This window comes from Uloborus diversus, chromosome 1 (genome assembly GCF_026930045.1).
Source record: "Uloborus diversus isolate 005 chromosome 1, Udiv.v.3.1, whole genome shotgun sequence".
Lineage (NCBI taxonomy): Eukaryota > Metazoa > Arthropoda > Arachnida > Araneae > Uloboridae > Uloborus > Uloborus diversus.
Window position 1 is genome coordinate 151,960,150 of NC_072731.1, and position 72,089 is coordinate 152,032,238.

At 35.6% G+C, this 72,089-nt stretch overlaps 1 protein-coding gene across 3 annotated transcripts; it reads right to left on the reverse strand.

Moving 5' to 3' along the window:
• Positions 1 to 1,304: 1,304 nt before the first annotated feature.
• Positions 1,305 to 50,033, reverse strand: LOC129232909 (serine/threonine-protein kinase haspin-like). 3 transcript variants are annotated; one of them, XM_054867015.1, is made up of 9 exons: positions 49,982 to 50,033; positions 48,614 to 48,741; positions 43,340 to 43,516; positions 42,032 to 42,094; positions 27,937 to 28,028; positions 15,071 to 15,144; positions 8,797 to 9,028; positions 1,770 to 1,881; positions 1,305 to 1,537 (listed from the first exon to the last, which is right to left on the reverse strand). In XM_054867015.1, the coding sequence occupies exons 1-9, from the start codon at positions 49,994 to 49,996 to the stop codon at positions 1,336 to 1,338; spliced, it is 1,095 nt and encodes a 364-aa protein (XP_054722990.1). In that variant the 5' UTR covers positions 49,997 to 50,033; the 3' UTR covers positions 1,305 to 1,335. The 3 variants fall into 3 exon arrangements, with proteins under 3 accessions (XP_054722990.1, XP_054722996.1, XP_054723004.1); XM_054867021.1 differs by lacking the exon at positions 43,340 to 43,516; XM_054867029.1 differs by lacking the exon at positions 1,770 to 1,881 and having other exon boundaries at positions 1,351 to 1,537.
• Between the last annotated feature and the right edge of the window lie 22,056 nt (positions 50,034 to 72,089).

Below are 72,089 nucleotides of genomic sequence, written 5' to 3' on the forward strand. Positions count from 1 at the left end.
GTCCCGTTCAAAAGTAACCACAGAAAGCCTAAGGAACTGGTTCAATACTGTTTACGACTATTTAAAAGATAACAATCACCTTGGCACTTTAGAAAATAAAAATCGAATTTTTAATTGCGAGAAAACTGCATTTTTTCTCAACCCAAAAGGATCCGGAGTGCTTGCAATGAAAAGTGATAGTGATTAAGTTCAGTATGCCCCAGGGTTGGGGATTAGAACAGTTGGATTCAGGGTGGATGATAAGCAAGACATAGCTTGAATTTTTGCCAGTATTTCAGCCATGGCTAAAAAAGCAAAGGCTGAATTCAGTTGAGCAATCACGAATTGCTTATTGTTTTCATTTGACCTTTAAATGACGTTCCTACAATTTTACCCCCCCCCCCCCACCTTCCTCTGCAACAACACCGTCCCCGGCCCCTCCTGATGCTGCTCCTCTAGCAAAATCAGTCTCCAGGTTGCATCCATATTCTACGCTACACACACGCATACATACACAAATGCATGCCTACACACATAAATGCTTACACACTGTTGCATATGTATACACACACATGCCTACAAGCACACACACACACAAACACCTACACACGCCTACACAAAGACACACTCGCCTACACAATACTACAACTTTTAATAGTGCCTTTTTTGAACCTTCAGATTTGTAATCTAGTTCAGTAGAACTAGATTCATATATAGAGATGCACCGAATACCATATTTTGCCGAGTAACGAATACCGAATATTCGCTTAAAATTCTAACCGAATATTTGGCCGAATACTACGAATATTTATTTAAAAAGTTTTAAATCTAAAATTTTAACTTTACTCCAATTTAAAATAGAAAGTATTAATCTATTTTGGGAGATGTAAGCAGATTTTTGTAAGTGAAATTTATTTACATTAAGATTCCACTGGAACACTGAATGCTTACGCTTGCTGTCTACCCCGTTTCCAGATAATGATAATTCAGAAGCAAATTAAACATTGCACTCTTCGCTTGCTATCAACTATATTGTTGCCAGTGCATGTAAGTAAAGAAGCGAATTAAATATTGCGCTATGCACTAATGGCATTTGTCACTTGTGATGTCATGTGCAGAAGCATAAAAATTAAAATTGAATCTGCACACTGATTAAAATAATTGTTAAGAAATATTAAACTTTGTGAAATTAGTTTTTAAATGGTCAAATCCTATGTTTTTAAGCATGCTCTTTCAGAAAAAAAAATACTTTCTAAATTTTGGAAACGACCCCATTTCTGAACTTACGAGGCGAACAATAACAAATGATATTTATTGATGACAATTTAAGACAATCATTAAGATCCACGTTAAATTTCATTCAGCTACAATTTCTCCGACAAATTCTGATGCACTTTCATAGGAAAGACAAGTTCTGTTATAAACCAGCAGCGAAATTTGTGAAGCTGTTTCTTCATTACTTGTCGGATCTTTGTCTTTTAGTTCCTGCCACAAGCATTCGGCAACATGTTTCAACCACAAGATATTAGTCTTCGGAGAAAAAGTGCTCCATTGACTTCTGAAAAGGAAAAATGGTTAATGAATGGCATGAAATGATTATTGGACAATTAAAAAAATTGCAGTGATAGTTTTCTTTGGAAGATTTTTGAGAAATTTTATTTCTCATAAATAGCTACTTGAATGCTTTTAGGATTTTGAATTGCAAAGACAAAATTATTTCTTTGTTTTTTTTTCCATGTGTAAAACAAAACCAGTATCATTATTTGAAAGGAAGTACAAAGTTAACGTACCTAGTTATTTCTTCCATCTGACTATAAACAAAATGATGGTCTAGAAACTTTCTTGGAGAATCGGGTTCGGGATCATAAACATTATTCAAATCCATAAACTTTATTCCATCAGCTAAAAAAGACATACTTTTATCAAATGGGTCCTGTGGAAAGTAAGTTATTGTATAATGAAAGCTTTAGTTAACCTGTTGAACATGTATTAGTTCATAGAATTTATACACCATGTCCCCATTTAATCTAAGACGTTAGCCCTAGATACCTATTTCCTTTGGGACATGTGTCTCATTTTGACCAATTGCAAAAAATGGTCAAAATGAGATGCATAGTCATGATATTGAAAATCTGAAGCAATAAAAGAATTTAATAAAAAAAAATATAAAATCGTACTTTTTATATGTCCCCCGGATCCCTAAAGCTACATTAAACACGCTGTATAGTACGTGAACGCTTCACTTGCCAAATTGATTAATTCCATAAAAAAGTAGGGAAAGAGATGAATAAGATGGTATTATCCGTAGGAGTAAATGGCCTCGTGTTACATTTTCTGTCAACATTGTCATATGGTCAGAAATGTACTAAACCAAAACTTAAATATAAAATCACATGCTAGGCATCAATAACGCACAATTAAACCTGAAATAAGGTTTAATGAAGAGTTTAGCGATTTGGCAAGTGGAGGCATATATGAAATAATGATAATCATCTCCAAAACCCTCTTTTGGAAAACGAAAAATTTTTCCTGAAAGTCCCTATTCTAGGGGGTCAATTTAGACAAGTAATGATTCGGAAAATAGAGAGATAAAGGGAAAGAGAGAAGATCAGCTTGTGAAACAGCCTCTGGAGGCGGTTCGATATTTTTGAAATATTAAAAAAAAAAAATTAATTGCTTATTTTTGTTTTAAAAAAAACTTTCATTCGTTTCTGTTTAATCCACAAGAATGGTGATGTTATAATGGTGCCAGGGGTGGAAAATCTGCGCCAATTTTCAATTTCTGATACAACCTGATACAAAACGGCGAAATTAGCGATTTTTACCCCAAAGTACAAAGTTTATTATCCAAAAACATTCTCTACAAGAAAAAAAAAGCAGTTGCATTCATTTTTTGTCATTGAATGATAAAAAGGAGCAAATAAGTAAAAGAGGGGGTAAAGAATTCTTTATATTCGCCGAAATTTGCGTGCTCTACTTTAAGTTTCAATCCTTTTGCATCCTGTTAATTTTTCAGCTATTTTGCAAAATAGAAGTTGTTTTATCCTATATTACTTGCAATTGACTTATTTTGATAATTATTTCACGTTTTGAATAAAATTAAGTTCTTTTAATTTAATAATATGTGCGCAAAAAAAGTATCTTTAAAGTTCATAAAAATATTAAAAATTATTTTTTTTAACTGCATTTAAGCAGTATAATCTCTACCACACATCCATTCGTCCATTTCTTTTAAATATTTTTAAAAGAGTAGTTTTTTAACACATTTTCCTGCATCTATTTCTTTTAAGCTATTAAATAAAATATAGTTTTTACCACATCTTCTACCGGTTACTACTGATGTTTAGTAAAAATAGTTCCTCTGATACCGGGTGATGTTTGAACTAATCAAAAGTAACACATCGACATTGAGTAAAGTTAAATAAAATGCAAATATGTAGTCGCGGTAGGTAATGTGTAAATCAACGTACAAAACAGCAATATGGGGTCCACCAAGGGCGTATATAAGGGAGGGACTGAGGGGGCCCGGGCCCCCTCCGAAATCTAGAAAAAAAAATAAATGAAGGTAGAAAAAAAGAACAAACAAAAAATGATAGGGATAATAATAGTTATAATACGTTATGTTAGGAATTTCCGAATTGGGTGCCACAAAAAGAGGTGATGAGTGTCTCGAAGTGCCCATGGTAACAATAATAAGTAAACTAGACTAGGATGCCGTTAGAAAATTCTAATTCTTCAAACTGTGGCGCGAATCGCTAAAATTTAGGAACCCTGCGTTATAGGGGGCAACAGGCAATGGTGTTCAGAAGGGGTCCAGGGGATCCGTACCTCTTACTCAAGAAAAGAATGTATCTGGGGAAAGCGTAGTTATTTTTCAAAAAAAGAAAAGCAAATAATGTTGGGGGGGGGGGAAATATCGTTTTTTTTTTCTTTCCAAAAAGAAAACTAAACTAAAATTTTTTAACAGATGCAGATTATTGCGTAGCAAATTAAGTTCACCCCCTCTTTCTTTCACTATCCCCACCTCCCAACTTTTTTTTTTTTTTTTCTAGTCAACCTGATAAGAAGGTCTTCAAAATATTTCTCCCCATAACTCTCGTTCCTTGCAAGAAATTTAAAATACGTTTTAGTTGTTCGGTTGGAGTAATATTGGAAAATTGATGCCCTAAAAACGCATTTATTTAGGCGTTTTTCGGACATCAATTTCAAAACATTTCTGGAGGAGAGTCCTGGTATCACCATCCTTTCACTAAGGTTACTACCCAAAAATAGTCTGGAATTGTGCCTTTAAGATTTCAGCTTTGAAAACTTTCGGATGGAGATCCTTAACCACTCCTTAGCTGTAAACGTCTACATTCTCCAAAGATAACCTGAAGTTGTGTTTTATCTTTAATTTTTGAGGAGGATTTTTGAACTCTTTCTTTCCAAAGATTGCCTAATGTTGGGGAAAAAAAGCTGAATTGCTTTTGAAAAGAACCTTAAAATAAAAAGTTTCAAAAGTTGCTAACTATTAATCAGGTAATTACGCCCATCAACTCTATTTCTTTTCATCCCACAGCCCCGTTTTTTTTCTTTTGCCCAGTCGGTTTAAAACTAAAAAGGTCTTCAAAATGCTAAGCTTCACAAGCTGTCCCCCCCCCCGCACGCACGCACCAAAACCATAAAAGAGCGTCTCGAATCTCGTTTTCTAAGGCTTCAATGTCGAAAAATTTCCAGGGACAATTACTAAACGCATTGCTTACTATAATAGCATCGAAAATCGTTCAACATTGATTATTCTGGGGCTTCAATTTTAAAAATTGGCCAAACCTCTAACATTACCAAAAAGGTCCGCAGTCGCGTTCTAAAGACTTCAATTACAAAAAAAAAAAAAAAGGACGAGTGACCAAAACTCCCAAATGAAATCTGAAAATTAAAAAACTATAATTTCTAAAACTTTAAGGTGGATAGCATTTAAATCCCACTGATTATCTCTTAGCTGAATTAACCACTAAATATCTATTTAAAACTTAAACGTTTTTTAGGACTTCAATTTCGAAATAGTTTCCGGGAGGGCCCCAGAACCGTTCTGTCCTTAACGAAGTAAAGGGCGAAATTTGCGCTTATAGAACTTCAATTTCGAAAAATCGGGCAGAGAGATGATCGATTAAGCTCTTGTTTTTTAAAAAAATCAATCGGGGACAACTTCAAAAAGTCCTATTCCTTTTATTACTCTATCTGCAACAAATGTAGCCGAAAATAGCGTTTTTAAGGTTTCGATTTCTAAAAATTTCCACAGAAGTGCCCCCAAAATTATTTCACCCCAAAGCATCACCAGAGACGGTCTAAAACTGCGTTCTTAGGGATTTCAAAAAATTTCCGGGGGAGAACACACCGGACCCCCCCCCCCCCCCTCTTCCTCCATCAGAAGCGAGAATTTTTTAAGAGTGCCTTCTTAAAACTATGTTTTGGTTCTGCCCTTGGAAGATGGAATGAAGTCCTTGCCCCACCTTGAAAAAAAAATGAGAAGATCAGGGCACCGGTCCTCCCCCCCTCCCAAAAAAAAAGTTGAAACTACAAAAAAAAAAATGGAGGAGGGGAGCTAATCTCGGTTATAGGGGCCCCCTCGAAAATAAAAACATATATATGCCACTGGGGTCCACATCTTTTTTTTTTTTTATCAGCCAATGAAATATTACTCCTGAAAATGAGCTGATTATTAAAGTTAAAAGTAATGCTAAATTATTGCCTGAAAAGGATCAGTGAGCCTATTTTGTATAAATGTTGATAAATAATTTCTTATGTAGTTGTTAATTAAAATTTCAAAACACTTCCATCTTTTTTAAAGAATTTTCAATTTTAAATTTTCTAAGGGCTGAAAAAGTCTGTAAAGTTTGAAGAATTTATATTCATTTATTTATATTTTCATCCCCCCCCCCAAGATTTTGTTTATTTTTTAGTGCAAGGGGGACTTATTAATTCAATTATTAAAAGTAAAATTTCAGATATTGATGCAAGGTGAGAACATTTTAAACAAGGTCTAAAAGTTCGGTGTGAACCTTAACAATGTTAATGGTTTCTAAATTATATTCATATGTTAAGTTATAAAAACTTTTATTTATTTTTAAAATCTTTAAATCATTCTGTTAAAAGAAATGTTTTTTGTGCCCAAAAACTTTACTTTTCATGCTTTAACAGCAGATCCAATTCCAAAAAAGTTTTTTTATTTTTTGAACTGAAGTAAAATCTCACATCTTTATACTAGCATCTCCCCCCCCCCGCCCTCTCCTTTTTTTTTAATAATTAGAAACTGCCTATAAGTACGTTTTTAAAGGGTTTTTTCCCCCTCTTTAGCTTTGAGTGAAACTAAAGGTATTTTTAAATTTAAATACTATAGTTGTTGTCTGTGTCATGTTCTCGTTAGATTTAAAAAAAGTAATATCAAAGATATTGTGAAAGAAAGTCTGGGGCGAGCCTGCGTCCAGGAATTTTGTATAAAATTACTTTGAGCCCCGGGGGTTTGTGAGGTTTTTTTATTTTTAATTTCAAATTATTTTTTTAATAGTTTATTTTTTAAGCTAAGATTTCACGTAAATTGACTATTAAAGGGATGAAAGATTTCTCACACCCCTAAACATTCTGTGCCGCTTGAAGGACATTTTCTTTCTTCATCAATTAAAGCATGTTCCAAGTTTCTCAATTAATTAGAACAGCGTATTCTATGAGTTTCTATTTTAACGGAAAATCCTAGGATCAATTTAAGAGCAAAATATATTACTAGAGACCATGAACTTCAAAGTAGATTTCAAATGCTTAAAACTGTCGCTTTGCAATGCTCAGGGGGCCTCTTAGCCCCTACAGCTCTGCAAGTTAGTATCAGTTTGTTTAAAATCCATTTTGAAAGGGCTGTTTTCATGAAAGGGATGCTCTTTATACCAAACGGAACTCGTAATGTGTATTTAATCTGCCTCTTTTTATTAAATGTTTGCAAATCAACAAATGTTATGAAACAACTAAATTAAGATTCTAGTTAGATATGTACTATGATTAATCGTACGTTTACTAAAAGTAGGTTTTACACTTTTTTTAGAATGAATAAAAAATGAATGAATGCTGCCAAATTGGGTTTTTAAAATTATCTATGTACTACTTTTTGCTGCAAATGTTTTCTATTTGCTTTAAAGTGTGTAGTGATCTTGTCCAAAATTAAAGATTCTGTTTCAAAACCGTGAGTTTACCTGATACAAAACTGATCATTCTGATACAAAACCGTGTTTTTACTGATACAAAACTCCTTCGTTCTGATACAAAATTGACATTTTTGCTGGTAGAGAAATGAATTTTTGGTTTTCCATCCCTGTGATTCCTACATGGGGGTGAAACAGCAATAGGGTCCGTGATTAAAAAAGCAAAATTAAAGCTTATTTTTGTTACATTTTTTCCACTTAGCAGAACTGGAAGGATGTCCTCGACATGATCTGGTAACTGGGCTTTCAGCTCTGCAATAAATGTGGGGGCCATGAGTTATTCATATGTAAATACTCCAATGTACTTCTATTATGAGATTCCCCCCGAAAATATTTTTTATGTATGGCCTCGACTCCTGGAAAAGACATTTTAGTCTATATAGACGATTACGGGACTGTCCATGAATGATATCACACTTTTTTCATAATTTTTTGACCCCCTCCCACCTTTGTCACAGAGTGTCACTCTTCACCTTGCCCCTTCCCTCCCTTATCACGAGTCAAACTGTATTTCATAAGCATATTGTTACGAATTCTGTAAATAGTAATTATTTTTATGATTAATTTGTTGTAATTGGGCTAAATTTGGCGTTTATTCCATTATCTTTCATCTAAAATTCTCTTAGTAACGTAACCTGTAAATAGTTTCTTGTAATGAATATACAACCCCCTTACATTCGAATGAAGTATATGGTCCCTCCATTTCGGAAAGATAAGATTTGTGAATGGAATAAAAAAAAAAAATATGAGAAACTTTGTGGGATTTTCTAGATATTTCTTCGATTGGTATAAAACGCCGCGCATCTTGTGAATGGAGGAGTTTGTTTTTTAACTGTGGAGTCTCGTTTTCAACGTTCCGCTAGAAGTTTGCGTTGCGCTGAATTTTGCATATTTTGATGTAAATACGTGTGTGACCGTTGAATATACGGCGATAATTGATATTTGCTTGTTGCTGATGATTGATTTAGCAGTTGTAACTACATTTTTTGTACATAGCTGTAAATAAATCTCTTGTGCTTTTCTCAAGAACTGTGTCGTCATTGAAAGAAAGTTTGAAGTTGCATCGAACGTGCAACAATATTGTTATAAAAATTCGTGATGTCGCACTTCTTGTTACCTCCTCCCTCCCCCCTTGTCATACATTGACCCTTGTCATACATTACTTTGTCATACAATCATGAAACCCCATAAATTGCTAATCACATACTGAACAGTCATAAATTCATAAACTTGATAATGTTGATAATAGTCTCCAAAACCCTCCTTTAGAAATCGAAAAAGCTTTCCTGAAAGTCCCTATTCTAGGGGTCAGTTTAGACAAGTAATGATTTTTAAAATAAAGAGAGAAGGGGAAAGAAGAGAGCAGCTTGTGAAACAGACTTTGGAGGAAGTTCGATATTTTTGAAATGTTAAAAAAAAAATAATAATAATAGTTGCTGATTTTACCTCTCAAAGCATGACATTATTTGTCGGCAACCTCTAATCCAAGAGAACTAAAAGCAGCTGCTTCATCTTATCATGTCGTGTTTGAAATATTAAATTACATCCCCACATTTCAATCAAGTTAATGGATAATAGAAGCTCTACTTACTGGTAGAAATTCTTGAGTATGTAAAGTCTATTATAGTGGCTTTCACTCCATACGTTTTGATGACGTGCCTTTTGTTTCGTAATTTGAAAACCAATTCTTCTTCGTTGCATTCCTTGATCAAAATATTATTCATGTGCAGGTCTCGATGTTCGAAAAATAATTCTTCTTCTGCCACTGCTACAGCTGTTGCAACTTGCTTAAAAATCGATTTAGCTTCGAGACAGCATGTTATCTAAAAGTGAAGAAATGAAAAAAAAAATTATATTATCATTACATGCAATATACGAGACAGCCCAGTTATCACATCCAGAGACTAGTTTCGTTCTTGTTAGAACTCCTCAGTCTGGAATAGTGAATGACCAAAAAGGAGGCAGATGTTATCTCATTGAAGCTGAGAGTGCCAACAAACTAGTAGATAAAGTGAATTTATCTCACCAGCGAATGTCCGCAGCATGGTGCGGTCTGACTCGGGAATTGAAGGCAAAGCTTGGGTATTTAGCAGTAAGTTACTGACCTTAAGCCAGGGCTAAGACAGAGCTACATGCAGTATACCAGATAGCCCTGTTATCACATCCAGAGACTGCAGTTTCGTTCTTGTTAGAACTTATGAGGTCTGTATTTACTATTCCAGGCGGAGCAGTTCTAATAAGAACGAAACTACAGTCTCTGGATGTGAAAACCGGGCTGTCTGACATATTGCATGTAGTTCTGTCTTAGCCCTGGTTTAGGGGCGGAAGCTTACTTCTGTATAACATTATTGTTTGGTACTGACAGTTAGCAGTTGTGCATGTAGTATAGAACTACATAGTTTGCACATCTTTCCATAGCGATGCAGGGCTTATAGTCCTCCTATATCTCCAATTTTTTCACAATTTGCCAGATATTCTCCTCCATTTTCTCACTAACTCCTTTTTTTTCGGTCGTTAAATGCTACCCAAAAATGCCAAAACCTTTGATCCATTTTTTTCCTTCTTTCTCCCCTGCACTGTGCAACTGTGCACTCTTACATCTTTAATGTTGGCATATGTACTAAACTTCGGTTTGATTATTTTTAGGAAACATACAAAGTATAGATTGCTTTACTTGCAAATTTTAACTTGTTTTCATTTTTTTTTCTTTTAATGAGTTTGCTTTGTAATTTTAATAGTATAATATGTTAACTTTAAGTGTACTGCTGTAAAGATTTTTAAAGCTTTTAATTTTGTCACATATAATTTTACATGTAGTTCAAATCACTGATAGTAGCTCAGTCGAAGTTTTTGAAAATGCCGTGTACAGATTTTCGTAACAATTCAACTTTGCTTCAAATGTTTCAAAGCTTGTAGCTCGCTGAAAAATGTAACTATCTCGAAGAAAAAGTGTGTTTTATAGGACTTGGCCTGCTTTTTTCAACTATTATTTATTTTGTGTGTAGATTTTCCAAGAATTTCAGAAATCGGTCTTCATCTCAGATTTTTTTTTGGCTCATTTTTTTCTATCTACTCGGTTACGGTTACAAATTGGAGAGGATAATGGATGGTTCTATGCTCCACTTAGGGTCTTCTAACACCTCCTTTTCGTTTGGCAGATTAGGTCAAATTCACCCTTTATACATATGTGTACATACAAGGTCCGGCTATTTATTTTCAGGACTGAAGTAACTAAGAGAACGAAAAGCCGGAAGATGGCGCAAATGATTGCATATTGAAGAGCGTTTTCTTGCGCATGTGCAATGCAATCGGCGCCATTCTGAAGTAAGTGGTTCTCGTGGAAAGGGCGTATTACACATAGCTCTTTAATTCCTGTTGTCACCATAATGCGAACTTTTTCAATTGCTCCCAGCGTGCGTACGAACTGCGGCCAACCTGTGTGTGAATCACCATCGACGCTTTTGCGCCCTTCCTAAAAGTGTTTAAAACATTCAAGAGTTCAAATGAACTTGTTTTAACATTTTGTATATAATTCTGCAGCTGTTTTGCCCAACTTGAAGCAAAATTTAATGTTAATTTTTTGCTCCCTTTTCACTTCGACGACAGGAATTCGAGAGCTATGTTTAACGCGCCTTTCCACGAGAACTGTTTAATGTACGAGTGTTATTATTATTATTATTATTTTTTTTTTTCAAAGTCCGATCGATCACGAAATGAAGACCACAAAGACAATGAAAACTCTTTTATTTGGAATATGTACTACAGCTTCCAACTACTTCTGGACCTAGTCGCCGCTCCAATTAAGATATTGTGGTACCATTTTTTCGATATCCTCGTCATAGAAGGCAGCCGCCTGTGCTTTCAGCCAATTCTGTATGCTGGACTGCAGCTTGGCGTCGGAGCCAAACATCTGTCTTCCTAGCCAGCGTTTCATGTGACCAAAGAGATGGTAATCGGATAGCGCCAAGTCTGGGCTGTAAGGAGGATGATCAAACACTGTCCAATCGATACTGCTGCAGGAGGCTTTTGGTTAAAGCAGCAGTGTGTGGGCGCGCATTGTCGTGCAGAAAGACAATGCCTGATGACAACGTTCCTCTATGTTTCTTCTGAATTGCCCTTCCTTCAGCATTCAGAAATCCAATTACAGCTTCTCACTTAACACTTAGCGGAAGACGCAATTGTTCGAGGCATGTTTCCTCTTTTACTGCGTGCTTCGAAATAACCACAGCGACCTGATGCACTGCACAATCTTACTTGAGAAACTGCGCAACAAATCTACGCACAGCGTCACCGGCTTGACTTTCTGGTTTTCACTTCGCGATCGATCGGATTTTGAAAAAAAAAAAAAAAAAAAATAACCCTCGTATTAGAAAATCCACAAAGGGTGATCCAATGGGGATAGTACCGCATTTTTTCTCTATCCTAAGGAGGAAACAGTGTTTGGCTCCCAAAGGAGCAAAGAATGTTTATTTAACTGTCAACAAGGACGAAAAAAAAATGTCTCACTGTTTTTACAACTGCCAATGCGCTTGCTGATGTAGCTCCACCAATGGCGGTATTTAAGTACGAGAGAGTACCCGACATCATTGTGGAAAGCGTCCCTGATGAATGGGACATGGGAAAATCTGAAAACGGGTGGATGACTGGGACAACATTTTTTGAATTTATCATATCACAAAGATATTTGAATCTTGGCTTGGAGAAAATGATTTTCATGGTAATTTTTCCCAGTAATTTTTTTCATGGATGGCCACTCATCGCACTAAACCTACCATTTGAATGGCTTTTGTATGAAGAAAAATATAATTATCATTGCTTTGCCCCCGAATACGATCCACTTCGTGCCGCCGATGGACGTCTCCGTGTTTAGGTCATAAAAAAAAAATCTGGAAGACGACAGTGCATAATTGGCGAGTGAAACACATGAATATAATGTTGAAAAAGAAATACATTTGCCCCTTATTGGATGAGGTCATAAGAGGAATCTCATCAGCAATAATGAAAAGTGGCGTCAGAAAATGCGGACTTGTATCTTGGGACATGACAGCCACAGTGGTATTCTCTGAAGAAATGATTACCTCGAATCCCACTGGTTCAAAACCTATTTCGAAGGGCGTTCAATAAGTGTTGTTGATCCTGGAGTAATTCATTGGCGAAGATACCATAAATTTATTTAAAGAATCACCACGAAATACTGGTCATATTGAGGATTCATCTCTCCTAATAACTTTGAAAAGAAACGCGAAGGTGTTGCCACATGGAGCTTGCTAGGGAAGAGATTTTGGATACATCTCAAGGGGGAGAGCGCTCATTGACGATGTGCTCAGAGAAGAGGTGTGTAATGCAGTATATCCTGCAAACGTTATCTTTCTAATCAGCAATCACTATTTGCAGGTGAAGATGACATTGAATTCAATCCATCCGAACCCCTCAAAGACTTTGGTAACGTCCTGAATCCCCCCCCCCCTCCCTCTTCCAAAAAACGAACCCGAGTCGGATGATCCATCCAGAAGCCGCATCAGTTGATAAATATAGAAGCTATTTTCAGTAAGTTACCACCCTAAAGCCAGGGATAAGGCAGAAATACATGAAATACACCGCCAGCTCAGTCAATTCCAGCCGAGGACTGCAGTTTCGTGCTTATTACTGAATATACTTGCCTTCTAAATTATATAAGGCCTTCAAAATTCGTGTTGAACCAAACCATTGTTTCGGTCACTCGTCTGGTCAGTGCTAATTCTGTATTAGCTACCAGTTTGTTTGGCACTCTTGGCTTCCTTAAGAGGTTTTCTATCTCTAGCTCAGTCACTCCTATGCCGGGCTGATGAGTGCTAATAAGCACGAAACTGCATTCCTCGGTTGGAATTGACTGAGCTGGTGGTGTATTTCATGTATAGAAGCTATTGTTCATAATGACCCCAATGCACCAGTGAAATCCAACAAATTTTCCAAGCATGTTGCAAAAACCACCGTTCGAACTCGGGAAATAACGCGTGTCAAACCTAAAAAGTTACCAGTACCGCGTCCTTTCAAATGTGCTCTCAGTTGGCCAGAACCTTGTAAAAAAGACCGTTAAATCTCGCAACAGGGAGTTAATGCCAAGTTGTTGTCTCTTCTGTTGAGTACGAAAATTACCTAAAGGTGAAACTTGATAAGAAAGCAAAAGAGGAAGAAAAATAAGAAAGAACTAGTGGTAGGAAAAACCTAGGAAAAATTCAGAGAAAGTGAAGATTAAATTCTAGAAGGGGCAGCTGAAAAAGAAAAGAAGAAAGCAATGAAGCAAGCAAAGAAGAAACTATCAGTGAAGAAAAAATCCAAGATTCAACCATAGCATTGTTAGACTCAAACATAGCAGGATATTTTATACGTGTTTAAAATTTGTATTTGTAAAACTTGATTAAATTGAAGAGTTCCTACCTTGTACTGTTACATAAAACATTGTTCGGAATCAGTAGGTACCTACCAATGACTTGCTTTGTGATTTCGACCTAAGTATATTAGTTTTTCCATTTTAAAGTTGGAAATGAAATTTATTTGAACTTTGACTTGTTTTGATTTCGACCTAAGTATTACTTTTTTCATTTTGAAGTTGGAAATAAAATTAATGTGATCTTTATTCATAGTGTCAATAATTGGTTCCTCACACTGTCAGTAATTGGTGCAAGCATGTCAGTAATAGGAGAAAACAGATGCATCCAAGTTTTAAGCATAAAAAATAATTGATTTATCGTTTTGATAATTTTAATGAGCGAAATGTAAAAAAACGATATTGGCTTAGTGGAAAATTTTTAAACTTTGGGGATCAAATAATAAATGCAGGAAAAATTGTTGAAAAACCAAAAAATTCTCCTTAATGTGTCATCAATTGGTGCTTTTACCCTACAGACTTTAAACGGCGCATTGTCTGTGGGGACTAACGGTTGACCTTGAATTATGCTGAAAATGAATAAGCGCTGCGCGCTCTTCGGCGCCTATCTCATAATCGGATGGTACAAAAAAATATTTTTGCAAAAGTTGTAGAGAATTTTATGCTCTACAATATTTAAAATATATGTTTATAAAATTAAACCTATAGGAAACGAGATATTTGCAAAAAACTGATTTTTGTGACCTTTGACCTTGAATATCTAAAGACGCGGACACGAGATTTTATGAGACTTTTGAGACAGCATTTAGAGTGTCAAAATACAAGTATATATGAATTTATAGCTTCTTATATCGCATTCCGAGGTTGACCCCCCCCCCCCCTTTTTTTAGCTAAAATGACTGGACTAACGTGTATGTGCGATGAGGGAAAAAAATAAACAAACACAACTGAGTTGAAATTTTTGATCAAGAACAGCCATTGGTATTTGCTTTTTACTGCGAAAATACATGTTCCTCGTTGTTGATTGAATTGCGGATAATCGAGAGTTTACTATATTTCAGTAACTGGGACACGAGGGCAAATAATATATGCGCCCAGAAACATGTTTTATTACGCTCTTTTGATTATTACTTATTTAATTTTTTTCCATTATTGCACTATTGTATGGTTTCCTAATATGCAATTATGCAATACCATGTTAAACTTATTTAAAATTGGTTCCATAGAAAACATGTACTTCATTGAAAATTTTGTCGTGTGATTTATATAGAAAAAATGAAGATTATAGAAGCATCCATCAATTCAACCAAGTACAATTCTTATGAATTAGTGTTATTGTTTGTTTACTATCAAAATTTTAACTTATTAAAAGTGAACTCTGAAGAAACAAAAACATCATGAGTTCACTGCTTGAAAACAGTTCTCCTACGAAATATCTTATTTCTCTTCTTCTACTTCATAAAAATTTTCGAACATTCTATAGTAAAATTCTACTTACAGGGTATGTACCCAAACTTCCTCCACTGTCTTCTGTTTCTATAGTTATAAATGCTTGATCCTCTTTGTAGCAATCTGAAAATATAAATACAGGATCATTTTTTTCTTTAAAAAAAAATAAACAAATCAAACTTGCGTAGGAGAGACCGGGGCAAGATGACTATGTTAACAATTTTTGTTGTTTATTAATTCATTTTTAAGGATAGTAAAATTAATTTCACATGAGCTGTTAGAGTAGTCCTTTGTGGTAGTAAATATATTACCATTTAATTTTTAAAATAAAAATAACGAAGGATATTTTTATTTTTTCATGACCTTAGCAAATCGTCATCTTGCCCCAGTACTGGGACAAGATGACTTTGACCTTGGGGCAAGATGACAACGTTGAAAAAGGTTGAACACATTTTATGTTTTGAATATGTTATCTAGTTTTAAAAATGATAACTGTGTTTTTACAGCTTATGAAGTACCAAATTAAGCGTAACCCATTGGAGCGTAATGTTGAAGTGTTAAGTTGTGCAGCGAACAATAGATACAAGTAAAAATGCCATTTTCATAACTGGAACATGCCTCATGCCACCACTCTTGACTTTTATAGCACTGGGTCCGTTCTTCTGTTGGAGGGTCACAATATTCCTCTTTACAAGCAGAGCATCTTATAACACTATTTTTTGTAGTTGATGCAACTGAATTGCTTAGCATGAATTGGACCTAATAAACTTGGACCTAAAGGAACTTAGCTTCAGTTCTTTTACTCCCTTTTTAGCTTTACGAGCTTATTTTCCCTGTTTTTTAAAATAATCTTTTTGTCCTTCCGCTTTGCTCCTTGTTCTGACATTTCTTTGATGGGTGTGTTTGTAAGAATGTTTGAGCTCAGTTTTCTGCTTCCCCCCCCCCCACATTGTGTTGCTTTAGGCAATGCATTGAAATCAGAAACACTAACAGGCTTCTTTGGTGCATCAGAATCGGCATTTGCCATAACTTCTGCTTCGTCTGGAGGGTTTTTATTTTGCATGTCCACTTCCAAGGTCTGAGGGTTAGCGCTATTTTTCTCAGTTTAATGGCCAACAACATCATAGTCCGCTAAAAACAAGAGAATAATGAGTCTTGATCCCTCATTCTTTAAACCCTTTTTATCGTCATTTCCAACTGTAGCTGACTTAAAGTAAGCGGTGCTCAAAAGCCCACCAATTTTTTTGTCTGTGATAGTTTGTCCTAGATGAATGACCATAAAGTTGTCACATGCTTGGCTATAGTAGGTTTTTAATGGACAGAGAAATGACGCATCAGGAGCTAGAGACGATGCGATGTGTGGGGTGGCAACCGAACTGCATGATAATGTTTTTTTCACTGCAATATAAGATAGCCTGCAAAGTTATGCGAGATTTATGATTGTCAATAATCAACAGAGCAAGTGATCCTTTGCTTGGTTTAATTCAGTCAACTAGTCATTTGGTCAACTAGTTTATAAATAGCCTCTGGTCACCGGCTTTCGAACGACACCTCCCTTGATTCAATGCGTCCTTTAACCTCAGAGGAGATAGAAACGCAAGATCGCGTGAACAAACACACAGACAAATAAGCGTTTACAGAATTTAATAAAATGGACAACATAGTTAATTTAATAATTTCCGAAACACGGGGCAAGATGACGAGCTCGTCATCTTGCCCCGCGTTTCGGCCCATCATCTTGCCCCGTGCCTGTTTGAACGGATTCTTCTCCATTGCCATAAAAGAAGGCGATTAATTGACGTTTATTCATGGTAACAGGTAGTATTTAAACTAAGTTACTCATAAATACTAAAGAGACACGATATAAATTGTCTGTATCTGTAGCAGAGCTTATTTACAAATGCATAAAAGTTAGATCGTGGCAACGGTGAACAATCAGAGCTTCAGAACTAACACAAATAAGGCGATTTCAGCGTCTCTATATTATTGCTGAACGAACAGCGGATAGGAGACCTTATAGTGTCCAGTAGATGCTGTTAACTGGGGAAAAACGGAAAAAATAAGGAATTCGTCATCTTGCCCTACCTTTCGAAATGGAAAAGCAGGACAGATAAAACGAAGAAGCAGAGAGATTTTCCCACCTTGGAACCAGATGAGTAAGTAGAACAAAATAGATTTCCTGTTCAATTTTTTTTTTTAAAGATTATTAACTTTATTATTTGGAATAACTTTCTTCAGTCAATTAATTAAAGAGGGAAACTTTAAACACACAAAAAAAATTAAATAAATAAATAAATAAAAATAACTATCAATATTTTGCATTCATACCATAAAGAAAGAGAAAAAATCGTTATTAAGCAGCTGGTAGCTAAATCCTTATTAAAAACAAAAACTGAAAGATGGTCATTGTTTGTCTCAAGTAGCTCGAATATCTGCCTTAGCGTTTTTCAAAATATACTGTCGAAATAATTGACGTGACAAACATCAGATTCCTTTGCTTTTACAATCATTAGGGCAGCGTTTCCCAAAGTGTGTTCGCGGAACCCTTGGGTTCCGCCGAAGTATAAGAAGGGTTCTGCCACGAGTTAGCAGTTGCATAAATTTATTTTCCACTAGTTTCAAGAAAAATGAAATAATATCAAGGATCTAAAATGTCGCTCCAGATTGATGTAGTAGTCATCACAGTGCTTTGCATCGCCATACCAGCATTATCAAGTAGCTACCATTTGACTTGAGGAAGGTTATTGATGAAGCTTCAGAAATAGTTCGTGCTGTCAAGTCTCGTTCTTCAGACAAGACTATTTAGCAAGATTTATGAAGACATGGGTAGGCAGTACAAATCGCTACTTTTCCATATAAAATATGCTGTCTATCCAAAACTTTAGATTTTATAAGGTTGTATGAACTTCCAGATGAAATAAATATTTTTCAACTGGAGCAAAAGGCATCAATATTTTCAGCTGTTTTCAATGTTTTGCATGAGGAAAGATGGCTGATAAATATCTTGTCTACATTTTTGGTGAACCGAACGAAGTGGCAATTTTCACTCTAAGAGAAACAGTAACCGTATTTGTTAGGAGAGAGAAAATAACAGCGTTAAAAAGAAAGATAAATTTTCGTGTTCCCTGCCTAAGAGAACAGTTGGAGCAGAACAGAATGTTTTGCTGTTTTAGAGGGAATTTCTGCGAGAAAAAATCTTTATAAAGAAAATGCAGAGCAACTATTTCGTAACATTAAAACCATTACTGTTCATTTGAGAAACCTATGACATAAACTATGATCGAGAATGACTCATTGCACTTCAGAGTTCAACTGCTTCAAACCAATTTTTTGATTCAGTTTCAATCAACAAATTTTGGTTTGGTGTTGAAATGGAATACCCATTATTGGATAATAAAGCTGTATCTTAAAACTCGGCCCGTAATAAGATGTCATTGCAAAACAAGCATTCCAGCCTATGCGTATACCCGACCCGTTATTGGATAACAAAGCTGTATCTTAAAACTTCTTCGGCTCGTAACAGCATATCAATGCAAAGGGAGGAATTGCAGAGTAATTTTTATGAGCCAGTTTATATTTACAAGGCAGTGGTGTAAACGGCCACCACGAGGTCTGCCGTTGTTTCATGCTCATTTGAATTTAATAAGGTTTTAGATCTAAAAATAAAGGACTTTTGCACATGTTGAAAGGAAAAAGGGAATTCTGTCCATTACTCATCCTTTCCTCATCCTATCTGTTACTGGGTGCTAGGGCTTGACCGATGGCATTTTTTGACCGATGCCGATTGTTGGTCGATTGTTCAAAGACGGCCGGTGGCAATTGTTTTTCTCCAAATGGCCGATGACCGATGCCGTTGGCAGAAAAAAAAATCTAACGGAAATAAATTGCTGACAATGTCAGGGATTTAAAGGATCATTTATTCATTTCACTTTACTTCCTTTCTACGAATAGGGAATTGCAATCACAAAAATAAAATCAGATTTCGACATAAATTTCTATTTTACGATCACTAAATTTAAACTTCTTAAGTTTTTTCGGTACATCTGTACATTCATATGTACTTAAGAACATAATAGATGACCGAAATATCCATTTTGAACACCTCCTCAGTTAATTATCGCAAGTTCTTTTGTGATGTCTTCATGCGCGTAGACTTGCGTCACTCAAAAACGTTATGAAATAGTAAGTTGAAAACTCATACGTACGTAGTATGAGCTAAAAGTTCGAGGACAAGCTGTATACCTTACCCTGAATAGTTTACATTACCGAAGCACATCTATCTACAAAATAGTCACCTGGAACGACTCTGCACTTCTGCCAACGTTCGTATAGCTTTTAGACGCACTCCTGGCAGCCATTTTTCGCAACCTCCTGTAAGGCCTCTTGCGCTGCTCCTTTAACTTCATCGTGGGGAAGAAGGCGACTTTCATGTTGAGGATGCACGGTTCGATTGGTCAATACTCTGATATGACAAACAAATAACATAACGTTTCGTCGGACTTAGCTCTGTGTGACTTTTACATGTTCGCAGCAAAAAAACATTTGCATGGAAGCCGCTTTCTTCCATCAGGAGAAGATAAAGCTGCATTACAGAAGGTTGCGAAAAATGGCTTCCAGGAGTGTTTTCAAAAGATATATGAACATTGGCAGAAGAACATAGTCCCTCAAGGTGACCCTTCGAAGGTGGATGTGCTTTGGTAATGTGAACTGTTCTGGGTAAGGTTTTATACAGTTTGTCCCCGAACTTTTGGATCATACTACGTACAATCTGTATAGGGTGATGTTATGCTTCTCATTTTTTGACTGCTGTATGATGAAAGAGAAAGAACAGGGGGGGAAAATGAAAGAAAAAAAATGGAAGAAAAACAAAGACACTGTTTAATAACCAATTGATTTATTTTTTTAAATTGAACACATAACTAAGATTTTAGTAATGATGTAACAATGTATGGATTTAGGTACACTATACACAGTTAAAAAATTTTAAATTAGGGGAGACTGGGGATACTTGATCCCTAGGGATACATGATCCCATAGCCAAAAAATGTACCAAAACCAATTAGAAGAGATTTGAAACTTGACAATGATATTAAAGTTATACTTGTGCATAAAAACTGGAAACATTTTGTTTTTTCAGCCATTTTGTTTTGGCTCAAGAAATGATTGTCTGAAAGTGTCAAGGGAAGCATTTTTTTAGGAAAGCATCCCGAAGTTTACATTATCCGTCAAATACAACAAAAAATACCGAAGTATAATGTTAAAGTATAGACAGTCTTTAATACTTGAGCCATATTTTTAGTAAATTGCTAGATTGTTAATAATAGAACAAGTATGTTTGTAAAAATCTCATATTAGGGCTACTTGATCCCTTCGTTAAGAGGAAAAAAATGAAACATGATCCCAGGGATCAAGTATCCATATGACAATATAGACATAATGAAAACAATATAACTGTTGTTTACTCAGTTGACATTAACTTTAAACATTCAAGATAATGTTAACATAATAAAATTTATCATAGCTTGAGTGATAAGATTTAAACAATCACTGTGTGTGCAGTAAATATGCTAAGCAATTAAAATATCAGTTCGCACTTGTAATCCACATAACACCTCAAACATCTTAACATAAACTAACTCTACTGATAAATTATGTTCTGATAAGCCCAATGAGCTTGAACAAGTTGAAATAGATGTCAAATCTTTGTTTGAAAGGGAAAAAAAAAAAAAGATTTTGCTATAGTTAGATTTACAACAAAAAAGTGAGTTGCCCATTATGTAGACCCATTAGCGGATAGAATGCAAAGTTGGATTTCTAGTGTTTGAAATAATTTTTCTGAAGCGAAAAGGTAATATGCTTAATCAATCTATTTTTTCTGAAAAATTGACAAAATATGTTAAGCTGCATACATCCAGTTGGGTTGAGCGAAACTTTAAGAACTACAACAAACGAATTGTTTGCAGTTGACTTTTCAGGTTTCAAAAACATATGTCATGTTTTCTTTTCTTTTTAGCCTACTTTCCCAGTAAAAGTCAGAAAAAGAAGAAAAAAGCGTGAAAGAAGGCTTAATGCATCTTAAAAATATCGCGAAAAACAAAAAAAAAGTCAAAAATAAATAAAATAATTAAATAAATATCGAAAAATTAAAAATTGGAAAGTAGGGTATTGAGATGGAGAAAAATGTCTGTCGGTCTGTCTGTCTGTCCCCCATCCCTAATAACTTTTGAATGAATAGTCCAATTCGAACAAACTTTTTTTTGTTCGAAAGATCTCGGCGAGGACAACCTCTTTCCCATATTTCACTTTTTGATTTGAACTATTTTTTGTTCAATTTTGAACAGTTCAAAAAAGCTTAACATTAGCGCCCACGGGGAAATTCAAGGCAATTCCGAACTGTGAGGCGAATTTGCTTCAAACAAACTTTGTAGGAAAAAGCTTTTGATGAAAAATTTGTATATAAAATATGTTTTTGATTTGAACAATTTTCCGTTCAATTTTGAACAGTTCAAATCCCTTAACATTAGCGCCTACGAGGAAACTGAAAGTCAATGTAGATTCCGTACTTGAAGGCGGATTTATTTCAAACAAATTTTGTTAGAAATAGCTCTTGACGCCAAACTCCAGACCCCGACTCCGAATCCGACTCCTGTGCCCGACAAGTAATCGGACTCCGACTCCCCGACTTCGACTCTGAATTCGTAGCTTTGGCAAAAATTTATACACGGAGGACAAATGACCGACTCCGATTCTTGGATATTCGTCTCCGACTCCTTTATCCCAAAATGAGATTGACTCCAACTCCGAATCTGCAGGTTTTAACTGGGAAATAATTTTTGTTGATATGATTTGTTTTTATTTTCACGCTAATGTTTTAATTTAGGTATTCAGTTTTTGGCGAATAAACTCGAAATCATTTATATTACTACATAAAGATATGCGCAGACGATTTTTTTTTTTTTTTTTTGGCAAGTGCATTAATTCATTTTAAAAATTATTTTTGGCAACAGGGGAAAAAGAAACGATTTTTTTATATGTATTTATTTTAATGAGCTTATTAATTTTAATTATTATTATTTCGTTTTGAAAGCTGTTAAAGATTTTTTTTAATGGAAAAAAGTGTATTAGCTGCTTTGTTTAAAAGGTGCTGCTATTTTATTTGCATCTAATTTTTTTTTTAGATGAGTGAGGAATATTTTATTCCTAGAAATTAGCTTAAAATTTAAAAAAATATGTTTGAAACAATTTGCGATTTTAGCTATTTTTGAGAATATTGATCAGGTACTAGAAAGTAGTATGGGTATACGAGAAAGTAGGCTCGTATAGTTCTAGACGGAACTTCTTGTTTATAAGTACACTGACACTTACATTTTTCTTCCCTCTTTTTTAAAATTAATTCAATTGATGAAACTCTTAATTTTATTATTGCAAGACAAGAAGCAAGTACGATGATTTTCGTGCCTGTCATCTTATTTTTTTATTTGTTGTAATTTTAGCTTCATTGCGCTACTTTTTAAAAAAAATTGTTAGTTTTATTTATAAAATAATGTACTGTTCACAACTGTATTGGTAACTGTTCAAAAGCATCATAAGTTCATGAAAGTTGGGTACATTTTTTTTACAAATGTCAAGTGAAATTTGAATCTGTGTTATTTTGTGTTTACATTATTATAATTGAGTAATGAAAATTAGAAATAGTGTTGATTTTTAGAAGCATTATGTAGAAAACTGAAATACATAAATAAATTGCCGATCTATATGTATTTTCTCATTGGGACCACGTATCCCCCATGAAGGGATCATGTATTCCTTAATGTGGAGATACATGATCCCTTTATGAAATTTTTGAAAAAAAAAAATATTTTACCAAAACTATCTGTTTAATTTCAACTTAAAAAAAAATGTCAGATAAAGGAAAAAATTACCTTTTGTACTTAAAAAAAAAAACTGGTAATTTGCAGCAGATAAAAAGTTGAAAACTAAATGGGGATCAAGTATTCCCATCCAGAAATTGGTATGAACAGAGCGAGGTTCTCAATACGCAGCTACAATAAACAAACTCGATATTTATACCAAGTTAATAATAACTGAATACATATAGGGGAAGGTATTACTCGTCCCAGAGGTGCCCACCTGGGGGGAGGGGGTCATGGCGCATACTGCGCCATTGAAATTTTTAGGGTCGGGAGAGTTGTTTTGAGGGGTATTTTTCACTTTTTTGTGGGCTCTCTTACTTTTGGTGCGGGGGTTTTCGCGATATTACGGGCACTCCGGCAGGGGTGGCTTTATATGTTTCAGAGTTTACTTTGGTTTCTCATTCATTATAAGAGTTCTCTTTTTCGAAAGAAGTAAAAGAGATTTCTGTTTTCCCGCTTTTGAGAGTAGAAAGTCGATCCAAAAACATTAAATCACATGTTAGTCGATTCCTTGTGGACGGTAAGCGAATTAAATTTTTCAACATTTGGTTTGGTCCCTCAACTTGGTCAAACATAGTCTAAAATTGCGTTTTAGCTTATTCAGTTTCAGATAATTCCGGTTGGGAACCTCTGCCCCCCCCCCCCCCCACTCTGTAGTCTGACAGCGCGAAAGATATCTATCTCTAAAATGTTTTTAAAAGGGAGAACTTGTGAATCTGTCATCCCTTGATCCCAGTGGTTGGAAGTAGCGCGCTACAAGTAGCGACGCTACTGTAGTAGCTACATTTTTGAGTAGTTAGTAGTGTAGCGCACTACTTTTTTTAAAAAGTAGTGTAGTGAGTAGTTAACTACAAAAAAATAGTACTTTGTAGCGATTTCTGGAAACTACTTTTAAATAAACTGAAAACAAAAAAGAAAGGTTCAAACGAATTTGATTGGCTCAAATTTCACACAAGTACATCAGCGGATGCAATGATAAATAAGACTCATAAAAATACGAGTTGACTTCAGGCATTTCATTTTGACGCCATACGTTCTATCTGTTTGACGCCATTAGTTTTTTTTACCGTTGTAGTTTTCACATTTCACCAATATTCATATTGCAAAAAGCACTTATTTTCGCGAAAATAAAGCTATCGGTGATTTCGCGAGTTGAAAATTTGGTGAATTTTATATGAACTGACCGAAGATTAAAAAACAAAAATATTTTAGCGAGGCTTAAATTTTTGACAGTATTCACCAAATAAAAAGAAGCTACTTAAAATGTTATAGAAAAGGATGAAATTGAACTGTTCTGGAGGACTTACAATAAGTACGAGCATTACAGTGTGTGAGAGTATGATAACGGACATTTTTCTTAATGTCTTCTGATGAGCTAATTTATCAATCTTTTTTGTTCAATTCTCTTACGGTGTGTGTGTGTGTGTGTGTATCAGGATCCCCCCCCCCCCAAAAAAAAATGGAAAGTTGATTTTTCAAGTCGCACACTCTCTTATATTTTATCGTTTTACATCCAAAAAAAAAAAAAAAAATCATATAATTTGAGCAACGGCAGCAAGTGCCGATTATGTCTGAAAGTGAATCAGCACTTGTGTAATGCTAGGCCAAATTGAAATAAAATGTTTTTTTAGAACCTCAAAATTTCTGTTGATAAAACGTTGCTCCTATACCCACATATGCACCACTAAAACATTTATTCAAATTAAAAACCATTTAGATACGTGCCTAACATTTATAATTTCCTTCAAAAAATTAAGTTTTTGATACATATTTTCAGAAATGTAAGATTTTACGAAATTATCAAGCTGAAAAATATAAACAGTAAAGTAGAAAAGTAGGTAATTAGCGTTAAATAGAAATGTTTGTTTTCCTGCAATTTTTAAGTCTCCCACATAGTACTCAAAGATCGGGTTTTTTTCCAGGTTGAGTTAAATTTTTCATTTAAAATATATTATTTTTTTACTATTCGTCTGTAATTGTTGATCTGTAAATGTGTTCGTTATTAATTTTTGAAATTGATGTTCTATTTAAATTTTTATGTAATTTTTTAAAAGATAACTGAAAAAAAAATCAATTTTTTAAATAAAATTATAAATTTTCGGTCAAGTGTGGCATATCTAAATGTTTTTTAATTTGAATAAATGTTCTTGTGGCACATGTGGGGTGTTGGGTACAAGGGCAACGTTTCCCAACAGAAATTTCGAGTTTCTAAAAAACGTTTTTTCTTTTTTTTTCTTTTTTCTTTTCTTTTTTTTTTTGCGATTTCGCTTAGCACACAAGTATTGTTTTACACTTTCAGGTGCAAGTCGGCACGGGTTGCCCTTGTGCAAATTATATGAAACTTTTTTTTCACGATTGTTTTGACACAAGAGGAAAAATACAAGAGTGTATGCGACTTGAAAAATTGACTGTCTTTTTTGAGGGACAGCCTATTGTGTATGCTTTTTATTTGCTTATTTTTTGGAAAGTAGCGAAGTAGTGACTACATTTCAAAAGTAGTTTGTAGTTACTACATTTTGAAAAAAGTAGTTGTAGTTGTAGTTAACTACATTTGTAACAAAGTAGTTGTAGTTGTAGTTCGCTACAAAAAAAATGTAGTTTTTCCAACCACTGCTTGATCCTGATGTCACCAAAGATAGCTGAGAATTACGGATTTAGACCTCAATGATGAAAAATTTCTTGGCAGATCCCCGAAACCTGTCTTTTCCTCTAACGTAGCAAACACAGCCAAAAAGTACATACTTAAACCTTTAACTATGAAAATTTTTCTGAAGAAAATTCCCACCCTCTTTTCTAAAGTCTCAACATATAGCCTAAAGTTACGTTTATAAAACTTTAGTACTTCAGTATCAATTTGTGAAAACTGTATATGAACCTTGACTGTCCTTGGATGTCCTAACGAGATCAAAGATAACTTAAAATACAAATTTAGGACTTCAATTTCGGAATTTTTCCGAGAGAGATCCCTTAACCCCTTCCCCCACTTCCCTCATCTAACGTCCCCAAAAATTAAAACTGCGTTTTGAAAACTTCACTTTTGAAAATTTTCCGAGGAAGGCATGCCGGATTCCGCACCCTTTTTCCTAACGTCTCCAAAGATAGCTCAAAATTTCATTCTTAGAAATTCGCACGGGTGGACTACCGCTTCCTTCTCAATGATAGCCTAAAATGAACTTTAGTTTTAAAGAAAGGTTTTGGGAGGAAAGCCTTCCTCTGCCCCTCTTGCTCTCTGCAAACAACGCCTAAAGTCGGAAGTTAATTACGGAAATTTTCCACGGGAAAGCTGCCCAGCTTAACATTTTTGGGGTCATGAGGTGTTAGTGAACCCTTTAAAGTCATCAAAGACAGACCAGAATTGCGTTTTTGAGACTTTGGTGCCGAACAATTTTCAAAGAAAGAAGCCGAATCTTCCCCATTCCACCAAAGATACCCTTAAAATTGATTTCAATTAAAAAAATATTTCAGTAAGAAGCCTCAATGCCCCTCGCTCCCCTAATATAACGCCTACAACTGCGTTGCAATAAACATGCAATTGCGTTGCCAAAGATAGCCTAAAATTGCATATTTCAGAGCCTAAAATTTTCGAATTGATTATCCGACCATTCCCGATTCTCTTAACCTCTACAAAGTAGCCTAAGCTGCATTTTAAAACTTAGATTTCGGAAAATTTCCTATGAGGTGCCCACCGATCCCCTAACGTCAACACAGAAACACTAAAAGATACTTTATTTTTTAAAACAATCTCCCGCAAACTCAACCCGCCCTTTCCCTTCACTTTACAAAAAAAAATGCCTAAAATTGCGTTTTTTCACGTAAATTTACCATTTATTAAGCGGGATTATTTATTAAGCGGGAGAGTTGGTCCCTTACCCCCCCCCCCTCCCCCTTCTTTTTTTTTCTTTTGCAAGTATATAGAAATTATTTACGTTTTTTCTCTTTAATTAAATTTATAGTTTTAATTTAAACACCCTTTTACAGTTTAATATATTAGCTATTTCACAACGAAAGGGCTGCAAATTGAGGAACCTCCCTGGGCGGCAAACACTGTAGCTAAACCACTGGTCTAGTTTTCAAAATCGAGGAAACTCGGACGACAGTACTGCATCCGCAATCGAACGGCATGCTGGAAAGATTTAACCGTTCAATTCTAAATAATGTCGCGAAGCTTGGCGAGAATTCCAACATTCAAGTGTAAATCATATTTCAATGCTAATAAAGAATGAATGGACCCGCGTAACGCCTAGAATGTAGTACAATATTTCTGAATGGGAAATGCCAGAATAACGAATAACGAATAAATACCTTTGTGCTGAAAATTAGAACAGTTAGTAATCCAACGTTGTGAAGCACAAAAATTGCAAAATTATTGCAGACACGTGTTTCGGTGTTACAAGGAACACCTCTTTCAATACTAAGAAGTGTGAGCTTCTGGATGAAAAGTCATCCGAGAAAAGCAACATGGTGGAACAGAAGATAGTATAAATATCAAAAAATAGTAATTAAACAAAAATTCGTTCTACGCCATGGAAACCGCTTCAGTAAGAGTCAATCTAGTTCTAACGGTCAGCTGTGTGAGCTGGAGAGCTTTCTATTAGCTCTGTTAATGCAAAGCCTATGTACTGTGATTTTGATTTAGTTTTTTCGTTTTTGGATGTAAATACGTATTTGCCATTCTGTTTACGGTGTCAAATGATATTTACCTATAGGCTATGGATATTTTAGCAATTGTTAACGACTTGATTGCACATGTTTCCAAATAAATTTCCTGTGTTTTTGTAAGAAATGTGTCATTATTTACAGAATTTCTTTAAATATGCTGGACTAGAACTATGAACTATGAAGACTACTCTTGGCAGCCAAGAGCCGTGCAATTTTTTAATTTCTTAAAAAGCAGGAGAAATTTATGTCGTGGAGTAGGCTAAAAATTGAAAGCAAAAGCGGGAGAGTTGGTAAGTCATAAATAAATAAATCTTTTTGACATAGTAATTTCAAAACTACTTACTGGGTCTTGGATGAGAACTTCTCTTTTTTGAAAAGTATTTCGTCCAAGCTTCAATAGCTGCATCTGGATATACGTCTCGAACTACGCAAACTCTGAAATAATGAATGAAACGGGAAGGGTCGGTTAAGGATTAATATAACTTGGTCGTTAAGGATTAATATAACTTGATCACGGAGAGTTGACAAATGAACTGGAAGCGAAAACGGAACATTTTATTTCGTATTAGGTAGGATCCTACCAATTCTTCTTATTCTTCAAGGTGTTATTGCCCATGTTTTTGTTTTGATGAGGACTACAGTCAGTGTTTCGATGCCTTTACACATGATATATATTTTTTTATTCCATATAATATAGAACACATTTAAACAACACATAAATGAATTTACAGCACAAAGAAAGGAAAGTACATCCAGAACGAGGGTGGGAGTCGAACCCACAGTCTCAAGTGTGTAAAGCAATCGCTTAGAAGACCACTCGGCCATTGAGGCCCCCAATCCTACCTATTTTTTATCTTCTTTACTAATAATAAAGCTGAAAGTCTCTCTGTCCGGAGGATGTCTGGATCTCTGTGACGCGCATAGCGCCTAGACCGTTCGGCCGATTTGCATGAAATTTGGCACAAAGTTAGTATGTAGCATGGGGGTGTGCACTTCGAAGCGATTTTTCGAAAATTCGATGTGGTTCTTTTTCTATTCCAATTTTAAAAACAAAACTATCATAAGATGGACGAGTAAATTACGAAATTATCATAACGTGGAACCGTAACATGGGCACAAGCCAATTGGCGAGATACGAAATTATCATAACGTGGAATCGTAAGATGGGTACAAACCAATTGGCGAGAAAATTCACCATACATTATTTGTAAATATACAGGCGAACCAAAATTCCTTTTAATTTTTCTATTACGGGCAAAGCCGTGCGGGTACCACTAGTACAAAATGAAATGTTCCGTTTCCAATTCATCTGCTATCAATCCGTGGTCAAGCCTATACCTCATTCTAGTATTTTCATGCTTACTAATTTGTTAATACACAATTGTTAATTACTATTGCTAGCACTGTTGCAATGATTTAAAGCAATGATTTTTTAAAGATAATTCATTGATATAAAAATCATTTTTAACATTTTTCTTGGATTTTAGAAATCTACTAGAAAGTTCTAAATTGTACTAGTTCCTTTTTTTTTTCTTAGGCAGTGCAACCTTTCTTACAAATAATGGACGACGAATTTCTCGCCAATTGGCTATGTTCATTCGCTCTCCCATTCCACGTCATGATAATTTCGTAATTTACTCGTCCATCTTATGATAATTTTGCTCCGGAAAATGTTCTTGAAATTGAAATAGGAAAAGAATAAAATCGAATTTTCGAAAATCGCTTCGAGGTGCACATCCCCACGCTACAAACTAACTTTGTGCCAAATTTCATGAAAATCGGCCGAACGGTCTAGGCGCTATGCGCGTCACAGACATCCAGACAGAGAGACTTTCCGCTTTATTATTAGCAAAGATTTTATCCGTAGGATTCTTATCACTTGACCATTCTTATCTACTGGAAAATTGCCTATCAAAGTACGACGGGTGAAACTTGCTTCTTCATTTGAGTGAAGCAACTACATGTTTGGGGATATTTTGATCGTTGAAATTCCGGGTCGCATAACTTTGGGTAATTGTTCCTCTCTGACAAAATCAGTGAGGTCAAAGTTCATTAAATCTTTTTGATCTTCAAAAAATTGGCAACTGTTGAAAAAAATCAAGAATCTCAGCTATTTTCTCGTAAACATATGTACAAATTTCAATTAACATTCTCAATTGTAAAATAATTTATTTTAAAAATAACTTTATTACTAGTGACGTCAGAGCGTTACTCGATCGGTGATTTTGGCTATTATATATGAAGCCGTGAGAAGCAAAGGGGTGTAGTGGCGAAATTGAAAATTTGGAGATAACCAGTACAAATGTTAGGTGAACCTCTCCTCTGTCTTGGGACAAGAGATAGTACTAGTAGCCTAGGTAGGTGCTGCTGCAGCGTGATTTAAAAAAACTTTTCAATGAAAGCCTACCTAGGACCTTATCTTTAAACGCGTTTGTCTCAAAACTTGAAAATGTCCACTTACATCCCCTTGCTTCTCACTGCTTCATATGTATAAAGATTCTATATAAGTTTCTGTTATTACTCAATCTTAAAATTTTAAGTTAGTAAGAAATGTTACTGTAAAAGCAATTATTTTCACGAGGCTTTAATTTTTGCAAACCCGTCGTATAATCGCAAAAATTTAAGCCTCGCGAAAAATTTCAACCTTATATCCACATATCTTAATATATAAAAATCAATGTCCTGAGATAACATATATATATATATATATATATAAGGTAAGTGCGGGTATTAAGGCCTGTCGGGTAATAAGGCCTAAACAGCGAAAATATAATTTAAAATGGTTGTGGCCGCTCAAAAACGCTATCGTAGATAGTTTACACTCCCAGATGGCACCTCAAACTGGTCGCAACGCCATGCTCAGTTGTTTTGACCAGCGAGCCCAGATTCATTTTCACGGAACGCTCATGCAGGTCTCCCACTTTCGACAGAGGTTTCCCGAGTCGTTCGGTGTTTGCTTCCTCTTGGCTCCTAGGTAAGGAGTTCTCCTTTTGTTTCTTTCTCTTTTTTATTTTTGCTGTGCATGAACCAGGTCTCCATGGAGGCACACAGCCACACACAAAATTTCTCAATCACAGACCTCATCTCCGAGGCAAATGACAAAGGGGTCACCTCCTTTCCCATTTTTGTAACTGGGATCGGCACGGATAAACTCCCTCGGAACAAACCTAAGGATATTAAGGCGGAAATTATTTCCAAGGTCAGCCATGCAAAAGATATATCTAGCATAACTTTCACTCGAGGAAACAGTATTCTAATAATTTCTGAAAGTATAGAATGTGCGAAAGAAATTGCTAAACTAACTACCCTTCTCAATGTTAAAATACAGGTTCACGTCATAAATGAAAACTACACGTCTCGCTTTTTAATTAAAGACATCGATACTGAAGTTTGCATGTCGGATTTGATAGCAGAAATTGAACTCGAAAATAAAATGAAGGTTCTAGAAGCCAGGCGTTTTATAAAAAATACCCCCCAGGGCAAAAACCCTACTGAAGTTGTATTAATTACAATTATTGGATTCCAGCTGCCTGAGCATGTTAAATTGTTCCTAATGAAAAAAAAAATTACCCTATTCATCGATAAACCACGGCGATGCGGGAACTGTCATGCCTATAATCATGCCACAAGCAAATGCTCTGAAGCGGGCTCATGTATCAATTGCGCTGAGAGACACAGCGAGGAAATCTGTGCACATCCCCCTAAATGCGCGAATTGTGGGGAAGGACACCCGGCAAATTTCAACTCCTGCCCAAAACGAATTAGTGAAGCAAAAATCTTAGAATTTAAATGTACACAACATCTCAGTATCACTGAAGCCCGAAGGAGATGTCAAAAGGCAAAAAATACATACGCTTCTGTTACAGTTAAAGAAACTAATGGGAACTTTGTCACAAGGGATGAATTGAATAATACTCTCAAGGAAAAGATGTTAGAATTTGAAAAAAAAATGAAGGAAGAAATTCATAGTCAGATCAGTCAACTTCAAAGCTCTATCGAGGAAGTTATGAAAAGCTGTCTTTCGCAAATTAATTACAACGTCACAAGACTAATGCAAGGGTTTCTCAGCAACACAGGGAGTAAAACCAAGTTACCTCCCTACAAATTTGATTCGGACTTTGAAATTAATTTCAGCAAGCGAAAAAAAAATGCTCCTCCTGTCGATATGATTGGGAACGGGAACCAAATGGAAATTGAGGCCAGTGGGCCGTCGCCTGGGGTGATTTAATGGCCCTTTCGGGCTTTTGTCTGGTGCGTTCGTATCTTTCCTTTTCTCCGGTTTTTTTTGGTTCCCCATGGCAAGTAGCTATTTAGTACATTGGAATGCTCGTAGCATATCTAACAAACGCACCTGGCTCAATTCTTCCTTTTTTCATAAAGCCGACATCATTGCCGTCCAGGAGACTTTTTTGAACAATAACACTACCTTCCATCTGAAGGATAAAATCATTTTTCGCAAAGATAGAGAAAACCGACCGGGAGGCGGACTTTTGACCGCCATTAATAACAAAATTTCTGCTAAAACCATCAACATGCATCTCCCTCCATCTCAAACTGAAATCCTTGGGATTGAATGCCTGCTAAACGGCACCACTTTAAAAATTTTCAATGTTTATTCTCCCTCAGGAAACTGGAGCAACTCCTGGCTAAACGCTTTTAAAAATTTTCTCACTCCCCCCTTTTTGATCGTTGGCGATTTTAATATTCACCATAGTGCCCTTGGCAGCACTAATAACTCCCGAGATGCGGAGGTGCTCCTTGACTGGATTACTGAGAATAATATGGCCCTTTTAAACAGCTCTACCCCTACGTATTTTTCAATCAACAATAAACCAGCTCTTTTGGACCTCAGTATCATGTCTCTAGACCTATTCAACATCATTTCTTACGAAGTACATCCAGACCCTTTCGACAGTGACCACCACCCAGTCAAGATCCACCTTCCCCATCTCGGGACTATAATCAGCAAACGCTGGAAACTGAACTGGCAGGATTACCTCAAGGAGGTGAACACTCAGCTCTCCAATAGTAACGATTTCGACCTCAATACTTTTAGTAAAATGATGAATAATTCCCTACATAAAAATAGCAAATTGGATGCCTTTAAACACAATAATAATAATAATCCCTGGTGGAATCAGGAGTGTAATATTCTCTTGGGCAAAAAAAAGGAAATTCCTACGCATAGCAAAAACGAAATTTAGCAAAGAGGCTTGGAAAACATACAAAAGGATGAGTGCACAACTAAGAAAACTCTGCAATAGATTACGAAGAGAATTTTGGAGCAAGACCATGTACATGGCAAACAAAAATCACAGTATCTTTAAAATCATAAAACATCTTAATAATCGCCAACTGGAGGAAATTAACTCCAACCTCATCCTTAAGATTCGTACCAATGAAATTCATACACCCATAGCCCAAGCTAATGCCTTTGCCACTATTTTCAAGAACACAAACATAAACATGGTAATACCATTGGATTTCAGTGGAAGCAACGACTTGGATAAGGATTTCACTATTATTGAATTAGAAGAAGCTATTAAAAATAACCGAAATTCATCTCCTGGCCCCGACAATATTTCCGCAAAAGCTCTGAAAGGAATCTCTCACACCAACCTTATCCAGATCCTCAATATGCTTAACCATTCCTGGTTAACCGGGGAAATCCCAAATTTTTTCAAGAGTGCCCATATCATCCCTATCCACAAAAAAGGTAAAAGTCGCGAAGATATATCCTCGTATCGTCCTATATCACTCACCTCCACACTCGGGAAAACTATGGAAAGAATGCTCCTCAAACGTTTAATTGATTATAGCCTAACTTCCAATATCTTTCCGCCCAATCAATTTGGCTTCCTCCCTTTTAGAGGCTGTGACGTCATACTTACCAGTATTCATCATGAAATTTTCCAATCCAGAAGCAATAAGCTTTTTACTTTCCTAGTTGCACTTGACCTTAAAGGAGCATACGATTCTGTCTGGACCGACGGACTTATTTGGAAGATGATGCAAGCCGGAATTCAAGGGAAAGCAGCCTACTGGATTCACAATTTCATAAACAACCGTTCCGCCCAAGTTAAATGGAGAGGTAATTACTCAGCGAAATTTTACACCAATAGAGGCGTCCCTCAAGGAGCGGTCTTGAGCCCTTTCTTATTCCAAATATACATTGCCGATTTATGTCAAGCCCATTATAGGAATACTAAATTGTTCACATATGCTGACGACATCTTTTTGATCAGCTCAGGGGCCGAAATCGACACAGCACTTAACGACCTCCAGGCTGCCTTACTAAAAATTCAAGAATGGTGCGAGTGCTGGCACATGAAGATCGTACCGGAAAAGTGCGTGGCAATAAATTTTTCAAACAAAAAAAAGAAAACTAATCGTAATCTATCCATTAACGGAAAAAACATCAAATGGAGTGAAGATATCAGAATCCTGGGTCTCATTTTCGACCGCAATCTCACCTTTAAAAACCATATTAACCACTTATCTCAAAAAGTGTACAAATACACCAACATTCTCAAAGCCGTTGCCTCGAAAAGATGGGGAGCGAGAACTAAAGATCTGTTAATCATTGCGAAAAGTTGCATTAAAAGCAAAATAAATTTTGGAAGCCATATCTTTTCCTCATGCTCCCAGACAAATAAAAAGAAGATTGAAACAATATACCATTCCGCAATACGGGTAGCTGTGGGCCTCCCCAAATTCACCCCTATCCCGGTCCTTCTCATGGAAGCTAAAGAAACCACCTGCCAACATAGCCATAGCCTCAATGCAGAAATCTTCATGTTACGCCAAGTCGCATTAGGGAATTTCTCTACAGTCAGAAAACGTTTACTCTCTTTCGAGACTAAGTTCATACCTGCAAACACTGACAAAGCTCCCCTGGCAATAAAAAAGAAAAATCTACTAAAAGATCTCAATATTTACCCCAGCCAAATCATCCCACTATGCATTCCGATCGTTGATAATTCAATACACTGCAACATTTTTCTCAAGAGCCTGCCTTTTCAAAATGACAAGATCCCTAATAATCTCATCAGCAAAGCCTTCCATAATTATAGCAGTAATAATTGGAACAATAACCCTATCATTGCATCGGACGCTTCAAAAGTCACTAATTCCACCTCCATCGGTATCTACAATAACGATACTAAAGAGTGCATCATGGGAAGAATCCCTCATGAAAACTCAGTCTTCACTGCTGAAGGTTTGGCCTTGTGGCTTGCCATACGTCGGTTCGGAAGAACCGGGGATAAAGTTATTTTTCTTTCTGACAGCTTATCAGTCCTCACGGCCCTCAAAAACGTCAATAACAAATCTCCACACATCATTACTATGATTGCTCAGATCATCAATAGTTGCATCGAAAACGGTCACTCCATTGACATTGCTTGGACCCCTGCGCATGTAGGAATACAATGCAATGAAATCGCGGACAAAATAGCGAACATGGGCCATCGTGAAAACCTTATCCTCCACTGGAAGTCCCCTGAAGACATTATTCAAAATCTCAGAAAAAGTTTCAAAATGAAAACCCTCCAAAACTGGAACTCATCTCACTATGCCAAAAGATTCAGCCACCTTATCAATATCAACGACAAGATCCGGATGATGCCCAACAGTAGATATGAAGATGTCTTAATCTCTAGGGCCAGGACTCGCACCACTCTTACAAATTACAACTTGTTCCAGATCAGACGGGCAAATTCCCCCCTCTGCTCAAGATGCAAAGTTCCAGAGACACTTGATCATGCAATTCTGGAATGCTCCAAGTATACTAAAGAGAGAGACAGACTGCGGGCTTGTGCCGGCTGTGTGCCTCTGTCCTTCTGTCTTATCTTTGAAATTTCATTTCTTTCCCCCCGGGTTTTTTCTTGCTTGTTGGCTCTCCTTTCGGTCATCGATGTTGGCTAACTTTCGTTCTCCAGTCCATCCCCGAGTTGGGGACCTGGTTTTGTTTTGTCTTGCTGTGTATCTTGCCACTTTCTTTCATTCTGTTTCTCTTGCTATGTTCATTCATCAGGGTTTTGGTCTAATTTAAGTTGCCTGCCCTTAGAATTTCAGTCCTCTATACCTGGATCATTAGGGATAAAGCCACTTAGGTTAAGTGTAGCAAAATTCCCAAAAGAAGAAGAAGAAGAAGAAGAAGACACGGAACGCTTGTAAGACACGAATAATAAAAAATCGTCAGATTGAAATGTAAGTAATTTTTGTAATATCATACTTTTATGCATAGTTTTGCGCTACAGTTATCTGTCGTGAATGCTTCTATCGATATTTCATGTCTGAGGGAAATAATATGATCGAATTATTGTACTTTTTTGTATTTTTTTAAATTCGACGTCAGCGGCTAATAAGGCCTACGAAAGTTGACCGTAGGCCTTATTATACTCCTTTTTTTTGTAACGTAGTTTTTCAGCTGTGCATCTTATTTTGAAACTTTCTCAACATGGTATGAGTGTTTATTAGTAATTGCGGCTGTTTACGACTTGGTTCATTCTTATTTTAGTGCCTACATCACGATGCCCCCCAAACGAGCACTGTGGTCTGATAATGACTTAGTGTCGGCTGTCCAAGCAGTAAGAAGAGGTATGCTGAGCTCATATAAAGCAGCTGTGAGGTATAATGTTCCCAGGAGAACCATTAGAAACCATCTCCAGACCGGAAGTTTGAAAAAAAACACTTGGTAGAAAATCTATTCTCAGTGATGACCAGGAAGCTGATCTTGTCATCAGAATTTTGAGGTTTGCTGAAGTAGGGTTGCCTGTGACACCACGTATTCTCCGACGCTTGGTTTATAAATTTTGTGAGCTTAATAACATAAAGCATAATTTTAATAAACTTGCTAAAGTTGCTGGTAAAGATTGGTTTAAAGCATTTATGAAAAGACACCCGGAAATATCTAGACGAAAAGCTCAATTTATGAACCCGGCCAGAGCTCAAAAGCTTAACAAATTTATCGTTAATGATCACTTTAACAGACTGAATGAAATTTATGATAATCTGGACTTGAGAAGTCATCCTGAAAGAATATACAACATGGATGAGAAAGGCTGCCGTCTCACAGTTCACCACCAGCAGACTGTTTTGGCAAAGAAGGGGACTAAAAGAGTGCATTTACAGTCTTCGGAACACGCCGAAAGTGTCACAATAGCTGGATGTGTAAATGCAGTTGGTACTGCTATACCACCAATGATAATATTTAAAGGCAAACGGTTGAAGGCAGAATTATATGATAATTTGCCACCGGGTTCTTTGGTAGAAAAATCTACAAAGGGTTACATGACTAATGAACTTTTTACAGAATTTCTAAAACACCTATCTAGATTTAAAAGTGCAGGAAAGTCCCTTTTAATATTTGATGGAGCGGCTTGTCACCTAGACTTAACAATCGTTGAAGTCGCCGATTCTCTCGATATATCATTATACTGTTTACCTTCGAACACCACTCATGAACTCCAACCCCTTGATAAAGCCGTCTATCGATCATTTGAACACCACTGGGATGCAGAAGTTTTATCATTTATGGAACAAAACCCAGACAAAAAGCTCAACAAGGCACGGTTTAATGTTATTCTTTCAAATGTCTGGTCTAAATGCATGACACATAGTAACATTACAAGCGGCTTTAAAGCCACTGGTTTGTATCCATTGAATCCACAGGCTATTTCAGAAACAGCTTTTGCTCCGTCTGTATTAACAGAAATTCCAGCTCCCGAAGCTGACAAATTTCAAGAAAAAAATTCGCAACCTCGCACCTCCCTCACGCCAATAACCCCAAGGCCTTCCACATCGACAGCACAAGATGAAATAATTAACAGTACCCCAAACAAACCTCCTGGAGCGACGTACGGCATGGTTTACGGTTCTAGTTCGGACGATGAAGAGGACAATGTACCACTAGCTCCACTAAAAAAAAAGGCATTTCAGGAGCTTATGCGTACTCCAGTGAAAAATACTGAAAAAACATCAATTTTAAGAAGAAAATCTATTAATTATCGAGGAATTAAAGTCACCAAAGAACTGTTTGATGAATATAGAAAAGAGAAAAAAGCAAAAAATGACGTCAACCCTCAAAGAAAGACGATAAAAAAAATACCAAAAAAAAAACGATGCTAGTTGGTACTGTCACGCTTGTGAGGAGGATAAAATGATTGACATGAGGCCCTGTTCAAAATGCAACAGGTGGTATCATGAGCAATGCGTCGGTTTGACAGCCGATGACAAAGATATTTTTGAGTGCCCTGACGGCTGTTTTTTTTTTTTTTTTTTCAATTTTTTTTTTTGTTATTTTGAAGATTTTCAGCATGAGTATTGCTTAAGGATATTACAAATGATTTCAATTACCAATGTTAATAGCTTATTTTGATTATTTACGAGTGTTAAAATATTAGGCCTTATTACCCTACCGTAGTATAATAAGGCCTAATTGCAAGGTTTTTTTAAATAATTAATTTTATGTTTGTTTTCGGCAAGAAAGGCCGTTTTTTGTTATTTTCGTGTAGTAATTGAATGGTACTTTAATTAAATTTGCAATTTGCTGATTCGGATCCTTTTCTTCCCATTTTATTCCAAATCTCCCTTAGGTAGGCCTTATTACCCGCACCTACCTTATATATATATATATATATATATATATATATATATATATATATATATATATATATATATATATATATATATATATATATATATATATATATATATATATATATATATATATATATATATATATATATATATATATATATATATATATATATATATATATATATATCAACGCACAGCCGAAACCGCTGAAGCTTCAGACTTGAAATTTGGCAGGCATGTCCGCATGATTACGAAAGTAACCACTAAGAAAGGATTTTTCGAAATCTCATTTAGTTCGGGAGAAATTAATTAAAACCTCTCAATTTCTGCGAAATTAAAACCTGTCATTGAATTCAAATCCCTTATTTTCGAAGGCTTTCCTCCATTCAAATCATTATTCAGTACTTCATCTCAACTTTTGGTCGATAGCGAACTATAAATTTGATACTGTTTTTGTTTCTCACGTGGTTCTTCGAGGCTTTTCTCAAGTCAAATCATAATGTTTCTGTCTTTTGCTTTCATTTTTTTAAAACTAGAAACGAAGTTTTTAAGAACATCGCATTACAGGCGGACTATCCTTTTGAATTTAGAAGAGTGCAGTTTCCTGTTAAAGTTTGCTTTGCAATAACCATTAATAAGTCACAAGGACAGACATTAAAAGTAGCAGGGACCGATTTAAGAACTTTTTTTCACACGGCCAATGTTATGTAGCTTGCTCCAAAGTCAGTTCATCAAGCAGCTTAATAATTTTAGCACCAGAAAAAAAAAAAAAACTAAAAATGTTGTATACAAAGAAGTTCTTTCTTAAACATAGGTATATCGATAAAATGTGGATGGCCTGTGTTTGCAAAGATAATCAATACTTTAAAAGGATCGTTAATAACAGTTAAAGATCGGTTAAGGACAAAGGCATTTATGTAAGGAGTCCAGGGGCCCCGGGATCCTCCCCAAATTAGAAAAAGTTACAGGTAATAAGTAATTATTATAGGGGATTTTCGAAACTAGGTGCACCAAGCACTGTTAACCCCTGCTAATTCCATTACCCGAGCAATGCCGGATACGGGAATGCTAGTATAATATATAGCTAGAAAATCGCGCGTCAAAGGTATGGCGAGTGAAAATTGCTTCTACAATTGAGCGAAGCAATTGCCTGTTTGGTGATATTTTAATAGTTGAAATTTAAGCCCTAACTCCAGTGGATTAACCCTAAACTCCAATAGATAGGGTTCATTGTTGATCACCTTTTCGTTTCTTCATTCTCCTAAAATGAGTCTTACAGTAAAACAGTTAAGTTACCGGATCCAGTTCAGCCTTGTCAAAATAAAGCTTTTCCATGCATGTCTAATGTTAGCTAAAAATATTATCAGTTTATTAATGACTTACTGAATTTTTGGTGCTTCAGCAATGAAAGAATACCGCGACGCAAGCTGTGGCGCAATTTTCATTGTTGGTGACGTCAGAGAGTTACTCGATCAGTGATTTTTCACTATTATATATACTAGAAAATCGATCATCAAGGTATGACGGGTGAAAATTGCTTCTACATTTTATCGAAGCCATTGCCTGTTTGGTGATATTTTGATAGTTGAAATTGTAACTCTAACTCCAGTCAGGGGCAGATACAGGATTTCATTATAGGAGGAAGGAGGGTCATGGCCAGGGGTGATAGTGGACTCAAGTTCTGAAGACACTCTGAAATTTTTAAAAACTATAAAGAAGCTCCCCCCCTCCCCCGGAAAAAAAAGTCAAAATTGCATACAAAAACTCATTGAAATAACCATTTTAAATTTATTTTTTTTAAATAATTTTTCAGTGTTAAAATGTGTTGTCAGCTCTAAATTTTCGGGAACGGCAACACAAGATTTTTGAAAATTTCGGATCAGAAACACCTCTCGGTCATGCTTAAGAATGCAATCTCACGTACGGCAATTTCCTTGAACTTAGGTTAAATTTAATTGAAACAATAGTCTTTATCTTTATCTTTACTAGTAATAAAGCTGAATGTCCCTCTGTCTGTCCGGATCTCTGTGACGCGCATAGCGCCTAGACCGTTCGGCCGATTTTCATGAAATTTGGCACAAAGTTAGTATGTAGCATGGGGGTGTGCACCTCGAAGCGATTTTTCGAAAATTCGATGTGGTTCTTTTTCTAATTCAATTTTAAGAACAAAACTATCATAAGATGGACGAGTAAATTACGAAATTATCATAACGTGGAACCGTAACATGAGTACAAGCCAATTGGCGAGAAAATTCACCATACATTATTTGTAAATATACAGGCGAACCAAAAGACCTTTAAATTTTCTATTACGGGCAAAGCCGTGCGGGTACCACTAGTAATTAAAATAAATCACTTGGTTTGACCTCTGGGATTCATCTAGTAAAACCCGTGAGGGATTAATATGATATTTCCCGTTCGAAGGGTAAACTTTGAATTTACGCTTTTAATTATTTTTTTTTTTAAATTCTTGTTCCAATTTACATATCGACTTTAAATAAAACAAGCATCTCAGATACGAGTAGAAAAACGTATAGCGCTTGTTGATATTTTTGTACTGGAACCCGAAAGTTATAGATCTGGGCCGTGAAGTAAAGGATTGTTTAGAATAAAAGCTGTGATTAAACATTAACTAACTGACGTAACTAAAAAGTTATTGCACATTTATTATCCTCATATAAGTAATAGGCGATAATCAAGTAACCCGCGTGTTTCAACAATGAAACTCGCACCACGGCATGATAATTTGATAATATGTTTTGGTAATGTTTAACATGCAGGGAAATGCTTTATTGTGACAAGGCTGAACTGGATCCGGTAACTTGACTGTTTTACTGGTAAGACTGTCGTTTTAGGATAATGAAGAAACAAGTCTTGTTTCCGCCGAGTTCAGCCTTGTCACGATAAAGCTTTTCCCTGCATGTTAAAAATTACCAAAATATATTATCAAATTATCATGCCTTGGCGCGTGTTACGTGAAGCACGCGGGTTACTCGATCATCAGCTATTACATATAAGAGAATGAGGATAATCTAACAATATGTCTACCGATGTCAAACGTGTTGAGTTATTTTTGAATGGAAATTATTTCTCTACGCCTAAGTTAGGAGACTTTGAGCCCCTATAAAAAGCTAGACTTTGTGTTTTGTGACTCTCTTTTTTTTTTCGCTTTAAACTTCCAATATCTTAACTCTGCATCTGATTTTGAACATTTTTGCAATTGAAAGTATGCATCTAGGACTAACGATTGCGTCCTGCAGGTTAAACGGGAACACACTATATATTTTTCTAACTCTAGATTTTTTATTCATTTTGTTTTAATCTTTGGAACCTCGGCCCAATTTTATCTTTAATATTAAGTCTTAACTTAAGCGTTTTTGAGTTACGCGGCATTTTCGGGGAACGTAACCCCCGCGTAAATTGAGGGTCTACTTTATATTAAATAAACAACTTCAAGGAACAAAAAAAAAGTGTTTACAACAAAAATATCGAAAAATTTCATTCGCTGAAAAAATATGAAGTTACTGGCACCGGAAAACGTTTCATTGTCAATTGATCATCGGAAAATTTTTTATCGACTGATGTAAGAAAAAAGATTTTCTGATTTGAAATGGTTAATGTTTTGAAAATTTAGCATCTTCTCAATTTCCTAGTGATTATTTCCTTAAACCGACCATTCAAGTCTCCTTCTGTTTCAATTTCTTGATATTAAAAATCATGTGTATACATAATTACCTGGGGAAACAAAATACGAATTTTAAAAAGGTTTAGGTATGGCAGAGCACAAAAAGAAGGTTGAAAAATACGAAAACGAGACAAATTTACTACACTCTTACCGATATATATTCGGAAAAGACGGACAACGGTTCCTTGAACCACTTGATAGTTTGGCAAGCTCTCTGAAATTAAACAAAAACAATATGAAATATCAAGAAAACAAATCTTTTACTGCATGGTGTGTAGTTAATTTTCAACCGCATTTTATAAACATGATAATTTATTTATCCATCTACTTTTTCGGATCACTTTACTCATAAACAGTTACGCAAGGTTAATATTTATTTGCGCTTTCCAAGCGTATTTAAAAGAAAAAGCTACAAAAAAGCAATGATTATCTGAAACATTTTTTAGGTTAATGAGCTGAGTGGAAGCAAAAAAAAAAAAAAAAAACTCGAACTCGCCAGGAAACCATACGATAGTACAGGGTCCATTATGAAAGTAATGAGCATTTACTGGCAAAATATATTTATTGATCGTAATTTGTACAAATGTTCAATATTCTTCAAAATACATTCCTCCTGCATCAATACACTTGCGGAGACGTGTTTGCTACGCCTGAAACTCTTCCAAGGGAATGCCTCTCAGGAACGTTGTAACATGGTGTTGGATGTTTCCCAAGGTTCCCCAATGTTTTCCTTTCTTCTCTCTCTCTTGAGTCGCGGAAACAAAAAGAAGTCACATGAAGCTAAGTAGGGACTATAAGGTGGAGAGGGATCACCGGGGGGGGGGGGGACATCCATAACGGGGTTCGTCGGCGACCTCCTCCTGGCTCTCTTTGAATGCCTTGTGCCACTTCCCAGACTGTGATCTTGAAATGCAATCGTCCTTGAAGGCTTCTTGCAGCATCTGGAATGTTTCGGTTGCATTTTTTCCAAACCTCACGCAAAACTTTATGGCGTATCATTGTTCAAGCGAACGCTCCATTGCGTTATGTTACAAAAGTTGAAAACATACTTCAAGTGGAGGCACTTATCTTCGCTCACTCTGCTCGAAAGCAACTGACGACTGGATGCATTGAAAGGGCATATCCCGCACCACATTTCCCAGCCGGTTTTACCGTGCTGCCATCTATCGTCGCGTCACAATAACATTATGCTCATTACTTTCATAATGGACCCTGTATAATGATGAAAAAAAAAACTTAAATAAGTATGAATCAAAAGAGCATAGTAAAGCATGTTTTTTGACACGTAAATTATTTCGGCAGACTTATTTATAAAGGCCTTGTATCTCGATAACGGGGGCATTAGGGCAAAACGTTTCTGCGCCAGATAAATTTCTCAATATGTTCTTTCGCGGTTGCTGTCTATTTAAATCTTTTCTGTATCACATTCTCCCTGGTTAGATTGAGAAAAGTTACTTACAAAGAAGCACACAGTTCAGCAATTATGTCTCTAAAGGTCAATTGCACTTCTCTTGTCTGGGGATTGCGGTCACCAACAGGTACAATTTTCAAAATTCGTTTTTCCCCATTTACTTTCCACACTTTATAAACTTCACCGAAACTTCCTTCAGCCAGCTTCACTGTCGTATTTTGAAACCTACGGCGTTAGAAATGTAGCTGAGTGAGTTATAATTATGTGAAATGTTTTATTTGTAACTAGCTGCGTTGCCCGGCTTTGCCCGGTCTACTTTGAAAACAAAGATTTCGTCAGGTGACGTATATTCAACAATTAGGCATAAATAAAAGAAAAAAAACCATCATGCAAAATTTCCCCTCCAAAAATGACGACAGATATTAAAATACTTTTAAGAAATTTAAACAAAATGAGATAGATGGATTTAAAAAGCGTAACCATGGAAACACAAAATAAAATAAGTTTAAGAATTGAAAATGAAAATGATGGAAATATACAATGGATTCAAAAAGCGTTACCGTGGAGACGCAAAATAAAATGGTTAAAAACTTGAAAAGAGAACAGACTTTTGAACTTCATTTAATTCGCTTGTAACTTTTTTTCTAATGAAGATAGAGGGTTAAACTTTCGACCTTAGGTCGAGTTAGATCTGGAGTAAAAAAAAACAGCTCTTTCAAATGGAGTCAAAACGAAAACTGTGGGACAAATCCTTCACTTTTTACTGATGGATTTAATGAAGAAAGTAGTGTCTAAATTTCAACTAAGCCTAAAAAAGTTCGAGCTAAAAACGCAAATAACTCCCGCATTATTTAAGTTAGAGTGTTGAAACAAATTACGTAGAACGCGGAAAATTCTACCCTTTCCAACGATATATAATATTAATATATGCGAGTAATTTTTCACCTCCATATTTGGGAATGTATGTGAAAATTGAGCCAAAATTGGAATAAAAAAGGATTTATTCATCGAATTTTTTTTGAACTGGTCTGCAAACCTTTTAAGGACTTAAAGGAACAAACTGTGAAAATTTCAGCGAAATCGACCGGGTAGTTCTCGAGTTTTGCGAGTTCAAACACACAGACGCTTTTTGGAGACTTCATTTTATACTATGTAGAGATTTGTTGAGTTAAAATGAATCCTTAATTTCTCCGTAGCTGATGATTGATTTTGAAAAGTCCCCCCCCCCTTTCAAATAGGACTGCGTATGACACCTCGCTTTTTAGCAGACTGGGAGCGATCGGGGTTGCCACTCACCGGGAAAACTCGGAAAAGCTGGAGTTGTCAGGGCTGATGAAAATGACCTAAAATAGAACCTCTATATAAATATATAGGAGCCTTACCTAAAAGGGTTAAAGAAAAATTAAATACAGTATAATCCGACCGCGAACAAATGACCCTGGTCAATCATTTGAAAAAACAAGTTCATTCCTTAAAATATGTAGGGAAAGAAGAAGAACGAGTGCCATATTTTCCCAGTTTAGCGACATTTTTGAGAGATGAAAGAAAAATGTACTCTTAGTACATTTTCGTATGTGATTTTTTAGAACAAAAATACAGTGGCGGTAAAAAAAAATTGCATCATCCACGCCGCAAAGGAGAGGAAAATCATCCCGACTTCATTCAACACACAGTCAAGCATCCCGTATCCCAGATGATTTGGGGATGTTTTTCTGATCAAGGAGTTGGTCGGCTTCATTTAGTGCAAGGAACAGTAAACGCTTAGGTGTATATTGGCATTTTGGAGGAGAAATTGCTTCCTATATTATCCGGGATCACTTTATTTCAGTTCCAAACGTCATTTTCCAGGATGATTCTGCTCCGTGCCATAGAGCAAAACTGGTAAGTAACAATTTAAAAACCTTTATCCTGCCATTATTAGACTTTAATTGACATGGGGTAAAGTATTTTTTTTTCTCTTAACTCACACGCAGGTTCATAAATGGAAAAATGAGCATGGGGTCAGCAGTTTGCCTTGGCCGGGAAACAGCCCCGATCTACGTAAACAATTATTGGATTCCTGCTGTTAAATGTTTATTTCAAAAGTTTTGCAGAATTTCACATACATTCATCGTTAATCGGTCGACCAAAACTTCTCACGTAATCCCATTGGTCCCTTCGCGCTCGTTATAAGTGGGTTAGACTGAACCGCCTATATAAACTACTAAAATGCATTAATTATGTCCTTATGATAATTTAAAAATAGATATAAACTATGTGGTTTCTTATCAATATCAATTTGCAATAAATCCTATAAAAGTATCTAAAATTTAACAAAGCTTGTTTTAGAAAAATTAATGACTCAATTTCAAGCATTTTTTTTTTTTTTTTTTGAAGTATATCAAATGCTCTGAAACATAGCAGTGGTAAAGCTTGCTTTTGAACCCCTCTCTTATTTCAATTACTTTCTGGTAAAAAAATTATGAGTAAGGGTTGGTTAGTGGAAGGCGTTCCGAAGAACTGAGTTGAATAAGACCTCCCAGAGCGCTTATTCACGTGTAAATGATCTTTAGGGAAATGTGGGTTTAGTCCTAAGCTCTAATCTTTTGTAATCACTTAAAAGAATCACTTAAATAAAATATTTCACGCTCGAATAACTTATAGCCAGCCGCGGACTCAGAATGGGAACTAAGTTACCAAACGTTAAGATAAAAGGGCCGACGAATGAAGATATCGTTCTGTGTTATTGGTCTTTTTGAAGTATGTCACAATGCACCAAAAGTCACCGAAGAGTACTTTTTGCCCTCTTAAAATCATCACACTTAGGAATTTTGTTTTCTTTTTTTCTTGTTCTAAAGCACGTCAGACGCCCTGAAATTAAATACAACAGTAAACCTTATTTAAAGTATATATTTCAACTTGAATTATCTTATTGTAAAATAACCATATGGAAGAGATTGGTACCGATTTTTTTTTTTTTTTTTGAATCCCACCGTCCGATTTGATTCGGACAGCAGTTTCTTCGGAGAAGTGCTCTTCTAGGATGCGGCACCGCCTCTTTCATCTTTTCCCTTTCTTCCTGCTCTTTTAGAATGCACCTTAGGGATTAGCATTGGCGGGGGATTTCAGTTGCTCTAACAGAAAGTTTATTGACTGTTTTTGCGGTAAATGCCGAAATAGTATTCAGTGTTTATTCTTTGTGATTCCGGGAACTTTTAAAAAATTTCCCATGCTTGAGCAATTGATTTCGACTCCCTTCCCAAGAGGAATTATACAAGTATTTACTGCATTTCAGATTAAATGAACCACAAGCAAAAATTCTTCGCATTCTTAGGATTAATCTTGAATGCATCAAAAGTCAACGGTAATACCTCTTCTCGGTTAAAAAATTAAAAACTTTGATGGAACAAACATAAATACTAAAAGGTAGCAAGCATATCTAATAGCTTAAATACAATGAACTTGGAGCGATAAAAATTTTAGAGCATATTCGGTTTTTCAAAGATTCGTCTTACAATAACTCTCTGTAAAAACGTAAGTAAATTTTTTTGATTTATTTTTCTTATCTGTTACTTGAAAATTTTCCAAACATGAAATATAATATCATCAAAAAAATTGTGCTTTGTGAACAGTATCAAAAAAATTCCGGAAGTCTCATTTTTGACCACCTTCCCCTTATATGAAAACCTAAAAATGCATTTGTTGAACACTTTTGATGAAGTTAGGGAAAAAGATCGAGCTTTATCCCAGAAATTTCGAAATTGAAGTTCCAAAAAAGCAATTTAAGGATGGATTATAATCGCACTTTTAAAACTTCAATTTCAAAAAACTTACAAAGGAAAGGTCCCCAAAACTTTCCATCTTTTAATTATTACCAAAGTTCGCCCAAAATTGTGTTTTTGGAACTTCAATTTCGAAAAATTTCTGGATTCAATCTCTTCTCCAAAAGTCATCAAAGGTGGCTTACAATTGTGTTTTTAGGAATTCCATGTCATAAAATTTTATTGTGTTCCCTCCCTCGAACCATCCTTTCTTCCCTTTTATTAATATCAACAAAGATCGTCTAAACTTACGTTTTTGGAACTTTAATATAAGACTTCAATTCCAAAACATTAGCTACGAAAGATCCTGAATCTTCCTTCTACCAAATGGTCTAAAATTCCGTTTTTTAAGCTAGGACACTTCTGAACAATTTTAGAAACTCCACCCCAATCCCCTATTTTTATGGAAATAATTATTTTTCACTCAATCTTTCTGTACATTTATTTTTATATAGTGCTTGAAAAAAATTGTGGCGCCGAAAAACTAAAACAAATTACTAAAAATATAGATTAATACATTTTTAGTAGGGGGGTTTAGATTTGGATTTTGTGGGGGGACCGAAAGTTTAAAGTTACGCTACTGGTTATGATGGAAAACAGTAAATGTCATGTAATTTCCCCATTAAGTGATTAAATATAAGACCCATTGTTACGAAAATTCGTTGCCTTATACAACAGCAATATTAAAAGTACTAATCATAATGAAAATTTTGAATCAAGGCTTCTCTGGAGCAAGCATGACATTTATTGCTTTCTTAGGAATTGTATCCTCATCTTTATAATAAATGGCTACTTCTGTGTGTATGTATGTATGTCCTGGGTAATTTTCAAAACTACTGGACCGATTTTAACCATTTTTTCACAATAGATAGCTACATTATCAGGGAGCAACTTAGGCTATAATTTATTCCTAAAAGACTTAGTTTAAAAATGTTTTGATGGGGGGAGAAACAGTAAATGTCATGTAATTTCCCCATTAAATGATTAAATATAAAACCCATTTTTACGAAAAGTCGTTGCCTTACAACAGCAATATTAAAAGTAATCATAATGAAAATTTTGAATCAAGGCTTCTCTGGAGCAAACATGAGTTTAAAGTCATTTAAACATTTGGAAACTCTACTTTTTGCACACTTAGGGGAATATAGTAGAGAGCTTTTTTTTTTCTTCTTTTTTTGTGCGTGTACTATTTAAATAAAGCGCACGATTTTTTTTAGTGATTTTTGTTTTTGTTTGTTCATATTTTGGAAATTCTGCAAATTTTTATATGCTTCAATTCGTGCTTTCATTTCTAAATGAATGCTCGTTCGTTCTTTATACTTATTGCTATTTTACTTTTATGGGTAAGGAAGAAGCTTGATTTTTAATCACGTCAAAGCGGTGTGTTTTGAGTTCTTTTAGTTAAAACAGAAAACGAAAGAAAGTAGCGATTGTTTCTCACGATTATTACTGACCCAGGCAACGCCTGACATTTTTGGCAGTTAAATATAAATTCAAAAACGAAAAAAAAAAAAGTACTTACAGTTCCGGAGCAGCAAACCAAAATGGAACGGGACACTGCAGATCTGCAAGTCTCAGAACGCTGCTGACATTTTCTCTTTTGTCATTCTTTTTAAGCTTTCGAGGAACAACAGGATTTCTGCGAGAAAGCTATTGAGGGAAAAATTCTACTTCAAAGAGAAATCTAGCATCCTCAGCATACAAGATGTTTCACAAAAAAAAAAAAAAAAAACTTTCACCGGTAAAGTATTTCACAACTAGTAGATAACATCTGAAGGAATGAGAATATCTTAGGAACCCATAACCCGAAACGTCAAGGGAAAGTCACAAATAGAAGATCTGAATGGACACAAGGCAGAGGTTAATGGAAAACAATTATTGGAGACAACTAAGAAGATGTATCAAACAGGTAAGGTGGAAAGAGATCTGACGGGTGTTCGGATTCTCTGAAAGAATAAAAATTACTCTGAAGATAAAGAAGATGATCCAAGCTTTCAAACGATGTCGGTGGATAGAGCTGGCTTTCCTTCTACAGGACGATGTGTCAGTTATTAAAAGGTCGCTGTGTGGATGGAAACTCAGTCAACTGTATGGCCATTATTGTGCAACGCTGGGTCAATTATGAGAGGCAAATTCGCCTTAAATTACCAGAACTGCTCCCTAAAGGCGTTTCGTTGTTGCACGTGACTATGCCCGACCGCATACGGCCACAGCTAGGCGCGGTTTGTTACACCGTTTTCGGTGGGAGGGTATTTGATCAAAGTCCTTACAATCCCGACCTTTCACCAAGTGATTTCCATCTCCGCGGTCCTTTAAGGAAACATTTAGGACGTCGGCATTTCAGAACAATTGCCGCGGTTCATCAATCTGTCTTGTCCAATTATCAATCATATTCGTTTCAAATTTTTCATTCAGTTTTGTCCATCTTTGGAGGAACTAGTAAAGGACACATCTCATCCCAAATTGTTCCCCTTCCTTCAAGAGATTGTTTTTTTTTCTCTGTTTATGTGTTCGTTCTTATGTCTTTGATTTGTTATTTATGTTTTTTATATTACTCAAAATTTATTTTCAGTTGATTCCTTTGGTTCATCGCTTAAACTTTATGTGTTTATTTTGGCAATTTTTTTTCAAAACTCTAGAAGTTTTATGTCTTTCTCTCGTTTAATAATACAACTTTTTTCGGCATTATTTCCATCTCCTTTTGAACTACAACGCTTTGAAATTGTGAGTAAAAACGAAAGTTTAAGTGCTTATATCCCTTTATGTCCCCCCTCCCCTTCTGTTTAATGTTCAATAGGATGCATTCTAGTATTTCCAATTAAGTATTGAATGTTACACCCGATCTCTGAAAAGAAAGAAAAAAAAAATGTTTAATAAAATGCGAACTCACTCTGACGCTCTTCATTCCGGACAATACTTCTATTGCTTTCAAAAAGCTATCCTCTACGATTTGCCAAAATATCTTGTGTCTGGGTGAAGACTGAATTCGGGAGCGTGCCAAGAAAGGCGTTGATGTTTTCAACTGTTTAATTAATTCACGCGTTTGCTGGTTCTTCGGATTTTTCAGGCAGCGTCTTAAGACGTCTTCGGTTTCTATTCAGAGAGACAGAGCAGGATTTAGCAAACATTGAATTTGTCATATTTTCAATGTTCTTTTGGGTAATAAGAAATAACTTGTGCACGCATAATACTACATCATAACTTTAATGCTAATGAAAATATTACGACCAAACTTCAAAACTAATATGAATACATTATTTCGTCTAATATATTTACAAATTTTCAAAGTGGCTACCTTAAGCCTTAATACAGAACTTCAAACGTGTCACAAAATTTTTCGCTCCAGGTCGAAACTCACTTACTGATAATTTATCTCATGCTTTGAGCAAGAATTTCTTTAGGGATTCCAAAATTTTATGAGATTTAGCACGCACCCTTGTCTCCGCGATGAACCAAACAGAATAATAAATCGGGTTCAAATCTGTTGAATACGGCGGCCATTCATGAGCTGAATGAAGACAAAAAATGTGCCTTGCACCAATCTTAAGTGTCTTTAGCTCTGCTTGCAGGTACAGAATCCTGTTGGAACGTCCATTTTTTGTTTCCAAAGAACTTTTGGATCAAGGTTAGACAAAAACTTCCAAAATGAGCTTACGATATGTTTTTTGATTAATCTTAATCCCTTGATCAACAAAAACTAGGGCACAACCCACTAGCACATATCCCACCCCAAACCACTAGACTGGGTTCGTTGACGCCGTTCAACAATTCAAGAAGGTCTTGGAGACAAGGATGCGTGCTTAACCCAATACAACTTTGGCATCCTAAAGAAAGCCTTATGCATGGAATGGGATTACATATTAGTAAGTGAGTTGCGGCCCGTAACCGAAAATTTTGTGACACGTTTAAAGCTCTGTATTAAAGCTACAGATAGTCATGCACTTTGAAAATTTGTAAATATAGTAGTCGAAATAATTTACTATTCATATTAATTTTGAAGTTTCGTCTAAATGTTTTCATTAGCATTAAAATTATAACGTACTAACTGACCCTGCCACGCGTTGCTGTGGCTAAGGTTTTTGTTGTATTTCATTGTAGTAAATTATTTAAGAGGTAGGAGAACACCAGTCATCGGGACCATTTTTTTTTTTTTAAACATAGATGCTAGTTGTAAAAGAACATGATGACCTCCATGACGGAAGTTATACTTCTGTAACCCCTTAATACAATGAAATTATCATTCACGAACAAAGATGGGAATGTTTAAACAGGTATTCTGTAATAAACGCGATACAGTGAAATTATTTCTGCTTTTCAATTATTAGTGCTTCATTGTTCAAAACTTTTAAAACAAATACGTGTAAGTATTATTATATCATGTAACATAATTACATTATTAAGAGTTTTCAAAGGAAAAGTGGTCCTATTGGCACGGTAATCCAATGATACCGTTAGAATCTACGACACCCTTCAGGAGGTTACAGTTTCCCATTAATTTAGCTTTCGCCATAACTATGAAATTAGTCTCAAGTCCAAACAATGTCCATTAAGTGTTTAGATTTGAAAAATCCTTGTTTTTCTCGTGGGCAACTATATATGTTGCATATTCATGTGTAGGAAAACCGTCGAATTTATTTGTGTTAGCTAAAGACGTTTGTAAGACGACGTATTTTGGCTCTCCTCGCCATGGAAAAATATTTCATAAGCTGAGATCTTCCTCTTTTACGCACAGTTACAAAATAAACACAAATTTACAAAATAAACACAAAAGTTGCCAAATTACAACAAAAAAAAAAGTAGGCTCATAATAAAAGTAATTATTAATCTCTTAAACAAACCTTTAATGTGTTGTACTTCAGAAAAATCAATACAATTGTTGCCAAACAACTATTTAAAATTAAAACAAATTACAAAATTAAACACATGAAAAAATGCAAATAAAGATTTTTCAAAATTTTATAAAAAATACAAAAATCGCTCTATCTACAAAATTGTTTTTTTCATCATAGTTAAAATAAAATTTCCTACATTTTAGTACAAATTTTTTTTATCTGGCACAATTGGTTCGGGGTCTGTTGGGTAAAAAGCACTAAAAATCACATAAAACATTATATAACGTTGTTAAACTAATTGTTTTTGAAATAAATTATACCCTATTATAATTCCTGATAATGAAGCTTTCTAATGGTGAAAAAATGGTTAAAATCGGTCCAGTAATTTTAGAGCCTATACGATACAAACACACAAACAAATCTTTCCTCTTTATAATAATAGTATGGATTATGTGTGTCTTAGTAAAGTAAGACAAACAACGTTAGAAGATGCACAAATTTGCCAATGACATCAGACACGTGTTTCGGCGTTACAGGGAACGCCTTTTTCAATGCAAAAAATAATGAGCTTATGGATGAAAAGACTTCCGACAAAAGCCAAGAGCAGATAAGCATGCAGCTTAAAAGATAAAAACAGCGGATTAGCCAAACACCAATGACAAAATTATAAACCAATCAGGAACCAATAGGAATGCAAGCAAAGGCCAAGAGCTTTCTCTTAGGTACGAAACCCAGAAAGAAAGAATTCAATTGGACAAAGATTAAGCCGAAGCTTAAACAAAAAGAAAAGAAAATGTCAGTAACCGTGAACCGCAAGAAAGGAAAAGCTGAATGGAAAACCATGAAATAAAATAAACAGAAACAAAAAATATTCGAAAAAAAGATAAACAGCAGAAAATTGGGGGGGGGGATGTCAACAAGACAAAAAGATAAAAATAAACAAAGGAAGATAGATAAAAATGAATGGGGAAAAAGCGGGGGGGGGGGGGGGGGGGGGGAATAGGGAAAGGACAGTATTAAAGATATGGGAGCCAAATGTTGGAAAAATATGGAACTGCACTAAGATCGTTAATTAAGTTAGAACTGTTCCTCAAAATATTAAAGGATTCCCAAAAGTCAAGATCTGATGAATTGGGGCATTTTTGGATAATCTGATAAGAGTTAAAATCAAAAGAGTGATTTGAATCCCAACAATGTTGAGCAATACTAGACTTATTTAATTGTTGTTTTTTCACATAATTTTGATGCTCTTTCAAGCGAATTTTTAAAGCACGCCGAGTCTGTCCAATATAGGCAAGTTTACAACTACAATTAATTCTATAAATTCCACAACAATTAAGAGGGTGAATAGGATCTTTAAGAGAAGAGAATGAAAGTTTATTAATAGGAGAGAACACCACCTGGAATTGGAAACGTTTTAGAATCTTAGCAACCTGATAGCTTACAGATGGAAAGAATGGAAAACAACCAAATTTTTTTTGATGAAGGTTCGGTTAAGAACATTAATTTGGGATTTATTTGAAAGTTTTTTATAAATGGAATCAATCAAAGTTGGCGGATAGTCTCTATCAATTGCCATAGCTTTAAGATAATTAAGTTCCACTTTAAGAAGTTCCGACGAAGAACAAATATTAATTGCGCGATAAACAAAAGAATTGAAAGCAGAATATTTTTGATTTGGAGGATGAGACGATAATCTATGAGGAGATAAAGAAACAGCAAAAGGTTTGCGATAAACAGTAGTTTCAAAACCAATTTCAGTACGAGAAACAAGTACATCAAGAAATGAAGTGCAATTATGCCGTTCTTTCTCACAAGAAAACTGAATATGAGGATCAATGGAGTTTAAACTAGATAAAACCTCATCACTCTCAAACTGATTCTGGTTCATTAGAACAAAACAATCATCAACATACCGAACATAAAATTGAAACTGCAGTTTTTGGAACAGCTTAACCTCAAAATAATGCATGTAAATATCACTAAGAATGGGGCTAAGTGGGTTTCCCATAGCCAGACCATCTAACATAATATAGAATTTCCCATTAAAAACAAAAGAACATTGCTTAAGACAAGTACGGGTAAGGAAAATTAAATCCTCAATTTCCGTATTGGTGAAATAAAATTCAGAAAGTCTTCTACGAAGGCATAACAATGAACCCTCGACGGGAACGTTCGTAAATAAATAGTTAACATCAAAAGAAGCCATATAAGAATTATTTGGAACGAAATTATGAATTTTTTCAACAAACTCAACAGAATTTTTAATAGTAAACTAGCTGCGTGCCCGGCGTTGCACGGGCTACCTAAAAAATGTAAGAGCAGTCCAGTTGATGCTTTTGTAGTACACTGGCACTAGTTTCTAACGCGTTAAGGAATAAATAAATGCGCGTAAAGCAAGGTTTGCAAAACACCAGTAAAACATATTTTTGCCAAAACACCTCATCAACGTTAATAATCGTTATCAATGATACAAGTTATGAGTACATTTTCAGTCAGCACAAAAGGGGAAAATATATGCATTATCAACTATAATCTTTACTCACGTTAAACTGAATTACATCTGATAGACTATATCGGAAATATTTATGCACAATAACAATCCGCTTTTTACATAAAATAGTCTACTACCCGGCGTTGCCCGGGTGTTTATTAATGCAACATACCACTCAGATAAATATTTGGATGGATTCTATCCACATGGTCGTACAAGAATTACATCAATCCGTTTTCCAGGTACAAACCCTCAAAGAACTCAAATAACTTGTAAATCACTCATTTACTTTACGACGTGCACGGTTCTCCTCGAAAATGAAAGTTATGTCATGTGACGCGTATTTAACAATCAGGTTTGAACAAAAAAAAAAAAAACAAAAAAAAAAACAGCAAAATTTTGCTGAAGATTACGGCAAAATAATCGAAAAGTAAACAACTTAAACACCCTGATTGCAGGAAAAGCCTTAAAACAAAAGCCTAATTTTATTTCTTTATATTCGAGAAAAAAAATTGCAACAGATGTTTCTTTTCAATGATTTTCTTCACGCTGTAAATTTTAATAAAAGCGTTCATCCGGAAAGTTGAGTTGAAGCACTGAATAATAATTTGAATGGAGGAAAGCCTTCGAAAAATAGTGATTTGATTTTGAAATCTAAGAGTCATAATTAAAAGTTTTTAATTGATATCTCCGCTAATTATTATCGGAGAATTATGTTAAATAGCCAAACATGAAGACGGGAGGATTACGAATCCATCGATACCTGGTTCGATGGTCAGTTCACTGCCGTTCGGGAGAAGAAGCTTGGACATAGATAGATAGATAGATAGATAGATACTCAGATTTTATATGTATAAAATAAATTGTGACTCCTAAGAGGAGAAAACACAGAGATTAAATATTTTGCAAGTTTGTACGAAGCCGTACCAATATTGGAAACAATCGGCCTGAAAGGAATACCAGCTTTATGTACCTTAGGTAAAGCATAAAATCTAGCACAATTAGCAATAGATGGAACAACAGAGCGTTTAACATTTGAAGGAATAGACTTAACAGACTTGACAGCAGATGAAATAGTTTTTAACTCTTTATCACCCCAGGATCTTTAGAAATTTCGACATATGGCCCAGAAGAAATCAAGTCATTAGTTTTATCAACATAAGATGATTTGTCAAGAACAACAATTTGGCTACCCTTGTCAGCTTTGGTAACAACCAGATCAGAATTCGAAACTAAGTCTTTAACAGAACGGCTAACAGTATTAGCAAATACAGGTTTAGAAATTTTCGAGTTAAAGTCAATATTAGAAGCTATAAGATGCCGAATCGAATCTTTTTGAGAGGAAGTTAAGGCACTAAATTTAAAAGCTTTCTCAACAGGAGCAATAAGCTTTGAAAAAGAAGGATTAACACTCACAGCAAAATTATCATTACATTTTAGAGCCTCAATTTGAGAATTGTTTAATGGAACGCTAGAAAGATTAACAACAACATTCTTATTAACAACAGGTAAATTATCAGGAGTAACGACATGAGAAGATTTACAAAGCATAGCTAATTTCTTTTTCAAAACAATTTGATGTTTATCAGAGGAACGAAGGGTTCTAGACCAAGAATTTCTGCATTAATGTTAAAGTCGGGAATGGAATTAGAAACCGAAAGATGTATATCATCCCCCCCCCCCAATTTTCTGCTGTTTATCTTTTTTTCGAATATTTTCTGTTTCTGTTTATTTTATTTCATGGTTTTCCATTCAGCTTTTCCTTTCTTGCGGTTCACGGTTACTGACATTTTCTTTTCTTTTTGTTTAAGCTTCGGCTTAATCTTTGTCCAATTGAATTCTTTCTTTCTGGGTTTCGTACCTAAGAGAAAGCTCTTGGCCTTTGCTTGCATTCCTATTGGTTCCTGGTTGGTTTATAACTTTGTCATTGGTGTTTGGCTAATCCGCTGTGTTTATCTTTTAAGCTGCATGCTTGTCTGAGCTTCTACCCAACCACCTAATGGTTGGAGGCCGATTCAGATCACCATTCCTTTCCCATCCCACTCTTTTATTCAGTGAATCTGGGTAAAGATGCGAAAGCATCACACGCTCAAACAAAATTGTTGACTCTCTCTCTCTCTTGGCTTTTGTCGGATGTCTTTTCATCCATAAGCTCATTATTTTTTGCATTGAAAAAGGCGTTCCCTGTAACGCCGAAACACGCATCTGTTGTCATTGGCAAATTTGTGCATCTTCTAACGTTGTTTGTCTTACTTTACTGTTCAGCACAAAGGTATTTATTTATCTTATGTGTGTCTTAGTTATTTCTTGTCACCCTGTAGTTCTCTTTTTATTCCTTCATTGTTATCTATATTTATATCTTATCTATCTTCTATAATATTATAAAGAGAGAGAGCGGGTTTTTGAATGTTTATGTGTTCGAGTTAATCTCCTGAACCATTGCAACTATTTGAAAAATTCCTCCACTACATGAAAGGTGTATTCTTACTGAGTAACATTGGCTATATATTATGCATATTTGTATTTATACTATTTTTTTAAAATTAATTGTTTGTCATTGCTACCAGTTTATATTTCGTGCTGTTTTATTCATATGTACGTAAAAACAAATACAGATCATCCCGCATTTGCAAGGACAGAGCATTTGACGGTTCTCTATGAAATCAACGTTGAGTGATGGAAATCCGTAAAAGAAAATAAACCAGCATAAGAACCACCAAATGTTTTACATGTATATGAAGCTGCAGAGAATAAGATTAGGCGAGTTCGGGTAAGTGCGCCTCCTGAGAATTTTGGGAATACTGATCTGAATAGACTTCTGCCATACATTGAATATGTTGGGAGAATGTCTAGTAAGAAATAAAATCAATTATTGTCAGGGGGGGGGAAGACTTCTTTAAGAGTACTTTAGGAGGAAAGTACCCCTTTGGAAATTCATAGGTAGTTAGTATTTTTTTGTTCCTTCATCCGTACCTGTGATTACTTTTAAGCATTAGTTGATAGCAAAGATATTTTTGCCCTTATGCAGTTCTACTACTAACAACCTAACACGTCATTTAAACCTCCCACTTCCCGGTATACACTTTTGGGAAAATTTAATGGAACAAATATAACAAGTCAACAGTTCAATTTTTTTCTAAAATAAATGTAAAATGTAGCATACTTGATGTAACGAAAATAATAAAAAGAAATTATATATTAAAAAATGGACATTTTCAAATATACATGGGTCACAATGGACTGATAAAGTTGTCAAATCTCGATTGCTATCGGGATTGTCGACGTAGAAAACTGAAAGCAGTGTCTAGCTAGGTTACCAGTTTTTATCTCCTGCTCAAATTATTCCGGCGAAAATGTCTCATATAATCGGTTTATATTTTTAACATTCAAAGGCTCAAATTCATTACCCATTGGAGTTCCAAGATGTTTACTGATGGTGGCTATTAGTTTTGAGATTTTCTTCGCTTCTAGTTGATTCATTTTTCACTCTGCAAAGAATTGAAATATAAAATACTGCGCAAAAGATGGGATGATGGAGTGGCAAAGTTCAGTTACTGAAAATTATGCCCAATGATAAATGAAAGCTATTGTTGAAAAGTTATCAGCTTTGTTATTTTTTGCGAATTGTTGCAACCAACCAGCAGTTTTGAGATGTAAATTAGTTGTCAGCTCAAGAATGTAATGCATTATTAGGATTGCAAAAGCCACGTTTTAATTGTTTATGAGAGAATATTGTTGCTCTTGCTAAAATTTGCAGACTCCTAAAGATAAGCTTTAACACTCCGAATATTTACAAATTCGTAAGCACCCGCCTCGAGACTAACTTTTCCGTATTAGCAGGGAATAAAAACTTTTCATTTTCTCTAATTTTAGTTTCATACTCACAATTTCGATGAAAATGGCAGTTTTGCTTGTTGCCCCAGTTCCAAATGAGCTGCCAACAGTTTTCGAGGCTGCAAAGTCCACCTTTTAGATTTCTCTCAAAAGATGTGCCCCCAAATGCTTCTATTGCTGTCTTCTTGGCTTATTAGCCTTTTTAATAGTCTTACTTTTATTTCACCATGGAATGCACGCATAAAGAAGGCTGATCTATTAGTCAAGCATCATGTATAGCACCAATCTCAGTTCTGAAAAACTTTTCCCGTTTTACTTCATTTACAATTTCGACCTTTTCCCGATATGGCAACAGTCCCTTTAACTTTTCGTCTTCGGGTATTTGGATTCAGTGTTAGTAGTGCTATAGGAACTCGTTTTATTTTAAAATCACTGCACTTTTATACATCATGAACAACCGTAGGACTTATACAAATTTACAACTGCGGGAAAAAGGCAGAGAAAAGGGATGAATAAAAAAAATAATGTGATTTTTCACTATGTTTCTGATGAGGAGCCAAGAGGTATAAGTACAGGAAAATATGATAATGAGTCGTTCATCACTCTTTTAAATCATTTCTAAGTAAAACTTTCAAAATCTCTCTTTTGTAAACCAGGGGTACAACATCTCCCTAAGACTAAGGACGCACTCCCTAAATATTGCAGCCCCCCAAACCAAGAGTCCCCCTCTCCCCGAAAAAATCAAAACACTCCTCAAAGCACCCCCCTAAAAATTTCAATGGCACAGTCTATTCCATGCCCCCCCCCCCCTCTAAGTGGGCAACCCTGTGTTAACACAAATAAGAGTTTTTGAGCCGAAAGAATGCATATATAGACTCTGGAGAATTGGATATTCGTCTGCTACAGTACTCTCAGTGACTGTTCACACCGGCAAGGGACGTCATGTGAATAGAGTTCGCCCTCAAGGTAGTTGATCCCGTTAGGGATACCCGTCCGCCTCTGCTTGAGGAAGGACGCTAGCATAAGACTCGAGAAAACTCACTGGGAGAAATCGGCTGTTGTTTCTGAACACAGCCGCGACCAGCAGTAATTAGAGATGAGTTCGGGCTCATTGTTGAAAGCCCGACCCTGAAAACTTGGGCTGCGTTCCGAAATAATCCACCACACCGCGTAGTTAGTCCGGTGTGATTATGACGTACCTGGAATTTCTTAGGCAGCCTGATAGAACAGTTGTGTTTCCGAACACAATGGTTCCACCGCGGTAGTTCTAGTTCAGCAGCAAACGACGCTCCAACCCAAGCGTAACTTTCGGGATGGGAAGGTCACGTGCGTTACGATCAAAACATGAAACACGACCGGATTGGCCAATACAGACTTTTTGACTTTTGTGATCTCGCTAACCGCGGCAAGACAGCGGTGCGACAGGTTGCTACCAATTCGACCGCCAGAAAGCGACCGCAGCGTTTCCGAACGCGTGACGTCACCGGCTCCACCACAAGCGTTTCCGAAAGCTTGCGGTGGCACCAAGGCGACCGATCCTTGTTTCCTAATGCCCCCTTGTAAACGAAGCCCGCCCAAGACTGGTAGTTTTGTCGGCTGCCAAACGCCGAGTCCGAGTGAAATTCTCTTCTACCAAAAATTGAGCGAACTGGAGTCTGATATGGATTTAATGAAATATTAGTCTCAGTTGTTGTTTTACTACAACTGGCAATTGGTTCTTTTTTTTTTGTAATCTTTTTACAGATAAAAAATATTTCGTTAAAGTTTTCTAAAAATGCTCCATTAAATAACTGAATTTACATATTATAAATAAAGTGATTTTTTTCCCCATGTTTTAAGTTTTACACACTTTTACACCACAAGAGTTGAGTAAAATTTTAAAAATTCATTTGTAGTACAAAACATAATCACCCACTTAAAAAAAAGAGAAGAAAAAGTATTTACATAACTTTAGGGAACCTAGCGTCCAATTCAATACTACAGATGTAATATAATAAAGATGTATATAGCTTGAGGCCGTATAGCCCCAAGCTGGGGATAGACGTTGTTTCTCTAACTGTCCCTCAACAATAGCAATCTAGTTATTTACCTTGTGTTTGGATAGAGCAACTGCTCGACCGCGGTTAACCGGTTACTAACCAAGCACGTTCCTATAGAGCTACCGGTTAATGAAATCTCATGAAAAAATCCTGTAGACACCCCCGGTAAAATTAAATCCCTAGTGAAGTTTCGCATCGAAGAAAGCCTATCAGGTGCCTCCATCTGGTTGGGAACTGGGGGGCTTCAAAATTATCTACCATTGACATCCGTATGGCACATGAGACTGGATGTCGGATATGGGGATCGCACTAGGTCTGCAAAAGGTTTATTAGCTTAACGCAGCCTTGTTAAAAAAAAAAAAAAGAAAGAAAGAAGAAAAAAAAACATGCTATGAACACTCACCGCGACGTCATCAAATCAACTAAAACAGCAACATTCACACGTCTCCTGACGGCACTTGAGAGCGACGCTTTTTAACCGACTTCAAAAAGGAGGCGGTTATCAGTTCATACCGTATGTATGTTTTTTTTTGTTTGTCCACTCATAGCGTCTCACCTAGTGAACCGATTTTGATGATTCTTTTTTTAATGGATAGGGGATGGCTCAACTTAGGTCCCATTACTTTGTTTGACCATATTTGTTCTTTAGAAAAAAAGTTATGGGCAAAAAACAGTAAATTTTATACAATTTCCCTATTAAATGATATTGTAGCGAAGTTCGCACTTTTCATCCGTGGATAACGGTGGCTCAGTGGTAGAATTCTCGCCTCCCACACGAGCGACCCGGGTTCAAATCCCGACTAGGACAAAGTGAATTTTACTAAAATTTCGTTTCTACTGTTTCCCGTTTTTTCTCGAATGTTCTGTTAATTTCTGTATCTTTCCAAGTCTGGAAAGTTCCAGCACTTTCTCAAGTTGTATATAAGGAGATGTAACGTTCATTCGTGGTTCTGAATAAAGATCTCGAGTTGAGACTAACGAGTATTCGCTTCATTTGGCTTTCACATTGTCTTCGCTATCTTCATCTACGCGACAATATGAAACTCATTCTTATAAAAGTTTGGTGCCATATAACAGTAACATTAATAGTAATTGTAATGATAATTTTGAATAAAGGCTTTTCTAAAGCAATACAGTGATATAGAGCCGAACTTCTTACTAGGTAACTTCTTATTTTTACTGAAATATCTACATTTACACTAGAAAGAATAAAATAAAAAATTTTTGAAAAAAAAATAGAACCGACTTCAAAATTGCTCTAAAAAGTGAAAAATAATTTTATTATTTAAACACCATCGATAATACTTTTAAACATAATTTTTGAAGTTGGCGCAAAAACAAAAAGTAAAATCCATTGTAACCATGCTTCGTTCATATTTTTATCAAAAAATCATCCAAAGTTAGGAACGAAACATTTATATCGTTACTCAAATATGCTGTTATCAATGCGTAATGCATGTGGCAGTGAAGAAACTGGACCTGGTTAAATTTATACTTGTAGTTGAGTTATGGCTGTGAATGATTTTATCGATCGTTTTTGCGCCAACTTCAAAAATTATGTTTAAAAGTATTATCGATGGTGCTTAAAGAATAAAATTATTTTTCACTTTTTAGAGCAATTTTGAAGTCGGTTCTATTTTTTTTTTTTTCAAATTTTTTTATTTCTCCCCAGTTTTCGATCGGCGTTGCCATGACAGCAAGCCGTATTGTACGGTACCCGTCAACGGGACGAGAAGCTAGATATCTGAAGTCCGTAGAGTTGGGAATCGCATTTCATTGATCTCCATGAGATGAGCGCTTTCTCTACTGAATGAGAGTACTGACATGTGCTTTACTCACGTTCGCAATATATGAATGCTTCTCCCTCTTCGAAAAACGTACTTCTGAACGCTTAACGTGGCGAACGTGATGTGCGGACGATGTCTGAATTACGCTCAACTGGTTATTGCCGAAGTTGTTTCAATAGCTTCACCGGTCGACCGCAATGGGGTCGTTTCCAAAATTTTGAAAGTATTTTTTTCTGAAAGAGCATGCTTAAAAACATAGGATCTGACCATTTTTAAAATAATTTGCTTATGTTTAATATTTTTAAAAAATTATATTAATATTAAGCTATTATTATAACTAATAATATATAATTTTATAATATATTTAAGCTATTATAAAATTATATTAATATTATATTAATATTAAGCGAACAAATAAAATATTTGTTCGCTTGCATTGTTTACGCTTCTGTCCAATGACATCGCAAATGATAAAATGCCATTCAATGTTGCCATTCAGAGAGCAAAATATTCAATTCGCACCTTTACTCACGTGTATTGGCAACGATATGGTTGATAGCAAGCGTGGAGCGCAATTTTAATTCGCTTCTTGATTATCATAACGTGGAAACGTGGTATAAAGATGAGCCAATGCGTGGTATATCTCCATGGGCGCCTGGCACGCAGTCCTTCATAGTTTGAGGACCAGAGGTCCCTTTGATAGTTGATAGTTGAATAATAAATATTTTTCATTTGCTCGTTATTTGTCTGCACAAGTACTGAACGTAGCCATTGGTTATCTTCGCATTGAGCTACTGGCGTACCACGGTTAACCAGTGACTAACAAGTAGCATTCCAAAAGAGTTACCGGTTAACTATAAATATTTTTCATTTGCGTAATAAGTAAATCCGCAAGTAACCACGTTATTGTTAATGGGGTCTATTCATGTGACGTCATATTCACGGATCACGTGATTTCGATTCGCGTTTTCAGTTTAAAATTCTAAATCATTTTAATTTTTTCAACAACTGACAACGTGATCCACCGAATATTTGAAGCAATCAACTTTTTTTTTTGTGCGTTCTTTTAGAGGAATATATTTGAATACATGTTGAAACTAATGAGATAAAGAGATTTGTTCATTCGTGCAGTGATCCTAACCGTAAATGTAGGCACAGAAAATAAAATTTATTTTAATTTTTACACTCGAAGGACTCAGATCTAAGGTAGAATTCAAACCTGATATACTAGTAAATGTTTTATTTAGCTTGTAACAATGACTGAAAGCTTCGTTATCATCATCATATTTTATGCATGACTGTTTACCCATACATGTCAAAGCTATGCAATGTACAGTTGATATTTTTGTCAACCTAAAACCACTTCAGATCTGCATTTAAGATTCTGTTGAAATAGCATTTTCAGTGTGTTGGTATTATTGAACAAAATTCAGTTTTATTTGCTTCAAGCTAAATGGAAATTTCATATGTATTTCTTTTTGAATTCTATTCCTTGTACATATTGACAGAAAATTCTGTTTCTTCAACAGTTTCATCAAAGATTACAATGTACTTCCGAATTCTATACTTCAACTGAATAAGTTCTTATTTTATTTTTTTTAAGTGGCTGCTTTTATCCCATGTTGACAAGATATGATAGTTCTAGCTGTGCTACAGAATACTCTTTAATTTTCATATTTTAATTTAAAATGATTATCTTTTCTTCTCTAAAGTTGCGATATAAAAAAAAGGATATCTTTTAAGGGGGGGGGGCTCTACAAAGGTACCGGTAGAAAAGAGGACTGCCTAGCTAATTATTACTTTGCACTAATTTTCCGTGTGAAGCTTTTCTTAGCTTACATATACAAGATAGCAATATACAATGAGTTCTCAATTTCTACCAGGATAAGTGTGAACATATATAGCACAAGTAGAATGAAAGGAGGTATTTTTTGAATTTGAATACTATTATAGTAGTGCCACTTTCCTTCTATTTGTATGATATAAGTATGAATGCTCCGCTGCTTTTCTAGTACACAACAGCTACATTGAAAAAAAAAAAAGGGATTTTCTCGTGAATGGGGACACTACTACTTAGCACAGCCTGGGCATCATTTTCGATTGATCGGGCCCTGCCTGTTCAACGTTTTTAGGGAAGGGGGTATCAAAGAGATTGACAGCACGGTTGAACTTGGTTAATACGAAGTGTCAAAAATCGGCAATTTTGTTCGTAACAGCTGTGAATGAGTGATACTGTGAAAAAAACGAAGAAATGTTTGCACATATTTAAAAAACATTACTACTGACACACACACTATATTCTAACTATTAGTACATTCAGAAAAAAAACCCCACTTATTTCTTATAAATGACTTTTTGAAAAAAGAAAATGATAATCGTTGAATAGGTTTTTAATTCACAATGGAAGATGAACACTTTCATATCCGAGTAAATTGAAATGTGCACAGGTAAACAAATGTACAGGTTTTATTTTCTATGTAAAATATTTAATATTTTCTTCTCTTTACACTATGGGACTCCTACTATCTAACGAAATGGTAAATAACTTCCAAAAAAGAAAATTACAGAATTGAACAGCAAACATTTTAAGTAAAGAGGTCAGGAAATTTTGCTTGCCTTAGCCGAAACCCTCAATTTAATGTATATATTGTACATGAACTTTTTAATGTATTAACTAGATAGCAAACCAAACTTAACGAACAAGATGATCGTTTTAGCCATAATTTCTTTATAAACACAGGTCGTATTAAGAGAGTTTAACTGCATCAAGTATATCGCACACCTAATACAACACTGCCACAAGTAAAAAAATTGTCGATTTTGAGTTGTTTATACAGTGAAGCACCGTTTATGCGTTTTTGAAGGAACTATGAAAAGATCATATAAACGAAAAAAACGTATAGTAGGAATGCGTTAATGTGTATTAGAATCTGCAGGGACCAATTTAAAAAACGTATAACTGATAAAAACGTATAAAAGCAAAACATATAAATGGTGCTTTACTGTATGTCCTGGTGCATTTTAATTAGTTCTATTAAAATGCAACACAGTCACAAGATAAAAACATTTTTAACCTTATTTGTGTCAGTGTGCTACTATAAGAATTTAAGCTAAGGCGCATTACATTTAAATTGATTTTTCTCGAAAAGTAGTTTTTGAAAATGTAGAAGTGTTATACTAGGTGTGTAACATATTTATGTATGCCAGCATCGTACAGTTCTTATTTAGCAAAAAATATCAGCTACTGACAGTTGGTCCAGTTATTCTCATGGTAAAATTTGTTTCTATTTTTCATTTTGCCATTACCTAAAGATGAACCTTCGAGCTTTCACAAGTATAATTCTCAAATTAATCCACCAACCACACATTTACTTATCCTGTCAAAGTATTTTTTGTAGCCCTGCCATAGTCGGCTGGTACGGTGGGGAAACTGCCCCTCACTTTTAAGATGATTTTATAGAAAAATTGTTTTTTCGAGGGTGAATAGATTTATTTTGTGAAAGTAAAAACTAAATACACTAAATGAATGAACTTTTTACATCTTATTTCATAAGAATGGATAAGGGAAAAGTCTGTGGTGGCCATTCGGCTCGATTTTTGATGCCATATTCCACATTTTTGGAAGTTATTAAATCAGTAATATTAAGAGACAGTAATATAGGCCAATTTTCTGGAAGAATGACAACAAATCAGCTTCAGGGACCACGCCCCCCTAACACCTCTTCACTTTTTTTGACCCCCACTTTTTTGGTGCAACAGTGGACCATGCAACTTCGGACATTTTCAAAAGCCAGATTTTCGTCATTTTGACGGAGACTGAAGGCTAGCAACCTTAAAAATTTTTTTCGTAAAACGAAGGAGACACATCCGTTGGGTAACCAATCCCATAGTTATGCAAGACGCAGTAAACCAATTTCTTCTGTAAAAGTGTACCACCTTTGCATTTTTCAATATTAAATTGAAATCGATTTATTTTCATTAAAAAAAGATTTGTCTGTTTTGATTATTTGAAACTTTACAGGTAGTTAGAAATATGCATCATATAAAATGTTTAATAAAAGAATTTAAGGACACATACTTTTTTTAGAACAACAAAAAACTTCTAAATTGCAGTAGAACTCTAATTATCCGAATCAACCGGACCCCATTTAGATTGTTAGTTTTTCTGAAAAGGGAGCATATTTTAATCTTTTTACTGCATGAATGTTGAAGATCAGAAAACTATTTTTAAAGAAAAAGAACTTCGAATTAACCAAGTAGAAAGGTAGCACTTTTCATGCTATGTGTACTAACAAGTGCTGCTGCAGAGAGGAGGATAATAGCATGAGTTGACAGAATCATCATTTTAAAAATCACAGCAAGTGCAATTGCCTTAACTTTTTGCTCAAATTCTGAAAGAGATTCGGATAGTTGTTGTAGAGTTCTACTGTATGTTTATGTATGGCATAAAAATAAGAAAAGCTTAAACTTTTCAAAAAACATTTTATTAATTCAATTTTTAACAGTACTTATGCCATTTACTTATCATACATATACAGGTATCTCTTGTATAACACGGTTGTCTAATACGAGACTTTTTTTATAAATAGTTTTTTTAACTTATTTTTTGAACTAATTAATTATGTCCTACATATTATTAACCATGTTATATGAATCTTTGAAATATATATATTTTATAATAGCTGAAGTTTCAACTAAATAGGACATACAAAGGAAAACTGGCTGCTAGAACATATAACAGTTCAAGAATAAACTTTTTCAACTTTTTTTCTAAGAAAAAACGCATTTTATCAGGGAAAAAAAATCGGAGCTTTTCTATAACAATAAAGTATGTCTGAGCAACGGCGAACAAATAAAAGAAAAAATAAAATAAATAAAATTATTTTATTCATTTCATTGTACTGTTCATCATACTTACACTACATTTTTAATTTATCGTTTGCAAAATTCAGCCTATGTTTATTCCTAAATGTTATTTTCTTACAATGAATTGGAAACAAAATAATTATTGTGTGTGTTTTTCTTTAGAACACCGATGAGAAAACAAAGTATTTAAAAGTTAAGTTACTGTTATACGTGGGTTTAGAATAATTGGTATTAAACAAAAATGAAATTCTATCTTTTGAAATTCATAGTCTATTAGAACCGTGGTGTATTAAATTAAAACTTTGTACCGTGTAATATCAAAACTGTGTTGTAGAAACACCGTGTGATATGAAGAATGCCTGTATACAGATATGCTAGTAAGATTACTTAGACAATAATTTTGTTATTCAATTTTCAGAAAATTTTACAGGGGTCGATCCAAGCTTTATTTTTTGGGTCCCCATTTTGTTAATACACAAAATATTTTTCTAAATTTTCTTTATTTTTGAAAATGAAATTATTGTGAACTGCCATGTTATATATGGGCATGGCAAAATGATGCTTGTGCAGCCTTTCAATTACACAATATGAAGTATAAGAAGGCAATTGTTAATGACCAAGTGATAGAATCACAAAAACCATTTTTTGGGGGTCGGCACTATGTCACACTGGATCGCCACATGGCAAGGGGAGACCATAAATCTTGAATTTTATTTCATGATGCGAATTTTTGTAAATGAGCCGCTTTTGCGGTGTGGAATTTCGTGAAACAGCCATTTTTGGAATGCAGATTTTTGTGAAGGAGCTGCAAAGCGGACGCAATTCAATTCTGAATCGACCCTATTTTGGCGAGCGCAGGGCCGCATAAAGCCGATGCCGGTCCCTTGTCAGTTTGTTCGCCAGGTCTCCCTCTTCTCATAAAACTTGTAACATTTATACGCCTCAGATTCCAAGCTGGGCCCCTAGTTCTCGACTAAGGGACTAGTCGGGAACTCCCCCCGACATGGCCTCTGAGCCAGCAGCAAATGTGGTTCGCTAATTTTTCCAATTAATGTTGAAAAAAGAACAAATGTAATTAAGAAACACATGCTGGTATTATTGTGGTACTCTACTCACTGACATTTTTGCTGTTGGTTTTGATATAACAATCAAGACTCTGGAGAAATACAGTGGTTTTTTGCAGAAATTTTTAAAGAGAATTTAAATTCACAGTTTTAAATTTCATCAACATCTTGGTTGAGGTTGTACTACAATGTAAAAGTGTAAATTATTGTTTCTGAATTCAATGAAATCCATCAACTTGAAACAGCAAAACATGCGAAAAAAAAAATCAAGTAACTTCAATTGTTAATGGAGTTTTTTACCATAACAACAAACAATATCAATACATCCTGATTGTTATATTGCGCAAGCAAATGAAACCAATGTAAAAATTTGAACATCAAAACACCATAATTGAAATAACATAAAACAAGAACTGTTCTTACCTACCTGTCAAAAACCAAAAAAATGTAGCATATAGAACAAAAAAGTCAGCAATAGAGTATGGTAGATTTTAAAGTATACGAGCACTCTCTTTTGCTGCCCATTTTGTTATCGATGTTTCCGTAATAAAGGTCGTTTGATGCAGTAGCGTATTATACTGACTTCAAAAGAACGATGCGGGAATGACAACAAAAAAGGCTAGAGGGAAAGACAACAAAAAAAAAAAGTTTTTTTTTTTTTAAACATTCTTTGATTCTGACGCCTATAGTGCACATTCACTAAAATCAACAATGAGAACTAAATAAAAGACCACAGAATACTTAAGACGAATCCGATTGACTTTTTACACGCTTTTTCTTAAGACTATGGATCGAGCTAATGACAGGTATGGAAGCGTCTACATTTTATGCTACAACATGATCTTGATTCACTATTCCCACATTCGAGTGCTAAACAGAAGCGCAGCACAATGTACACTGGTGTGCAAAAATTAAGGACGAGACGGTTTTTTCAATATAACTTTGTACAAAAGCTTTCCAAATCAACACATTTAATACCGTAAGATCCCCAATACGTAAGGACATGTGTAATGTAAGCAACACTTACTAAAAGAGAAATCAGAGGGATAAAAAGAAGCTTTATTGAAAAAGTAGCATGGAGCGCAATGCGACTGAAGGCCGAAACATCCCTGTGATGGGTGTCCAGCAAGAAACATCCGGTCTTTAGCAGGGGATATGATCTCCCCCGACTGCTAGGAAGGTTTCACAGCGTCTGCCCATGCTGAGAATGAGGGTGTCAATGAGTTGTTGAGGTATTGCTGCCTATTTGTCTTGCAGCGCCAATCGAAGCTCCCGAATCGTTACTGGTGGTAAGGTACGAGCTGCCACGTGTCTGCTTAGAAAATCCCATACATGCTCGATGGGATTGAGATCCGGAGATCGTGCCGGCCAATCCATACGTTCAATATCCTCACTCTCTAAGAGCTGTTCGGCAGCTACTGTGCGATGACATGGGTGCATTGTCGTCCATGAAAAGGAACTGTAGACCCATAGCGTCACTAAAAAGACGCACATATGGAAGAAGAATCTCGTTACAGTAACGGGTCCCGTTGACTGAACCTGCGTCGAAGATGTGAAGGTCTGTACGACTACCAAGCATGATGCCTCCGCCCATACGAGAACACCGTGACCTCCATACCTGTCCCTTTCAATGATGTTCGAGGGATGATTGCGGCTTCCCCGCTCTCTCCAGATGAGTATGCGACGAGAATCGCTACTCAGACTGAATCTGCTCTCATCTGTAAAGAGTACTCGTCCCCATTCATTGTCTCTCCAATTCCGGTGTTCCCGGCACCACAGAGAACGGCTTCTCCGATGAGGAGGCGTTAGAGGTACTCATCGTATAGGGCGTCGTGCAAACAGACCACCACCGTGCAGTCTTCTGGCAACGGTAAAACGCGATATCGGTCGTCCAGTCGCCTGTGTCGTGTGTCTAGCGATTTCTCCCGCTGTCTGCCGCCTGTTTCTTCTGGCCTGTAAGACAATATACCGGTCATCTGCGGGTGTGGTTCCTCGTGGACGACCACTACTAAACCCCCGGATAGCTGTTCCTGTAGCGAAATGGGAAGATTGGGCGCCGCATATTGGGCGCCGGGAACATTGGGCGCCGGGAACTTTGGGCGCCGAGCGTTTAGGGCGCCGGGAACATTGGGCGCCGGGAACTTTGGGCGCCGAGCGTTTTGGGCGCCGGGAACTTTGGGCGCCGGCAAGCGAATTTTGAAACCCTCTCAATTACAGTGCATTGGCGAAATTCGGAAGCTGCCAAAATGGTTGGCGAGAATTTCGCAGTGCTGCTCTTTGCGGAGCGCAATGCTGCTTATGCTCTGCTCAAGCGCCATTGCTTGCAACCTGTCCGTTTGAAAACAAAGTTCATTGTAATAGTCGCGATTGTCATCAAGTTCTGTATTTTTAAAACTCTGAACGATATTCTTGGTCTAATTAAATAATTATTTGAACACAATATGTATCAAGTTTTTAAATGTTGTAAGTCGTGTATGGATATTACGCTAGTTAAATTTTGTATTGAGACTTATAAATTTTGTTTACAAATGCTCCTTGTGCAGTCGTGAAAGCTTGGCTTCATCTTCATACGTTATGGCTTTCATATTTTAACTTGTATTATATTTAAAATCCTTGAAACTGATGTTTTGTCACATACAATCTTATTTTGTGAAACAACCACGAATTTTGTTAGCGTTACTAAAAAGTTGTCACATTGTTGACTAATATAATGTAAAAAATATATGAATTTTTTAGGACATATTTGACATTTCTTTTAATTCAGTATTGATTCAATGTATTTTAATTCGTAAATATACTTCAGTTTGATTCTTCTGTGTGTTGAAGTTACGCATAATTCAAATTGCAGACGATATTCCTTTTATATTTTTCGAAAAATATTAAAGTGCATTTTACTTATGAGTTAAAAACTAGTTGGGTTGTGGAACAGTCAAAAAATATTAAGAATTTTTCCTACCTTTCCTGCAATCCTACTGGTGATTAAAAAGTTAAAGTTGAAAATAAAGAATGATAACGGAATATCATATCAATTTATTTTAAAAACAAACAAAATCTCGGTTGTGTTTCTTTATAAAAAACCCTATATTGTCCCCTCAAAGCAACAGTAAGATATCTTAGTATTATATCTGTGATTAGGTATGTTACTGTTGTTCTGAAGCTATGATGTATTTTGGTTTTGCATTAAAAAAATCCGAGTTTAGACCAAAATATCTAGAACAGCATCAAGACAAGTAAAAAAAAAAAAAAAAAAAAATTCTAAAGATGGAATGGCAGATCTACCATGTTGCAATTGCAAGGGGCTCCGAGGACCATGAGGCTATAAAGATGATTCAAAATTGCAGCCTTTTTTTTTAATTTTTTTTACTTAGTTCTATGATAGACAAAGACTTAATAAACTTTTTAGAAATATCAATATTTTGAAATTTACCAAACTAAACAATGGGATGGGCTAGTCATTTCTCAAGAATGGAAAATGACAGAGCTGCGTTGACGGTCTTTAGTGCGGTCCCATTTGGACAGCGACCAATGGGTAGACCAAAAACAAGATAGGTCGACTGTGTGGACTCTGATTTTGATTTCATTAAAATCAAAAACTGGAGGTCAACAACAAAGAGGAGGACAGCCTAGCGGGATCTCCTAAAAAAGGCCAAGACTCGCAATGGGCTATCCAGCCAATTATGATGATAATTACAGACAAAGGGGTCCCCAAAAATATATTTCAATGGGCCTCCTAAACCCATAAATCAGCCACTGAAAACTAATCTTCTGGTAACTCTGAAGTAATTTGAAGTGAATATTTACCAAATACTTGAACTACTTATAATCAGTGAAAAGGTAATTGTTTCTTATTCACAGTAATTATTACAATTGGCTAAAATCACATTGGTTTGCTCAAGACATGAATAAGTACAGAAATTCTTAATTTCTTAGTATTCCTGAACTGCTAATACTTCGTATAAGCAGGCTTGTCATTTCGAATTTTTCCAGGGTTTGAGGGGTGGGAGAGGGTGTTTACTCAATGCAAATTTCATTGCAGTAACTACAACCCCTTATATGTAACATTAATTTCTCAAAGCTAGGGG

Excerpts from the sequence above, each read along its gene's own strand:
- LOC129232909 (XM_054867015.1), bottom strand. Across the intron at positions 28,029-42,031 it reads TCTTTTCCGAATATATATCG|AGTTTGCGTAGTTCGAGACG; the intron begins GTAAGAGTGTAG and ends TCATTATTTCAG. Across the intron at positions 1,882-8,796 it reads ATACTCAAGAATTTCTACCA|CTGATGGAATAAAGTTTATG; the intron begins GTAAGTAGAGCT and ends TGTCTTTTTTAG.